The sequence below is a fragment of the Sycon ciliatum genome, chromosome 8, assembly GCF_964019385.1.
Source record: "Sycon ciliatum chromosome 8, ocSycCili1.1, whole genome shotgun sequence".
In the NCBI taxonomy this organism is placed as follows: domain Eukaryota; kingdom Metazoa; phylum Porifera; class Calcarea; order Leucosolenida; family Sycettidae; genus Sycon; species Sycon ciliatum.
Window position 1 is genome coordinate 27,374,633 of NC_088650.1, and position 72,089 is coordinate 27,446,721.

The 72,089-nt window shown below is 48.5% G+C and overlaps 2 protein-coding genes across 2 annotated transcripts in view; one reads left to right on the top strand and one right to left on the bottom strand.

Annotated features, from left to right (window-relative positions):
- Positions 1 to 21,809: 21,809 nt before the first annotated feature.
- Positions 21,810 to 53,892, bottom strand: LOC135822554 (uncharacterized). Its single transcript, XM_065335355.1, has 40 exons — positions 52,242 to 53,892; positions 50,219 to 50,422; positions 49,748 to 49,916; positions 49,204 to 49,344; positions 48,847 to 49,030; positions 48,318 to 48,377; positions 47,935 to 48,069; positions 47,555 to 47,686; positions 46,896 to 47,028; positions 46,481 to 46,609; positions 46,081 to 46,192; positions 45,381 to 45,520; positions 44,633 to 44,882; positions 42,897 to 43,744; positions 42,539 to 42,628; positions 41,912 to 42,038; positions 41,456 to 41,552; positions 39,507 to 39,617; positions 38,802 to 38,972; positions 38,504 to 38,586; positions 37,692 to 38,076; positions 37,006 to 37,198; positions 36,346 to 36,438; positions 35,710 to 35,871; positions 35,227 to 35,285; positions 34,648 to 34,719; positions 34,226 to 34,346; positions 32,867 to 33,072; positions 32,546 to 32,603; positions 31,588 to 32,260; positions 29,464 to 30,604; positions 29,124 to 29,185; positions 28,454 to 28,584; positions 27,958 to 28,047; positions 27,663 to 27,758; positions 27,077 to 27,136; positions 24,953 to 25,016; positions 24,511 to 24,599; positions 23,374 to 23,433; positions 21,810 to 22,594 (listed from the first exon to the last, which is right to left on the bottom strand). The coding sequence occupies exons 1-40, from the start codon at positions 53,016 to 53,018 to the stop codon at positions 22,463 to 22,465; spliced, it is 8,040 nt and encodes a 2,679-aa protein (XP_065191427.1). The 5' UTR covers positions 53,019 to 53,892; the 3' UTR covers positions 21,810 to 22,462.
- A 10,499-nt stretch (positions 53,893 to 64,391) lies between these two features.
- LOC135822555 (phospholipid-transporting ATPase ABCA3-like) overlaps positions 64,392 to 72,089 on the top strand; it is a 44,953-nt gene continuing 37,255 nt past the window's right edge. The window contains exons 1-3 of the mRNA XM_065335356.1: positions 64,392 to 64,647; positions 65,901 to 66,006; positions 67,517 to 67,600. Of these exons, the coding sequence (XP_065191428.1) occupies positions 64,570 to 64,647; positions 65,901 to 66,006; positions 67,517 to 67,600 (268 nt within the window). The 5' untranslated portion in view covers positions 64,392 to 64,569. The remainder of the gene's footprint in view (positions 64,648 to 65,900; positions 66,007 to 67,516; positions 67,601 to 72,089) is intronic.

Sequence of the window (72,089 nt, forward strand, 5' to 3'; positions counted from 1 at the left end):
TGTATGTATGTATATTTTTATTTGAATTCGCAAGTACACACGGGCTACAAGCCCAATTACATGGAAGCGAATGCCATAATGAGGCCAATTAAGAAAAGAAAAAAAGGTGGAGGAAGGAGGAGGACGGTAGCAAAGCAACGGGAGGACAATTCAGGACCAAAATCAACAATTGCACAAATGTGAGAGCACCTGAGACCGGGGGTACCTGTGGAGCGATAAAATGCCAAGCAAACAGAAGAAAGGAAATCACAAGCCAATACACGCTAAACTGCACTTGAGTTAGAATGAAGGGGAAAACCGGAGCTCAACAAAATTATAACGTACAAAGTCATAATAAGAAGTCAACTGTGTCTGACTCTATTCCCAATATCTAATTCTGTGGTTGGTTTTCCAACTCATTGGGTTGTAGTTTCCATCATGAGTTTGATTCCATCGTGAGTTTTGATTCTATTTGCTATTTTTCGTTCCATTTTTGAGCTCATATTTTATTTTCCTGATTTCTTCTCCAGTGTATGTTGTATTGCATTTTAATACATTGTGTTAATTTTTGCCCGTAAAAGAGGCTTGCACTTATAAAAAAAATATATATATATATATATTAAACAAATTATTATAATTATTAAACAATCTTTATTTCAGGATTACCCAAAGGTGTGGCGGTACAGTGTTACTGTACAAGGACCTAAGTCCTAATATGTGACGCTTTCGTATTGCAGCAGAAGCAGTAGCCACGAAAGCTGAAAGGCAAGTACATGTACCAGTAGCCAGGAAACTTGTGACGAAAGGCAAGTACCAGAACCAGCCAAGAAAGGCAAGTACCAGAACCAGCCAAGAAAGGCAAGTACCAGAACCAGCCAAGAAAGGCAAGTACCAGAACCAGCCAAGAAAGGCAAGTACCAGAAGCCACGAAAAGTAGTACACGTCGTTGTTATTTTGGGGCCTTGGACTTTGGAGAAATTCGATCCATATTCACGAACAAAGCCACAGGAAGTAGTTCAAATGACCCTGCCCCAGGCCCTGTCATCGGCCTTGCCAAATCCACCGAAATGCCACAAGCCAACGACAGAAAAGTGCTGTTTTGTTTGCCTTCGCTTGTATTAACTTATGACGCACACACCTGCGCCACCCCAACGCCGATACGTTCACGATGGAAGGCATGAGCGCCGTTGGCTAGCGCATGGATATTCCGTTACGGCGTCAGATACCCCGACTATACATGTACGTGATATTTGTCGCTACAAATTGTTCCAGTTTCAACTGGGGTGTTAGGGAGTGTGCACTCCAGCTGAAACACAAGTGAATCAATGTGTGCCAACAATGTGACATCCTGACTCCCAATGGCTATGGGCCTAGGCTATGGGCCAATCATCATTACAACCACACCGTCACGCACACCACACGTACTGTCTTTAGCCTGTTGCACTCGACATGATGCTTGCGCTTGTTGGGCAGAACTGCCACAACAGTACTATTACTATTAGTGCATGCACTCTCCACTACACTCTACACTACACTCTACACTACACTACACTCTATTACACTCTACACTACACTCTACACTCGTACACTACACTCTCCACTACACTCTCCACTACACTCTCCACTACACTCTCCACTACACTCTCCACTACACTCTCCACTACACTCTCCACTACACTCTCCACTACACTCTCCACTACACTCTCCACTACACTCTACACTACACTCTCCACTACACTCTACACTACACTCTCCACTACACTCTCCACTACACTCTCCACTACACTCTACACTACACTCTCCATTACACTCTCCACTACACTCTCCATTACACTCTACACTACACTCTCCACTACACTCTCCATTACACTCTCCACTACACTCTCCATTACACTCTACACTACACTCTCCACTACACTCTCCACTACACTCTACACTACACTCTCCATTACACTCTACATTACACTCTACACTACACTCTACACTACACTCTCCACTACACTCTCCACTACACTCTCCACTACACTCTCCACTACACTCTCCACTACACTCTCCACTACACTCTCCACTACACTCTCCACTACACTCTACACTACACTCTCCACTACACTCTACACTACACTCTCCACTACACTCTCCACTACACTCTCCACTACACTCTACACTACACTCTCCATTACACTCTCCACTACACTCTCCATTACACTCTACACTACACTCTCCACTACACTCTCCATTACACTCTCCACTACACTCTCCATTACACTCTACACTACACTCTCCACTACACTCTACACTACACTCTCCATTACACTCTCCACTACACTCTCCATTACACTCTACACTACACTCTCCACTACACTCTCCATTACACTCTCCACTACACTCTCCATTACACTCTACACTACACTCTCCACTACACTCTCCACTACACTCTACACTACACTCTACACTACACTCTACATTGTAACAGTTACATGTACAGTGAAACCTGTCTAAGACGACCGCTCAAGGTACCTTCAAAACGCGGCCACCTTTTCCAGGTGGTATTCTTATCCAGGGTCATTTGACTTGAAATAGCATCCCTTGATCCTGGTTCAGTGGCCTTTTAGGGCAGGTTGTGGCTTTTCCGAGGGGTCGCCTTGACAGGTTTTACTGTACCAGTAACGGGGGCGCCGAGATACCAGTGATACCCATTATCGGCGACTCACCACCAGCATGAAGTCCTGCACTACTATCGCAGATTTCCGCTTCAAATTGGCTATTTGGCTAAAAGACAGCTTAACTCTTAATCATTGTTGTGATTTGCTTTCAAGCAATGTGCATAATCAGTAACTTGATGTTGCTGTTTTTGTTTTTTTTTGTTTTTTTGGTTTCCCGTTCTCGGGGCCTTCTATTCGGTACTCTTTGTAGTTGTACTTCTGTACTGTTGAGCTATCCGAATTCAAATAAACATTAAAAAAAAAAAAAGCATACTGTAAATGGGTTAAAAAAACGTAGTGTAACTCGAGGCATTTCGTAATTCGTACATGTACATGTACCCAGAACATTATTATTATTTGCAGATTGAGTATTATTTATTATTTATTCTTCTTTTACTTGGGAATTCCCCACAGGCGTCAGCGCCTTTTTACAGGGAACCCTAGGTACAATTTGATGGATGAGCGAAATTCAGCTGGTGAACTAGACATGCGGCAAGCCGGTGGAAGTGTATTCCACCTGGCAGCGCCCAACATGGATCAGAGCCGGTGGCATATTACGGTCATGCAAAGACGCAACGACTTTTTTAAATGTAGTATCCCCACACCTTAAACAAAAAGACAAGGACCACAATCACCCTAGATGTTGCTTGGTGAAAATTTGTATCGCAATAGCGTTAGCGGCGGTTTCGGGCATCGACTCAACGTGACGTGCCAAGGCCCTAGCATTGGACTCGCCCCCCCCCCTCCCCCCCCCCCCCAGGCAAGTTTGTGATATCTTTTGGCATGATAATGGTGACTGATTTGCTTCTCTGGTGTCCGAAGCGTTCGCGGTCGACACCCATGCAACTATCACCTCCAGTTGTGCAAACACATCGCGTGAAGTGTTTACACAAAACTGACGTGGGTGCGAAGATGTGTACAAGCTATGTCCCGGGGCAACAAACATGTGGCGCTTCCCTCCCCTCATTGGAACTTTCCACACCTGAGCCTTCCGAGTTCGAAGGCTGTTGGTTTGAGCTTCGTGGATGTGTTGGAGCTAGGTGTCGTTGAACGTCTCAGTACCCCTGTCAGTTTTGTGCCTTGTTGTCGTACTATCTGGCTGTATATTATCTCATTACTTTGGTGCACTGTTGTCATAACCCGTAACTTATTGGTCCTTTCTCTATTATATCCTTTTGCAAATACCGGTAACAACACACTATTTTAACTGTGCAAAGCAGCGAGGCAGCGGTGGGACACATGGAATGGCAGGAGTGGGGAGAGGCAAGGAAAGCTTTGCCGACCATACGGTCTCGGTTTCGTACACCGGCACAGTGCACGTACATGTATTGCATTTTGTGTGGGGATGTAGCCTCCCCATACAATGATAGAAGCCAGTGGCAGCGAGCGAGTTCGTTGTGAGGAACAATGAATGCTGACTGTTGCTATGTGTATCGACGGTCCGTCATACCATGTGTCTCGCCAGCACACTCGCAACCAGTCAGGATCGCACCAACTGATCAAGTCAAGAACTGCAAGAATAACAACAGTAAGTTATTGTTGCTAGTGCCTGCAGTTGGTCTTGAATTCAAGTAGTAGAGGTTCTTCATTTCGACCTGACGAGACCAAACCGTCGGCAAACGCTACTGGTGCAAGGCGTGAACACTCAACTAATTCACACATGTGACAAAAACAACACAGAATGAATAGTGCAGAATGGAGGTGTAATGATTCTTATGAACCCTACCATACACACAACTATCACAAGTGTTTTAAAGTCAATCACACTGAGAAAGAGATGTACCCAAAAAGGCTGGCCTATAACTAAAATGTTACTTGATTTAAGTATAATTTACACGTCTCACAAAGAGTACTGGAGTGATGACAAAGGTTGGTGCACAGTAGAAACCAAGTGACGGCCAACACATCCTATTGACATCTAACGTCACATTTTTCATAAAATAGCAGTATTCAGCTCATCAACCACTTCATACAACAACTGCTTAAAGTCTTTGATGAGTTCCCGTCATCTTTATGGAACAAACCCAAGACTTGTCAGGAGTAACACTACTTGCTATCGTGAAGTGTGGCTGCTGCCGTTGAACTGTTGGTGCTGTTGTCTGCAAGCGTCGGTTGACCTCGTCGGATCAAAATACTAGTAAAGCCACTAGTTACTACGTGTACTTTATGAATGAAAGGACCGAATGAAGAATTGATGGCAACAACGAACAGTAGTCAGTGGGCAGTGGCATTGCTACGAGTACGAGTTCTTGACCCAGGCTGTACTGGTAAGGCTGTATGTAGGGTGTCGGCGATGCCAAAAGCGACGAATTAGCGACGCGGATGATGAGAGGGTGTCCAAAGTGAGATTTATGCCATTTCGAAGGACCCATTGCCATGGCACACTGCCGAGCAAACAGAGAACAGAAGACCCGGGCGTGAGTCCAGAAACACCGTGGGTGTGACAACTAAGACAATACAAATGTACTTTTGTGCACAGCGCTACACTCATTATCAGCGTCACACTTGCTCAAGACAAGAGTACACGCGGCGATAGGCAATACTAGTAGGTTTCGAACACCTGAAACACTAGAAATCAAGAATAACTCAATTACACGCTAAGCACTGAATCACGAAGAACATCAGGAGAAACTCATTGGCCAATTAGTTGTACTATGAAGTATGATTGGATTCGTTCCATGTTGATTTTGGGCATTCCGCCTGGTTTTCTTCCGTAGTGCTGATTGTAGAGGTTGGCTTATTGAAGTTCCTTTTCTTTCTTTCTTTTCTTCATACAATTATTCTCTTCATTTGTGTTAACATCCTTCATCTTGGCAAATTGTGTTTTGTTGCCCGTAAAAGAGGCTTTTGTATGCTCATTAAAAAAAACTCGTTGGCAAATGTGGATATTCATAACATGACTGTGGCTACACCTGTTAGTCCGGAGTATGCAGTGGACGATATCCTACAAAGGTTCCCATGTCCCTAAAAGTACTAGTGTCTGGATGGGGCTGATATTGTTGTGTGTGTGTCACTGTGTGTGTGTGTGTGTGTGTGTGTGTGTGTGTGTGTGTGTGTGTGTGTGTGTGTGTGTGTGTGTGTGTGTGTGTGTGTGTGTGTGTGTGTGTGTGTGTGTGTGTGTGTGTGTGTGTGTGTGTGTGTGTGTGTGTGTGTGTGTGTGTGTGTGTGTGTGTGTGTGTGTGTGTGTGTGTGTGTGTGTGTGTGTGTGTGTGTGTGTGTGTGTGTGTGTGTGTGTGTGTGTGTGTGTGTGTGTGTGTGTGTGTGTGTGTGTGTGTGTGTGTGTGTGTGTGTGTGTGTGTGTGTGTGTGTGTGTGTGTGTGTGTGTGTGTGTGTGTGTGTGTGTGTGTGTGTGTGTGTGTGTGTGTGTGTGTGTGTGTGTGTGTGTGTGTGTGTGTGTGTGTGTGTGTGTGTGTGTGTGTGTGTGTGTGTGTGTGTGTGTGTGTGTGTGTGTGTGTGTGTGTGTGTGTGTGTGTGTGTGTGTGTGTGTGTGTGTGTGTGTGTGTGTGTGTGTGTGTGTGTGTGTGTGTGTGTGTGTGTGTGTGTGTGTGTGTGTGTGTGTGTGTGTGTGTGTGTGTGTGTGTGTGTGTGTGTGTGTGTGTGTGTGTGTGTGTGTGTGTGTGTGTGTGTGTGTGTGTGTGTGTGTGTGTGTGTGTGTGTGTGTGTGTGTGTGTGTGTGTGTGTGTGTGTGTGTGTGTGTGTGTGTGTGTGTGTGTGTGTGTGTGTGTGTGTGTGTGTGTGTGTGTGTGTGTGTGTGTGTGTGTGTGTGTGTGTGTGTGTGTGTGTGTGTGTGTGTGTGTGTGTGTGTGTGTGTGTGTGTGTGTGTGTGTGTGTGTGTGTGTGTGTGTGTGGCCAGTGTTGTGATGGTGCTGATAGGCGCAACATGCCACACGCGCAAGTTGTGTTGCTACGGTCATTGTACTCTTTTCACGGAGAAGGCGGACAGCCCGAACGTGCAGGTAAACAAACAAATCCGGAGACCAAAATTAATGGTTGTATACTGTACTGAAGATTTGCTATTACGAAACGTAGATCTACGCACACAATCTCGACTCCCGCACACACTCTCACACTCATCGCCATTGTACTCTTGCTACAATGTACATGTACATTGTACACGATTTTTTCTGGTATTTCCTTTTCTGCATGTACATGTAGTCTTGCTTTACCAGTATTGTTTTGTTTTGCCAGCTCGTAAAATACTGTATGACTGTACATGTACCTAGTACCTCTGCATCAACAGGAGATTCCCTCAGCAGCAGTCTTTGAGCTTGTCTGAGCTCTGAAGTGACCGTTTTGTGGCAAAACAAGTTTACAATTCACCAACATCAACAGTGCAACCAGGTCCTTCCTTGCCGGTGCTCGCAGCTTCGTGTCTGAAAACACTCATCACTCAGACGCCAAGGAAGGACCTACCTGGTTGCATAATACTGGTTGTGTATTACTGACTCTGTCCATAGAGCACTACATGTACTACTACTAGTATACGCAGCCTGCGGATCTTAGACAGCTGTCTACTTTTTACAAGTATAAAATACCTGATGGCTGATGTCACGTTATGTGGCCTAATATATCCGTCAATACTGGATGGTGGGCCGCATGTTAATACCTTCCGTCGAACTACACCCGCCATATGGCTCAAACAGACTTTTCCCACAATTAATGTGTCAAGTGTGTTGACCCTCCTGATTGAGTCTTATGATTCTTATCCTAGCGGTAGCAGGCATCTTCCAGGTGGCTTGCGAGCAGGATCCGTTCATAACTGCAGGGATGCCTTGCGACGACCTGGCATGTGGGGTCCTGGCGAGAAAGGTATGCATGTAGGCTGCAGATCGCACATTTTACTTGGCTTGAACGTCGACCTGCAACCATCTTGTTTGAAATACAATGTACATATTGTGTTGGCAGCAAACTGGTGATTTCGCTAAAACTGAACCCGTTCTTGATGTTCACAGATGTTTCACTGCATGTGTTTGAGGATGGGCAATTCGTCAGGAATCCAGCATGGGATCACGCTGTAGCGCCGGATAACAGAATTACGTGTACACGGTACATGTAAACGCACGCACGCACAGCACGTCATCCAGATAAACAGACCATTGATCATAATTATCGCCTTATCGGCACTGATTGTGCCCAAAACCAGCAATTGGATTACTAGTAGTACTAGTATTAAACTAAAGAAAACAATGGAAGGCGTCCAGCTTGAACTGTTGTTAGATCTAGATTCCTACTAGTACATGTAGTACATGTACCAAGACTAGCAACAGTATACATGTACAACCCCCACTCTTTTTGATCTTGGGGGCATATAACCTCTTGGTAGTACTGTACATGTATTTACCGGAACAGGAGATCACGTGATTGAGTTTTAAGTGCCCGACAACAAGCACTAGTCCAAAGTGCCTAATTCGGTTTACACAACTGATGTTGCGTCAGGAGCAAGTCTAATTCTGTTGCAACCTTCGCCTCCGCACCATTGGCACTGGATATCATGGAAGTCATGGTCCCTATTACCCAGGAAGAAGGCGAACGCGCACCTCTTCTCGTTTGGCCCCTTCGCACCAATCTGCTCAAACGGATGATTGTTGCAGTCTCGCCGCCAAATGCCTACTACTAGTACTACTGCTAGTGCTAGTAATTTAGTACAGTAGCGTAGTAGTAAACTAACGTCTGGCGTCGAGGCTAACAGTCCCTACTTGCCTGATCTCCGCTATGTTGCCATAAAAGAACCCCGTTAAAACTCGGTGAAGTTTTGAAATTATCCGCTGAGTCTGTCTTGCCATTCGTTGGTAAGGATGACTTCCACTGATGATGTTCAATGTTGGTACGGAGGCAAAGGTTGCAACAGAATTATACTTGCTCATGTTGCAACAATTGAACATTAGTGCTCCGGTCATACACGTATCATTAGTAGGACTCGACTGTTTCCGCTGCACCAAGGGCGTCCGGTAAATGCAGGTTTTACTGTACACACACGTTACAGAGCACTGCAGCATCTTTGTACATGTAATAGTCACTATAGTTTCATGTCCTTAGGCAATCATCAGACGACTGATAATGTACAGTTACATGTCTGTACACTTATGGTTGTTTCCTTTCTGTGAGAGTTTAACTCGGATACTGAGCCAGTAAATACACGTGTATAATTAAAATAGAGGAAATCACATGGAAACGAGTTACATGTATGAAGCAACTATCCACGGTTGGAACAAGATAATAAACAGTCAGTATTAAAGTGCGATAACTAAGCACAAAACCGACAGGCTACTGAGATATTCAACGACCTGACACCTACATGTACATGTAACTCTAACACATCTCCTACCAAAACCTTGAACCTTCCAAGGTGGAAGGCTGTTGGCTTGCGCACTGGAGATGTGTTAGAGCTAGGTCTCAGGTGACCGTTGAATGTCTCAGTAGCCTGTCGGTTTTGTGCCCTGTTATCGCTCTTTCCGACTAACTGCTTATTATCTTGTTACAGCCGTGGATAGTTGCTTCATAACTTGTTTCCATGTGATTTCTTCTATTCTGCGAGAGTGTATGGCATTCTCATTCTACATGTATCTCAGAAGCCACTTCATTGAATTCTGTTGTAGTGAAGTAGGGTTCCAATTATTTATCACATTCTTCCTTTCATGTTACTTTGTCCAGTATTTGATTTGTATTCTAATCCTACAACATGGCTTATTGTATTTTGTTTGCCCGTAAAAAAGGCGTCATCACCATCATTCGTTTACACTCCATTATCACCGTTATCATTCAATTCTCTACTGATGAGCTCCAAGGAGCGAAACAGCTGTCTAGACTCTAGAGGCGTTATTAGACATTTTCTGTCTACAGTCGACTAGTCGGCCCTCATGCTCATGATTGTATTGTCACCAATCACCGTCACCATGGTTACATGCCTTGTCACGAACTCGGCTCCACTGTGAGCGTCAGTCCTTATCTGGGAGCAGTAAAACGCACCACTCCCTGGTCCTGACATGTCCACATGATACAGAGGGGTCAGTGGAACCTGCATTGATACGTGTACAATCATAATCATGTCGCATAATGCGAACCATTGATGTACATTTATTATTATTATTATTTATTTATTCTTAGAAGTTGCGACTTCGGCGGTAATAGTAAAGTGTCAAGTTCGGCAAGAAGCGTGTGTTCCTAAAGTAGTTGGAACAATCAACTTTATTTAATCTTGTTTTACTAGGGAATTCCCAACAGGCGGCGACGCCTTTTACAGGGAACCCTAGGAACATTTTGATAGATGGGCGAAATTCAGCTGGTGACCTTGTAGGCGTACGGCAAGCCGGTGGCAGTGCATTCCACCTATCAGCAAGAAATTGCACTGAAACCAAATCGGGTGTTAGCACGGGGAAGAACAAGAGCAGCAGAAACTTGTCCACGAGTGGTGGCTGCAGTGTGGGGACCATTTGCTCGCAAGGTAAAGCGATCACACAAAAGGGAGCTAGCCAGTCCATTCAGGCAGCGATAAACAAGTTTGTTATTAAATAATATATTTTATTTGAGCACTCTGGCAAGGTACGTTCGGGCCTGATTGGAAATTTTTATTTCCATTGCTATCAGGTTCGGCCTCATTTCCTCTGTGCTGCGCTGACGAGTCCACAAAGGACGAAACAGTTCTGTCCGCAGATTGAGTATTTCGCTCCTGCTCTTGTAGCAGTTGAGCACTCTTGCGTGGGGTAGTGCCTTTGCTGTTTGCGTTATGCAGAGCTCACTGACTTGTCAGTTTGAGCACTCTGGCAAGGTACGTTCGGGCCTGATTGGAAATTTTTCTTTCCATTGCTATCAGGTTCGGCCTCATTTCCTCTGTGCTGCGCTGACGAGTCCACAAAGGACGAAACAGTTCTGTCCGCAGATTGAGTATTTCGCTCCTGCTCTTGTAGCAGTTGAGCACTCTTGCGTGGGGTAGTGCCTTTGCTGTTTGCGTTATGCAGAGCTCACTGACTTGTCAGTTTGAGCACTCTGGCAAGGTACGTTCGGGCCTGATTGGAAATTTTTATTTCCATTGCTATCAGGTTCGGCCTCATTTCCTCTGTGCTGCGCTGACGAGTCCACAAAGGACGAAACAGTTCTGTCCGCAGATTGAGTATTTCGCTCCTGCTCTTGTAGCAGTTGAGCACTCTTGCGTGGGGTAGTGCCTTTGCTGTTTGCGTTATGCAGAGCTCACTGACTTGTCAGTTTGAGCACTCTGGCAAGGTACGTTCGGGCCTGATTGGAAATTTTTATTTCCATTGCTATCAGGTTCGGCCTCATTTCCTCTGTGCTGCGCTGACGAGTCCACAAAGGACGAAACAGTTCGGTCCGCAGATTGAGTATTTTATTATTATGTATATTTGAGGATTTCCCAAAGAAACTCGGGTATTGAGCCAATAATAAAAGTAGAAAGGAAAAGGACATATGGAAACGAGTTAAGAGTGACTCTCCACCACTGTAACTAGATACTATATACAGTCAGAAAGTGCAACAACTAGGCACAAACCTGACAGAGTACTGAGACATTCGACGTCCTGACACCTAGCTTCAACACATCTCCGTAGCGCTAACCGACAGCCTTCCAACTTGGAAGGTTCAAGGTTATCATGGTTATGGAAAGACCAAAGAGGGGAAGGCAAGCGCAACGAAAACGAGCACAAGCTACAGTCCCAACGGAACAAAGAATGTCGATTGTTACTGGACGATGACGAGATTGATTGATTGATTGATTTTTATTTCACGGATCCTCCAGAGGCAAATAGATGCCTATCGAAGGGAGTAGACCAGTAGGCGATTTGACAAAGCGGTCTAACTACGAAGCAGCAAAGCAGCACACCACCCAACTTGGGTGGGTCAAAAATATCAAAGATAAGTTAAGAAGGGAGAAGCTTTGCGAGAACGAATTGTATAAGCCGAAATCAAAACTCCTACAGTACTCCTCATGCATGACATTGTGATGGACTTTCTGACTGTATATAGTATCTAGTTACAGTGGTGGAGAGTTACTCTTAACTCGTTTCCAGATGTCCTTTTCCTTTCTACTTTTATTTCCCAAAGACATAAATACACCGAAACAGAAACACAAAATAAGAATAAGCGCAACGCTCAAAGAAGGAGGACAGGAGCATGTCAGTGAGGAGTGGCATTGTGTTTGGTGTCAGAGAAGTGCGTGCAAATGTGACTGTGAAACAGGGACTGCGAGGCTGTGGCTCTCAGGTCTGCGGGCAAGGCATTCCAGACAGTAGCGGTGCGGAAGAGAAATGACCTCCCGGCGTGTTTCCCAACCCGTGGCAGAGTGAATGCGAGTTGGCGGCGGCGACTACGCGTGGGGCAGTATCCCGCTGCTTCAAAAAGTTCTGGTTGGGTGGTGACCAGATGGAAGAATTCCATAAGGCAGGCGATCTTCCTGCGCCAGGATAGACTTGGCCACCCCAGCTGTTTAAACAATGATGACTTGGGCTCGTCTGATGCCGTGATGGGCAAGGGCATCTCTCAAGCCGCATGACTGTGCGAGCTACTCTGGCTTGCAGCCGTTCAAGGGTGAGCCGCTGTCCAGCAGAGAGGGAGGACTCCCATACTGGGGCGGCGTATTCTGCTGTGGGGCGGACATACGTAAGGTACAGCTTCCTGACGATGTCTCCTCTTAAACGGCCAGCCATATGGCACAGAAGAACGCAGCGCTGTCTAAACTTGCTTATTGTCTGTTCAATATGCTCCTGGAAGCTAAGTGTTTCACTCTACAACACTCCCAGGTGACGGTGACTGGTTGACGGCTGGATGCCACGGATGGTCTCTGCAGCTCCTTCCTCAGCGAATGAGATAACAACGGTTTTCGATGGGTTGAAGGTTCCGCCTACTCGGTCGGCCCAGGCAAATGTGTCCTGCAGGGCAGTCTCCATTGGGCTGGTACCTTTGGTTCGTGCTTGGCCGACGGCGGTATCATCCGCGAACAGGTAAAACATCAGCGTGCTGGTTGCGTTTCGAGACACTGGGTAAGCTGTTGATATGTACCAGGAAAAGCAATGGCCCGAGGTGAGAACCCTGGGGTACTCCAGACTTGATGGGACGTGCGGAGGACAGATGGTGTTGGACGCGGACGCTGAATGTACTCGTATCGAGGTAGTTCTTAAACCAACTCGTAGCCGGAGCATCGCAGATAGTCCCGAGTTGCTGGAGAAGCACGTCATGCGGCACTTTATCGAAGGCCTTCGCAAAATCGAGAAATGCAGCATCGTAAGGGATGCGTTTATCCATGGTCGAGGCGATCTTAGTAGTGAGCTGTAAAAGCTGGTCAAGTATGGAGCGATCACGGACAAAGCCGAACTGTTCCGGGACAATGATGTGGTTGACCTCGAGATAGTGACCGAATTTGGTGGCGACAATCTTGTCTAGTGCTTTCGCAATAGCTGGGAGTAGGGTTATAGGGCGGTAGTTGGAGGGATCACACGGGTTACCTTTATTTTTAAATATGGGGATTACTGTTCCCAGCTTCCAGGCCCTAGGAAACTCACCTAAGGTGAGGCTAGCGTTAAACAGGTTGGTAACAGAGGACGTTATACATGGTGCGATCTCTCGGAGGATCCTGTTCGAGATGTTCCCGCCTGTTGCCTTATGCTGCGGGAGCCTTCGGAGCACCCAGTACACTGAGGATTCGGTCAAGACTGGCAGAGAGAATAATTCATTCGGACAGCCGTCGGCTGGTGCTGGTTTTGGACCTGTACCGTGAGTAGGGTCCAGCGGATAATGCCGGCATTATATTCGGCATTATACGACTATCCGAGCATCAGAGCATTATGGAGCATTAGAAAGGAACAAATCGAGCATTATGTGAGGTTTGAGCGGCATCACGAGTTTCATAGTGGATAATATCGGGAAATCCAAGGTTTTTGGCAACAATCGGCTACAATCACGATCATGAGATGTTGTCTGATGATTGGTTTTTGCCATGAAACTCTGAGTAACAACGAAACAGCCCTATTTTACTCCTTTTGTGTACCTCTTGCGTACTGCGCTCAGCCCATTCCGGGCATTTGAGCACTATGCATTGTACCGGTGCATGACTTTGTGATTGTGTACAGACACGTAACACCTTTAGCACTAACGCTACATAACTATACGAAGTAGTGGTTGCGACTTCGGCGATGATTTGTAAGAAAGGGTTTGCTCCCCACACCGGAGCTCGCGCTATTCCGCCGACTTTACTTGACACTTGACTGACTCACGACTGCCATCCAGAGCACACGAGAAGTCCATTGAACCTTCGACTCGGCAAACCTGCAAGAAAGCACCACTCCCTGCTCAATACACAGTGTTTCGGGGAATTCACCCCTCATCAGTTGAGCTTGAGTAGGCTGAGGAAGATTGTGCCTGAAGAGCACCACTTATATAGTGCTCTCCAGGTACAAACATCACCAGGGATACAAACTTACAGAGACGCTCCGCTTCCAGCGCGATAAACACCTCGTGAACACCAGATAGCAGCGTGAGTCAGTGTCGCTCCTGGACGGTGAGACCAGACGTTGAGGACCCTCGGTCATTCGCAACGCTGTCACCTCCAAACCAACTAGTCGCAAGCCCGCGCTGGGCACAACAGTACGAAGTAGTGGTTGCGACTTCGGCGATGATTTGTAAGAAAGGGTTTGCTCCCCACACCGGAGCTCGCGCTATTCCGCCGACTTTACTTGACACTTGACTGACTCACGACTGCCATCCAGAGCACACGAGAAGTCCATTGAACCTTCGACTCGGCAAACAATCTTCCTCAGCCTACTCAAGCTCAACTGATGAGGGGTGAATTCCCCGAAACACTGTGTATTGAGCAGGGAGTGGTGCTTTCTTGCAGGTTTGCCGAGTCGAAGGTTCAATGGACTTCTCGTGTGCTCTGGATGGCAGTCGTGAGTCAGTCAAGTGTCAAGTAAAGTCGGCGGAATAGCGCGAGCTCCGGTGTGGGGAGCAAACCCTTGCTACATAACTATTGCTACATAAAAACGTTATGATTGTAGCGATGTGGTCGGGTAAATGTATACAAGCCATTTTGTGAAGCATGCCCAACCGAGGCCGAGGCAGTTCAAGTGACACAAATCCGGAGGAATTATTTACGAGGTTTCTTTTACTTTTAGAACAATGGAGAGCTATGGAGGAGACATACGCGAAGTGAATATCAAACAGACGAAGAAGAGTTTTCTAGTTGTGCCAGAGGCTCTGGCGATAGCATCTCTAGCGATACTGAAGTAGACACTGATGCATTGCTAAATTTGGACCAGAATGAAGGAGCGGCTATGAACAGAAAGAGCTCGTTCCAAAAGAACTGCCTTTGCCGAGTCCAGCTCAGGAGGCTCGAAAAGAACTAGAATTTCTCATGGACTCAGTACCAAGTCGATTGCTCAGCAGCGCCTGTCTTACTTTCCTGATGAAGCGCGTACAGTTAGTTGTGGACGGTTGTAATGCCAGGCCTACAGTCAAATGCTATCAGAAAGGAAGAGTATTGTGGCAAGCCATACGTCTACACACCATCTCAAGGGGAAGATGAGAGCACAAGCAAAGGATGTAGAGTGGCAAAATAACTTCTGACCACGTGTTTTCAGGATTTCCGCAAATGGGAGGGCTCTCCTGCATCTGAGATCGGATCTCAGGAGCTGGCCTTACGTCTCGTGTTTCAGATGAAGACATTATTCACAGAGTGGATGCAGTTACAGCTTGTCTGCAGGCAGGAATACTATTTGCCAAGATTAACTTCATCCCAACAATGAATGACTACCTGCAATAATGGTTTCATCTCTCATTACATGGATAATTAGGGGAGGGATTTGATACTGATAGTACCGACTATTCTGCCACAACCCTGCATCAAAGTTGGAATGGAGAGCAATCAATGGAGAAGCGATCATGTCTTATAGACTAGATAGAAGTTATAGTGCTAAGAAGTAGTGGAGCTCGTCAGAGATAAGGTGGCAACTTCAGATGCAGATCGACGATATGCATAATTTCCTGGAAGTTTGACAATGTGCAGACTTTCTTCCATTTTTGTCCCAAACCAAGAGCATTATATCCCTTGCTGAAGCATTATAATCAGCATTATAAGGCAGTTTTTGGAGCATTATGGTTAGCATTATATGAATTTTCGGAGCATTATCCGCTAGACCCTAACCGTGAGCAGGAGTGCACTGGCGCTCAAATACCTTTGCGAGCATTTCTGCTTTCTCTGGTTCGCTCTGTGCCGTGTAGGCCTCACACGTTAGGTCAGGAACTTTCTCTTTCTTACAGGAGATGTTGGCAAGTGTCTTGGCTTTTCTTCCACCAAAGGTGGGCATCTTGCTCATCGTGAATATTCTCACTGAGGCGCTTGAAGTACAGGGTCTTGGCACTTCTTAAGGGGAAGTATACCCTCAAATCAAATTTTCACCAGTTGTAGTCTTCGGGGTGCTGAGTCGAATGGTCTTGGTCCGAGAAAGCTGAGACGCTCCCTTCCTCCTTTATTCCCAATCGAACTCGCGCACTTCCACCGAAACTGGGTGACTGCGCCCTTCTAGATGGGGATTTGTATGCAAAATGTCACTAAAAGCGCCATTTCGTTCTTATAAAAGCACGGATGACCACCATTGGCCCATATGTTGTAGTCTTTTGGACGCTGAGTCGACTGGTTTTGGTCCGAAAAGGCTGCGATGCAGCGTTCCTCCTTTATTCTCAATCGAACATGGTTGAACAAGCGGTCACGTGCTCCTGCGTACACCAGTCACCTGGTCATCGTGCCTGCAGGGTACAACTTACTAGCCTGTTTGACCTTTTTTGGGTGCAGTCCTGTCACTCGAGTTGAACTCGAGTTGAACCTTGGTGTGAAAGTTGTCGCCTGCTGGCGCGGTGACCAGGTGATTTGGGCACCCAGGAGCACGTGACCGCTTGTTCAACCATGTTCGATTGGGAATAAAGGAGGAACGCTGCATCGCAGCCTTTTCGGACCAAAACCAGTCGACTCAGCGTCCAAAAGACTACAACATATGGGCCAATGGTGGTCATCCGTGCTTTTATAAGAACGAAATGGCGCTTTTAGTGACATTTTGCATACAAATCCCCATGTAGTAGGGCGCAGTCACCCAGTTTCGGTGGAAGTGCGCGAGTTCGATTGGGATTCAAGTAGGAAGGGAGCATCGCAGCTTCCTCGGACTAAGACCATTCGACTCAGCACCCAGAAGACTACAACTGGTGAAAATTTGATTTTAGGGTATACTTCCCCTTTAACTGGTCCTGATATGCATTCCTCTGGGCCTTGTAGGTTAACCAGTGTCAGGCGCGTACGCAGGGTCACCTCTAGGGGGGTTTCCAACCGAATTACAAACAATGTGTTCTTTTTTACCTTTTAAAAAATTTCAAAATTATGCATTGTTCGCGTTCCTTGGATCATAACTTCAGTTCTACCCACTCAATCTTCATAATCTTGGGCTTCCTGGAAGTGGAATGGTATCCACGAGAGAAAGAGAATGAGGTCGACCATGATAGCCAGGACACTGCAGGCGGGTAGCACCGCCGTTGGTGGTGGTCTGGGTGTATGGGGGTCGGGGGTGTCCCCCGGGAAAATTTTGAAATTAGGGAGCAAAATCCTGCACTCTGGGCACTTTTGGCATTGGTCCGGAACAGCCGGACCAGCTGCTACTCTGCTGCACTGTACCTGTATCCATAGAGTGCAGCAACGGTGCAAAAATGCCCCAAAGGCCCAAACGCATCCTGCTCCAGCGATTTCGTTTTTCTCGATCGCAGAGTTTTTTGCTGTGTACTCTTGAGAATATCACAAGTGAAGCCCCTGCAAATTTGAGCAAGTCAATGTGACGAATAGTCTCAAATTCTCGCTACTCAAGTTGCACTGCGCGCTTTGGAAATTGCCGGGATCGCGGCTCAACTAACGAATGCTATATCTCAAGAACCATTGCTCGCAGCGCTTCGCGGATTGTTTCTACCGACAGCTGAGAATTTTCTATTCGACCTGGATATTTGGATCGTTGGAATTGAGCCAGATTTGACTGAGTTACGATCTGTTGAAGTTTGCATTCTTGTCATGGACGTCAGATCAATCGCACGCCCTACCAAAATGTGCCCAAAAATGTTGCTCGTTTGGAACATTTGGGGGGTTTCCGGGCAACGGGAAACCCCCCCCTGCGTACGCGCCTGAGTGTTCTACTGTTTGGTGGCGCTTGGCGGCATGGAAAAGGCGCTGCTTCTGGCGATGAAGGTGATGCAGATGTGGGGTGAACCAAGGCTTGGTTTGCTGTCTTCGAGATGAAACTCGTCTGTACGCTAAGCAGCTGGCAATGGCTTGTGTGATGCATGACTCCCATGCCCACCACGCACTCTCGATGGTGGAAGCACCGCGTACCGAGCATACACTCCCGGAGTGGAAGAGATGAAAGTTTCTGTCGTAGAGATTGAAAGTCAGTGTTCGCGTAGTCTGGTACAAAGCGGGGCGGCGGGTGCTTTGGGGTGCGCTTTCCTGAGAGATATTTAAAGATGATGGGACAGTGGTCTGATAGCGGATCTAGGACTTCAAGGTCGGAGATACGATGCTCTGCGTCTGTGATAACCAGGTCGAGAAGTGATGACTGGCTACCCGTAGCTGAGTATCGCGTTGCGGTGTTTCGGACAATTTGCTGTAGTGCAAGGTCGTCTAACAATCCTGCTAGCTGTTTGCCCTCGGCCGTATCAACATCTGTTGCGTTCCACTGTCGGAGTTTGGCATTGAAATCACCGAGAATGACTGTCGTGCCTGAGGTTGACAGTGGGTTGGCGATGGTGGACTGGAAGGACACAAAAAAGTCATGTTTTTCTGCTGATGATCGGTGAGAGGGCCTGTAAAACATGTGGAATGTATTCTTTCGACTGTTCTGCGATTCTATAAATTCCACGCAAATGTGCTCCAGTGAGCATTCAAGGTCGGTCCGCCGGTGGAAATGGCACATACGTGATTGTCGAATATAAACAGTAAGTCCTCCACCTATCGCTGAGTGTCGGGCACCATCTCTATCTTTACGCAGGAGGCTGTATCCGGGAATTGAGATGGCTGCATCCGGCAGTGATTGGTAGAACCACGTCTCACAGAGGAATAGGAGGTCAAGGGACGAAGTGTGTAGTAGCGACTCAATGACTGGGATCTTATGAGTGGCGCTTTGCCAGTTGAGTTGGGCTATCCTAAGGTGGAATGAATGTGTTATGGGCGTGTAGGGTGGATGGCTAGATATCACATCAGCAAGAAGGGGAGGGAGGGGTTCTGCATCGTGAGTAGGACATATACCGGTAGGCCTGGTTAAATTTGACTTAGAGGGGAAAAAAGCAGGGTGCTAGGGGATTAAGAGACGCCATTTGTAAGAGTGTCGACAGAATCAGCACAATAGTAGAATACAGATTGATATGCGCAAAATGTTCCTGACCACTATTACTAGGATGCTTACTTGCTCAAGTGCCGTTGATGCCTTGCTGCTACTCGTACGTGTCGTCGATGACTAGCGGCTACTCGTTTGGCAACATCGGCCATCTCTTTCGCGCCGGCCTGCTTTGCCCATTGCTGTTGTATGTCGACATTGAATGCTGGCTGCTGCTCGGGGGGTCAGCTGGGTGGGGGTCAGGACATGGGGTGCGAAGGTGTGCTTTCCGGATGCTAGGGTAAACCTTCTTCATCTGGAGATGAGTGGGTGGCTTTACCTCGGGATGGTGATGCATCAGTTTTATAGTTTTAAAAGGCGTTGCTCGAGGGTATACAAGTTTGTGTGCTGCTGCTGTATAGAACATACATACTGTATACATGCACATGTACAGGGCCCAGCGGATAATGCCGGCATTCGATATCCGGCATTATATCCGGCATTATATCCGGCATTCTATCCGGCATTATATCCGGCATTATATCCGGCATTATATCCGGCATTATATCCGGCATTATATCCGGCATTATATCCGGCATTATATCCGGCATTATATCCGGCATTATATCCGGCATTATATCCGGCATTATATCCGGCATTATATCCGGCATTATATCCGGCATTATATCCGGCATTATATCCGGCATTATATCCGGCATTATATCCGGCATTATATCCGGCATTATATCCGGCATTATATCCGGCATTATATCCGGCATTATATCCGCCATTATATCCGCCATTATATCCGGCATTATATCCGGTATTATATCCGCCATTATATCCGCCATTATGAGACTATCTGGGCATCAGAGGATTATGGAGCATTAGAAAGGGACACAACGAGCATACTCAGTGATGTGAGGTTTGAGGGGAAATACGAGTTTCATATTGGGTATCTAGAAATCATCGGCCCAGGTTTTTGGCAATACCGCAGTCTCTTGTATTAAAGCCTATCTCATTGTATTAACAGCCCTGTCATTTTTTACATAATATATCTAATACTACCTGACATGTTAGATCCAGTGCCTTCTTCTCGTCTCTCTGCGCACGAACGACACCAGCTTTCGGTCCTCGACAAGCGATGTATCCGCTGCGTTGCCAACCAGCCGTCCCCTCCCACACAGATCCCATCTACACACGTCTTGACCTCATTCCCATCATTAAAAACGCCCATTGTAAACTCCGCCTCCTCATGCTTGGTATCCACACCGCGAGGATTAGCAATCTCCTGTCCAAGCGCCTATGTCGACAGCCTGAAGGTGTTACTCGGATCAATGACCCCAATGCGAACGTTGTCCCTGCCACCAGCTGAACAACAACAACACACAACAACAACAACAACAACAACAACAACAACAACAACAACAACAACAACAACAACAACAACAACAACAACAACAACAACAACAACAACAACAACAACAACAACAACAGCAACAGCAACAGCAACAGCAACAGCAACAGCAACAGCAACAGCAACAGCAACAGCAACAGCAACAGCAACAGCAACAGCAACAGCAACAGCAACAGCAACAGCAACAGCAACAGCAACAGCAACAGCAACAGCAACAGCAACAGCAACAGCAACAGCAACAGCAACAACAACAACAGCAACAACAACAGCAAAGGATGTAGAGCGGAAATAATCCGCGGCTCCTGAACACGCATTATTTTGGCCTTCCGCAAATGGGAGGGATCTCGATCCGCGATAGCCTGCTCTCAGCAACTGGCATAATGTCTGCTGTTTCGAATGAAGGCATTATTCATGGAGTGGAAGCATTGACTGACAGCTTGTCTGCAGGCAGACGTAAATGTACTACTTGCCAAGATCAATTTCATCCCAATGATCACCAGCAATACTGGTTTTCACCTCTCACTACCTGGATAATGAGGCGAAAAGATTTTGATACACCCAGTCAGCCACTATTCTGCCACAGCCCTGTATCACAGTTTCCATTGAGAGCAGCCATTGGAGAAGCGACCGTGTGTTAATTAAGCACTAGTACTAGGAGGTGGTGGAGCTGTTGAGAGATACATGTACAAGTCATGTGTGTTGCGACAGCTTCAGAGGCACATTGACGATGTGCATCCCTTCCTGGAAGTTTGACAATGTGCAACCTTTCTCCCTTTTGTTTCTCAAATCAAGAGCATTATACTTATTTATAGCCCTTGCTGAAGCATTATACTTAGCATTATAAAGTCGTTTTTGGAGCTCTATGGTTAGCAATACAAACATTCTCGGAGCATTTTCCCCGTTCGTGAATCCCATAGTAATTCGATAGATGTACGATGTAGGGACAGCACGCACAGATACATTTATGTAAATATGCTTGACTTGGCGCCAGCAGTACCGGTAGTATAGACACTGGGGGTTCTGGCGCACATCCGCCTGGGAACTGTCCCCCCCCCCCTCCCAACGGTGACTCCCAGGCCCCACTCACCACCTCCTCCTAGGAGCCGCACCCCCCCCCCCCCCCCAAAGGTAGCCCCACTCCCAGGTTCTGGACCACCTCCTCAAGACACTGGGGGTAGTGACCCGACCTCTTATTGGCGGCCACCCCACGCCCCGGGAAGCCCCCAACCACCAAAACAGGCAAAACACAGATACCCGACGGGCGGCCCAAAGCTGGAGGGCCGGCTAATGCGGAGAGGCAGAATCCAGAAATGGACAAAGGAGAGACATGAAGGGGCAAACGTTGGGCATGCACCATACACATAGGACAGGTACTGCAAGTACATACTGGCTTGTGACTTTCAGTAGAAAAAATAGGTCAAAATAGAATAATCAAGGACAGTAGAAATTCTTGCGCAATGGTCGAATTAGTCAATGTATACCTCAGGGAAAAATCATCCACACAGCCAAACCATGAGCCATGCACAAAAGGTCATTGAGGATCAGTGGACCTACACTGGGATATTGTGTTAATCAAGAAACGCACGACACTGTCAATGTCATGTGAGGATCAGGTGGTTGATTCAGTAAAAAGACGAGAGAGAGAGAGAGAGAGAGAGAGAGAGAGAGAGAGAGAGAGAGAGAGAGAGAGAGAGAGAGAGAGAGAGAGAGAGAGAGAGAGAGAGAGAGAGAGAGAGAGAGAGAGAGAGAGAGAGAGAGAGAGAGAGAGAGAGAGAGGAGCGCTTGCCGGCAAACTAGCACGGGGCGGGCAATGCGCGGGATGAAACATAATGCCACTCGCTGCCACCAGGACTAGTTCTGCGCTATCTGAATGATTGACTACCTCGGCAATCTAGACCAATCTACACTAACATGCATGGTGAGGAGTGAGGGAATAGAGCCGGAATGCAGAGGGCAAGGTGAATCACTCAAGCGGTTGTGTCTTCCGACGACACGGTACGCACTGCAGGCTTCAGGCACCAGCACATTCATCCTCTTGAGTTCAAGGAAAGCTGAGAGACCCCGCGAGCAACAGGTGGTTCAAGGCGCCGCGAAATCTGATGCAATACTTCGTCATCAATGTGCGGCTGATTGAGCAGGAAGTCCTGCACCATAGGTAGCTGTGTTGAAAGATTAGCACAAACAAAAGGCTCAGAGGGAATACTTTTGGGAGGTGGATGAGATTGTGCATGTACATGTATCTGTGACAACCAATGGGATTTCAGGTCGCACCGTATGCCCTTGCGTGTCATTTGTTCCCTGGAGAACACCCCCCACCCCCCCCCCCTCCCCACTCCCTCCCTATCTTTATGCACATTCTAAAAAGTCGAAAAGGTGCAACCTATGCAGAATTGAGAAGCTTACTATACTTTTAAACAATGCCAAGAACCCGAAGAGCCCACAAACAAAAGAAGCGTACTAGTGTCAAAATGCCGCCATGAAAACAAATATTACATACTTCTTTTTTTAAGTAAAACAACTTCATACCTAGCGTGACATAGTAGAACAAGTACAGTCAACTTGGCTAATAACGACTGTGGATATAACGACAAATCGCGAATAACGACAGATGTTCCATGCCCAGAGCACTAGCGCGAGCTCCAGTGTGGGCAGCAAACCCTTTCTTATGAAACTTTGAGTTACGGCAAATCCAAACCGGACCTCTTTCTCTTTGTTCGTGCGAAACGCTCTGCACGTTGTGCATTGAGCACTTTGCCGGCAATTGCTAAAATTACTCCTTTGTGTATGCACGTACACGTACACGTGCACGTACATGTATGTGAGCCTGTTGATATCATACATGTAATCACAGCGTGTCGCTTCATGGAATTGCTGTGTGCAATATGCCACTGCCTATCAAGTCATTTGATATGAACTGACTATAGCATGGCTAACTCACCGGTGTGTAATTGTAATGATGCTGCTGGAAGCATCTCATCTGATGGTACATGCTATAGAACTGCACCAAGAGACAGTAGATTCACACGCACGCACATGCATACGCATACATGCACGCGCGCACGCACACACACACGCACACACATGCGCATACACGCACGCACACACACGCACACACACACACACACACACACACACACACACGCACACACCCACGCACACAAACACACACATGTACACACAGCACAGTAGGAGACGCAAATGACAACTTGTCAGCAGTGACACCTCACAGACATGTGGTGTGTGGAGTTCAGTACCCAAAACATCCCTTCCGCTGCCTATGGCACTACCCGAAACCTTTTTTCCTTTCACATGTATTTGTGTAAAGTGCAGCTCCCTGTCTTGCAAAGCATTGAAATCCCCACTGTGAACAGCTCAGGCACGCTTCTGAAGATTGTGTATATACTTCTTATCATTCAACTCGTGACTAACAGGTGCCCTTGCGGACTGATGTGGTCCTTTGCCAGCACCTTCAAGTTTCGACCCTGGGGCAGCAGGCAAAGGGCATTCATCAGATTTTTCTGCAGAGTGTAGCCTACAGATCACTCTTTTAAGAGTGATCTTTTAAAAGGGATAAACATTGTACCAGTTACAGCCTGGTCTACATAATATTATTATGGCTCATCTCCGGTTACATGCCACGCAGGCTCCGATGATAGCAGATGTATTAGAGCGATGAACAGGACTGTAAAGCCATTATTCTAACGGGTCCCAAACATAATGATATCCTAAAATTGACCGGTCTACATGTACCAAGGGTTATGATTCTTACTCCTTCTCAACGCTCACCAGCAACAGTATAAGTATCGATTTCTGCAGAACGTTTTCTATTTTAACGACATAGTTCTCCTCGTTAACTTGTTAGATTTAGCACTTCGTCGTACATAAGGCTTTTTCAGTATTAGTGAGGTTGAGGCGAACATTGAAACATCTTGTCTTCACATTGCAAATTATTCGGTTCATTAGAGCCGATGAATAGTACTAGTGAGGCTGAGACGGACATTGAAACATCTTGTCTCCACGTTAATTCCTTGGTACGTTTGAGCAGTGGATCGGTCATGATGTGCGCCCGGCTCACCTGCTTTCGTTTCTGTAGATTCATCACACCACCAGCCACGTAGTCTGGGTTGCCGTCCGACAGGAACGTCAAGTCTTTCATGCATAGCCCTGCGAGCACATGTACACACATACACATACATGTGCATGCATACATACAGACAGACAGACAGACAGACAGACACACACACACACACACACACACACACACACACACACACACACACACATACACATACACACATGCACACACACACACACACACCACACACCACACACACACAAACACACACACACACACACAAAACACACACACACACACACACACACATATATGGTAAGATAAGACATACGGCGTGGATTTATTATTATTATCTACAAGCACACAAGACGTTAGCCGAGGAATCCAGTGGTTCATATCTCCCCAGCCAACCGTTCAGGCAGTGATTCTGTAAACTTCTTACCAATGAAAGGTACTGATGGTGTTGCTGCCTCACTCAGTGTGTCACGGTACTCTTTGTAGTTACCCTGTACATGGCGATGCACAAAGCATACAGTACATGAGAGAAAGCACACAGGACATGAGAGAAAGCATACAGTACATGAGAGAAAGCATACAGGACATGAGAGAAAGCATACAGGACATGAGAGAAAGCACACAGGACATGAGAGAAAGCACACAGTTCTCAATTTAGCTGTGCACTTGATAGCTCCCAGTACAAAATCACATAAAACCTAAAAGCGGCAATATTTTTACGAGCCCAGTACGTGTGAACGAAAGCGGGGCCATGATGGGGTGGGTGGGTGGGGGGGGGGGGGAGAGAGAGAGAGAGAGAGAGAGAGAGACAGAGAGAGAGAGAGAAAGAGAGAGAAAGAGGGAGAGAGAGAGGGGGGGGGGGGAGAGAGAGAGAGGGGGAGAGAGAGAGAGAGACATTAATTATTTCTCGCATCAAAGTAACTCCTGGTGTTGTGCATTTTTACTGGCCTCAGAATGAACAGGCATTGGTTAACACTCATGTCAATGCTAAATCTCAGCAAGAAGAGAGCTTGGCTGGAAAGCATTCCATTCAGATGCTATACACCCGATGCCTTCCCTAGACACCCCGCATTGCTAGATGCCTTCCCTAGACACCCCGCATTGCTAGATGCCTTCCCTAGACACCCCCCCCCCCCCCCCCGCATTGCTAGATGCCTTCCCTAGACACCCCCCCGCATTGCTAGATGCCTTCCCTAGACACCCCCCCGCATTGCTAGATGCCTTCCCTAGACACCCCCCCGCATTGCTAGATGCCTTCCCTAGACACCCCCCCCCCGCATTGCTAGATGCCTTCCCTAGACACCCCCCCGCATTGCTAGATGCCTTCCCTAGACACCCCCCCGCATTGCTAGATGCCTTCCCTAGACACCCCCCCGCATTGCTAGATGCCTTCCCTAGACACCCCCCCGCATTGCTAGATGCCTTCCCTAGACACCCCCCGCATTGCTAGATGCCTTCCCTAGACACCCCCCCCCCCGCATTGCTAGATGCCTTCCCTAGACACCCCCCCGCATTGCTAGATGCCTTCCCTAGACACCCCCCCGCATTGCTAGATGCCTTCCCTAGACACCCCCCCCCCCCCCCGCATTGCTAGATGCCTTCCCTAGACACCCCCCCCGCATTGCTAGATGCCTTCCCTAGACACCCCCCCGCATTGCTAGATGCCTTCCCTAGACACCCCCCCGCATTGCTAGATGCCTTCCCTAGACACCCCCCCCCCCCCCCGCATTGCTAGATGCCTTCCCTAGACACCCCCCCCCCCCCCGCATTGCTAGATGCCTTCCCTAGACACCCCGCATTGCTAGATGCCTTCCCTAGACACCCCCCCGCATTGCTAGATGCCTTCCCTAGACACCCCGCATTGCTAGATGCCTTCCCTAGACACCCCCCCCCCCCGCATTGCTAGATGCCTTCCCTAGACACCCCGCATTGCTAGATGCCTTCCCTAGACACCCCCCCGCATTGCTAGATGCCTTCCCTAGACACCCCCCGCATTGCTAGATGCCTTCCCTAGACACCCCCCCCCCGCATTGCTAGATGCCTTCCCTAGACACCCCCCCCCCCCCGCATTGCTAGATGCCTTCCCTAGACACCCCCCCCCGCATTGCTAGATGCCTTCCCTAGACACCCCCCGCATTGCTAGATGCCTTCCCTAGACACCCCCCCCGCATTGCTAGATGCCTTCCCTAGACACCCCCCCGCATTGCTAGATGCCTTCCCTAGACACCCCCCCGCATTGCTAGATGCCTTCCCTAGACACCCCCCCCGCATTGCTAGATGCCTTCCCTAGACACCCCGCATTGCTAGATGCCTTCCCTAGACACCCCCCCGCATTGCTAGATGCCTTCCCTAGACACCCCGCATTGCTAGATGCCTTCCCTAGACACCCCCCCCCCCCCCCCCGCATTGCTAGATGCCTTCCCTAGACACCCCGCATTGCTAGATGCCTTCCCTAGACACCCCCCCGCATTGCTAGATGCCTTCCCTAGACACCCCGCATTGCTAGATCTTAGATATCATTAGCCGTAACCACTGGGTGCTGCCAGTTTACCTTGGGACTGAGGATCTTCTCCATACTGTGGTAGCTCTCCATGTCCTCCTTGGAAACGACCTGCATCGAGGAAAGCACACGCACACGCCGGGGTAACTATTTACCGTACACCTGGTCCAATGCCTGCATCGTTCTCATAACGCCCCGCTAAACCTGTGCAGTGTACACTGTAGAGAAATGGTGGCTCTTGTGCTTATTTATATTTATATATCTTTTTCCCTCAAACCAGTTAACCAGTTAATATATATATATATATTTTTTATATTCAATTCTATCTCAAAGGATATGTACGCAACCCTGGTATGGGGAGCGGCCCACGAGATGAGGGTGAGACCCAGCCAAGGCAAACTTACAAGAAAAAAATTGTGATGGGGCAATTGAATGATGTCCATAAACCGTTGATATAGTTCTTGGGATAAGAAGACTGGTAAGTACTAAATTTATAGCAACGTTACTTGGAGGAATGTGATTGTTCTTATTAGTGTGTGTGTGTGTGTGTGTGTGTGTGTGTGTGTGTGTGTGTGTGTGTGTGTGTGTGTGCGCGTGTGTGTGTGTGTGTGTGTGTGTGTGTGTTTAAATGCCTTACCTCCCAGGTTTTCGAGAGACGTCGGATTGCACTGCAGCCGAGGCCAGCGACCAGTACCGAAAGCATACCACTGTAATTGCGCAGCTGGTGAAGGTACTGCACGGACAAATATGTCACAGAAAACAATTACAGGTTGACTACGAGGAAGAGTGCATGCATAGATGAAAGCTTGCTGGAAGCCATATTCTGGGGTGGGGGGGGGGGGGGGTACAATAAACACTTGAGAATGAGAACTGGTGCAGCACTATCGCTTGTAGCTGCAACAGCAGAAATCAGAAAACTGACGTTGGCTCACCTTAGCGGCTACGATAAACTGACGGATTATTTCAGCCCGTGTTTCAATAAGAGGTTCCTGAAGTATTGATACGGCCACGAAGCTTGCAATCTGCAGTTGGAAATCAGGTCCAGGGGAACACGGTGCGGACGATCGAATAACGTTAGTAGGAGAACATCATGAAAGTGATTCAACTATACCCACCAATAAGGGGTTGCTATATTCCGTTCAGCCAATATGGTTCCAGTCAAATGACCCTGCATAAAGAGACCACCTGGTAACAGAGACCACCTGGTAACAGAGACCACCTGGTAACAGAGACCACCTGGTAACAGAGACCCCCTGGTAACAGAGACCACGCTTTGGAGATCTCTTGACACTACAATTGATACTGGATATGACCAGGCTGTCTCTAAAGGATGGAGATCTCTCATTGCCGCGGCCGGCATCATGGTGAGAGCCGGTGTGGATAGCAGGCAACACACAGACTGACCTGCTGCGCTAACACCTAACATACCTGTCCCAGGTGCTGTGCGCAGCGTCCCACGGCTACACCGGCCTGCAGCGCGTCCTTGGAGGACACCTGGTAGGACTGCGATGGTTGGAACTTGTGCAGGAAATCCGGCAGGGTGATCTTGCAGAACAGCGCTGCCGAGCAGAAAGAGTAGCGATACACCAGAAAAGAAAACAATGAAGCAAGTGTTAGGTCACTGACCATGGATTAGGAGGTGCTCCCACAATGCTCAGGGGTGTAGCTGGTCCCCCTTTTAGGGGGGGGGGGGGGTGCACGGCCCCTTATGTGTAGGATGGCTGGTGCATGTCATTCATGGTCTTTGTGTGCATGCTGAACCTAGGTCGGATTTTTTAGGGGGGGGGGGGGGGGTTAATGTGCCCCCCCTCTCCCCCCAGTGCAGGCTACTCGCCTGATTCTTATGACAATAGAGTGAGGTCCGTCAGATCAGGTGGTGTTGTAAGGTCATCGCAAGTACATGTTAGAGCTGGACCATCTCGTCAATGTGCCAGTGCAGCAAAACAAACAGTAGAACATCTCTCATGGCAAAGGTGAGACAGGAGGAATTATTCCGACCATGGGCCATGACAGAACGCATAAGGAATTTCCATATTCCTAGAACTCAACAAAAAAAGAAGTACATGTTTGGAAACTATACATGAGCTTGCTCGCATACCATGATCAATAAGTGTCATTTGCCGTGCCAGTTCCTTGGGAATCTCCAACAGGGCTGTTGATCTGTGCGCAGTGACGTGGAGAGGTGGAGAGCGCACCCAATACAAGTCAGTGGTTAGTACATGTACTCATGTGCATGGAAAACGTTCAAATGCGCTTGTGCGCTCACACACAGATACACCAATACATAAGTCTATAAATGTTATGCGCACACACACACACACACACACACACGCGTGCACACACACACACACACACACACACGCGTGCACACACATACACACACGCGTGCACACACAATGTCAATCCAGTCTGTATGCATTTTCACTTGGCATACTCACGTTATTTGCACCAGGCTGAACCCAGGGGTCAACACTGGATCCGGCGAGCACTTGCATTTCTGACGCATTGCCACACGGTGTGCAGCATTGTGTGCTGCGTTGGGACCGAATCGCTGCAATGCCACGCCGCCCACTTGGTTGAGTGTAGCTGTGGATGCCGCGATTACGTTTGCGGAGCTGGGGCTGCCGATGCCGGCACTTCTAGCAATTGCAGGACTCTCGTGCAGTGGTGAGGAGGATGTGAGCTGGGTATTGCCAGGCATTGCCTGGAATCTGTTTAGGGTATCATTGCCCCAGAGCGATGGAGACAGTGGCGACTGTCCCGCACGGTTCTGATACTGCTGTGCATTTTGCGGCGAGTACCCGGAGTCGATAGCCAACCTTTGTCGCTGCAATGTCGCTGGACTGTAACCGCTCTGCTGTGCGTTCAGGCCGGTGGCGAGACTGAAGTGATGCTGCGGGCGCGGTGAGTTGGAGAAGATTGGGTTGCGCATGAAGTGCGGTGAGTTGGAGAGCGGGTTGTAGCGCGGCATGTCGATGAACTGGTCCACCACACCACCACCACCACCACCACCACCACCACCACCACCACCACCACCACCACCACCACCACCACCACGTCCTCCTGCTCCTGGCGTGGCCTTCTTCTCGGTTGCAGCATGCCTGGCTTTGATCAGAGCGGAAGGGGTTAGGCACACTTCGCTCTCTGTGTGTGCTCGCTGTCTGCTGTGTGGACGGGATCCTGGCTCACTGCTATCGCTAGCCAGACCGCCGCTTTTCAGAGGCGTGGACGTTCTCGATAGCGACGATTGCAGCTCGGCAACAGTGTCCTCCGTGACCGCTCTGGACCTGGGCCGACTTCCTGGACGACTGGGTGGTCCATGCGACAGGGCGTGGAGGGAGTCGGACAAGGATTCCGCCGACACCGGGTGAGAATGCTTCATTGACGACACGGAGGCCGAGCGCAGCTTGGTGAGATCGCCGACCGAGGCGCTGATGACCTGTCCGTTGCCGCCGGCCGCCGCTGCTTGCGCAGCATTGCTGTGACGGTTGCTAAGAGGCGAGTCCAGCCGTTGTTGATTGGCCTCCGCTGCCGGCCGTCGCAGTCTAGGCTTGCTCTGCTTGGCTGAGCTTGCTCGGGCTGCGCGTCAACATAGCAGAAATATACTCTGGGTAAGACAGAAGCATATCACACTTTCTTCTTGGTCTGCACGCAGATTACCGCAGAGCTTTCATTGCTAACGTTACATGGGCGTTTTGTACATGTTCTTTGAAAACCAGACAACAAATCTGTTACATCACATAGGGCTTGAAGTGATGACGTCAAAAGTCAAAATCTAGCGGCAAATAACGACCATTGGATCCACTTAGGTCCAGTTTTTGTATCATGGTATCAAGTGCATTTATCTCACTCCCGATATTTGGACGGGTTCAGCTTGAGCTCATACCTCTCTACATGTACATGTTTTTGTAAGTTAATTACCACTAAAGTTTCTCATGCCCACCCAACCACTGTGTGCTTCAAGCTGACCAGCATACTAGCACTCTATGTGTTAGGGTACCCTGTAAGAAGGCCTTACCGTAGTTCCGCGCATATAAGCCCATGGGCTAATATACGAAATAATGCATTTTCCGGGAAAATATATCAGTAATATTGGTTCGTTTTTTAGCCCTGGGCCTATATTCGAATTTTGAAGGCAGCTGGCACGCGAAAAAGTACAAGTCCGTGCGCGGTTGTCCGCCTACCATAGGTACCGGTACTGGTAATGTAGTCTTCACTGACATGCTGTACTACGGTGTTTGGGTCTGTTTATTAGCCCATGGGCCTATAAACGAAGGTGGGCTTATATCCGGATATAGGCCCGTGGGCTTATATGCGCGGAACTACGGTAGGCCTGTGGGGATTGCCCTACCAAAAATTTGATACATTTGATAATAGTCAGAGAATAAGAGAGCATGTTGGCTTGCATGGAGCAGATTTACGAGAATTTTTTGTATTCGTAATTCATTTATTTCTGGATTATAAATGACAGGCATGTGTATAGAAACTCTTTTTTTTGCGTGAAGGGACGGAAGTACTGCTCCGTCCTTTCATCTAGAATAGCCGACCAGTCTTTCTCTAACCTTTCTGCTTCGGATCCGTGAATCTCGGTGCACTTGTCCAGGCATCATCAAAGCCACTGTGATCGCTGCTGAGAAATGTGTCGGCACCTGGTGAATTGTCCAGCAAACCACCAGTGCTGCCCTCGTGCTGACGTGAGACAATGCGCCGTGAGGACGTTGGCCGCGACTGACCTTCCAGGAACGATGGTGATGACGCGGTGAAGGACTGCGACAACGCCGGCGGGCCACCGGAGCTGGAGAAGGGTGCTCGGAAGCTGGCGGACAGGTCCATTTCCTGCTTGGTAGCGTTCATGGACAGAGTGCTGGCGTCCTGGGAGTAGAACTCCATCTCGTCCTCTTCCTGCAGGGTCTGCGTGAGCTCCTTGAGCGTTCGCAGCGGGTCCGTGATGTCATCCTCGGTGTCGTGATCGTCATCCTCGGTGTCTGAGCACAGGTCCTGCTCATCGTCGGTGTTGTCCCACTGCTGGCTGGCTTCCTCGCCCATGACCTGCTGCAGTTGCTTGGCGACCGGGTCGCTCTCCTCCTGGTGACGCCGTGTGTCCATCTGTAACGTTATCATGAACGTCTCGCGCACGGCACGCGTGTGAGCCAGGGAGCAGACGGCGTCCAGGCCCCAAACGCCCTCCTTCTCTGCCAGCAGGGACCAGGGCGAGTTGTCCAAGTTGTTTACTTTCTGCACGGTGATGACAAGAAGGACATTGCGACGACCAGTAGCTTGTTAAGAGCAACCCATACACCAATTTTGCCTGGCTCTATCACTGTAAGAACAGGCCTTTATTAACAACCCTACTCGGATGGAATTCTTTTAATGCCGCATGTATCAAACATGTTCATGGATCACTAATATATACATCAAGTACAGCAGACTAAATGTTCAATTAGTGGTGGGGAGGGGTGGGGGTGGGAGGAGGGTGAAAGTATTGAAGGTCACGTTGCATGTCATCAGTGTGCTGCGTACCTGCCAGTCCAGCTCCTCAATACAGTGATCCAGCTGTTGTCGCAGATGAGATAGCCCACTGTACATAACACACACACACACACAGAGTTAAATTCACATATATTGCAATACACGAGCAAGGCTAGACCTAGTCATGTGACGTGTAATATTCATGAGTCTGAGAGACTGAAACATGCATACTAAGTACATGTAATAGCACTTTGTATTGTTGCTTCCAGAATCCAGACCACATGCACAATGCCCAACTGAGAGCAAGCCAGCCCTACATGAGCCTGCAAGTAGATGAGTGCTTCATTGTTGTGTTACAAGTACTGGACTTACGCTACCGACTCCAGCTGGAACACAGTGGTGGCCTTGCCAAATTCGAACATGATCGACATCTTCTCCGGGAGCGGCGTCCACTTGCGTATGTCCGTGAAGTGATGCGTCGACTGCAGAGTCTTCGTCTTCTCGTCCATGATGACCACGCAGTGGGGGCTCAGACCGAGAAGACGGCGGATGGATTTGTTGCGACCTGGTATCTTTTCCTGCAACATACATACCAGAGAAGCAACAAAATTAGCTTGTTAGTTATTTTTTAAATGAATTTATGGATTCTCCACAGGCCTCAGCCTAAATCAAGGGAGTCTCCGTTACATTTACGAGTACAGTCAGACCTCGCTTAACCGCACACATCTGTTTTCCATAAAAATATCCGGATAGGCGAGGGAACCGGATGACTGAACACACATACTGGATATGCATGTGGCATGTCAAAAGCAGTGGCATCGTACATACATGTAGATGAGTCCTATGCAGTACAACTAGCGTGCACAGTATGTAAAACAAGCGAGAAAAATGACAAGTGCAAGCAACTGAGTGCTATCCGCATGCATCCAGCAGGTCAACAACCTCATTTGCTTGCACAACTTCCTGATTCCTGCTTCTGCAACCGGATACGACAAAGCTTTTTGTACACGTTTTAACCATTTTGTACACAAAATCATGCACCGGTATGCGGATCGGGAGGTCCGGTTATGTTGTATGCATAACATATGCTGCACATTGGTAACCAGCAATTTTCTTCCGGATGGCGAGGGATCCGGATAAACGAGGACCGGATAAGCGAGGTCTGACTGTAGTTAAATTCTTGTATTAAATGGGAAGGTCTCACAGTGCCAGGGCACTAATGTAAAGGGGGTCAATTGTGAAAGCAGGAGGGCGGAGGATGAACGAAGCAGAACACCCCCCCCCCCTCCCCCCCCCCCCCCCCCCACACACACATATGCACATATGGGCTTCGTCAAGCCTGCTGGCGATCCGCTGCAAGCACCAAACCTTAATCGCAGATCTAGCTAACGTTCCATGTAGACTACTTGCTAACTGTGAGTGAATAGAGCGCAGCACATCTGTAGCAGCATATCTATGTACAGTGTACAGTGTAGCATGCACACATCTCCTCATACATGGTAGCATGCACACATCTCCTCATACATGGTAGCATGCACACATCTCCTCATACATGGTAGCATGCACACATCTCCTCATACATGGTAGCATGCACGCATCTCTTTATACATGGTAGCATGCACATATCTCCTTATACATTGTATCATGCACACATCTCTGCATACATTGTAGCATCCAGACATCTCTGCATACAGTGTAGCATTTTAACACATTGTTCCGTGACCGGCATACCTTCACTTTGATGAACACACAGCCAGCACTGTCCATGTTGTAGCACAGGCGAACATAGAAGTGCTTTGCATTGCGCTCCGACAGGCCACGGTCGGCAATCTGTTGATACACAGACTTGACCCTGCCATAGATGAAAAACACACATCATCGACAATATCAGCGAGGATGCTGCAGTAACGGTACACATACAGGCCAAGCCAACAACAGGCCGCGTGTACAAAATAGACTTTACCAAGGTGTTCATTTTTGGGGCCGGCGCCACTAGTTTTGCCCAGTTAATAGCTACACACTGTATTGAACACAGAGAAATGCCAACTGGCAGTGCACATGCATGTCAACCCATGATGATTCACCCAACAGAGCGACGCCCAGCCATGCACCTGGACAGGCCGCGGCATTGCGCTGCCGTAGGATAGACTTACTTCTTGAACACGGACTTGTTGCGCGATAGCTCTGCCGGCAAGCATCGCTTTGTCTTGATAGTCACAGAGGATCTTAGCAACACAGCAAGAACACGTACATGAAGGACAGGATACAGTAAGATGTAGCTGTGATAAGTTGATGTTCATTCTCTCGCAGCAGTTGCCTCTCCCTGCCTACACTGGCTATAGTCTTCTAGCTCTTCCAAATTCCTTGGAATTGTACTCTTGGTGGGCTGTTGAGTGTTTGCGTGCATGTGTGGTGCACATGTGAACCCAAGCCTTGCTCACTCTTTGCAGCAGTCTTGATATGCTGCCTGCCACACGGGCTGATATTGACCCTCATGGTTGGATCGTGACATTTACACAATAGACAAGCCTGCAGTGACAAGATTTTGATTTTGATTTTGCTAGAGGAGACACGGGGAACGTGTAGGACTCTTCACCAGCCCCTCCTGCTCAGATGCACCTGGTGCAAGTCAGTGGTGTATTGGGAGATGCGAAAAGGGAGTCGTAATAATTATTACAACTGCGTGTACACAGCAGTGGCTCTGACTAATACTTTGTAAGGACCTCACTCACTTTTCTCGTATCTTGAACTTGTTGAAGCGACTACGTGCCGATGCCACTCCAGCAATATTCTGAAATGAACGTACAGGAACACCCATGAACAACATAGCATAGGGGATACTGTCGTGATGATGAATACTAAGTATTGCTATCAAATAGCCCTGAGGGGGTGTTTTCACGACGGTCAATCGGGCCGTTAGTACGCACGCATGTGGCTGGGTGCTGAGAGCTTGTCAGAATGCCGCAAGCTGCGAACCGCGTTCACGCAGAGCAGTTCCATCTCCGGTACCGCGTGCGAGTACAAAGATTGGTGTACCGTGGCTTGTAGCATGCTGAAGTATACGCGGAATGCCACGTACTGTGTTTAGAGCTCGAGCCCCCCCCCCCCCCATAAGTGGTCACTCTACAATAAAATATTTTTTGTAACTGTGTGAAGTGAAGATGCATTACATACACACACACACACAGTATCAGATATGCATATGCCTGGCTCACCTCAATGTGTATCTGCAGCGCGGCCAGGAAGATAGCGTCATCCTCCTTGCACGGCTGCTCGCCACCGACAATCATCTGCTGGCACTGTGCGTACAGCTCGTTGTGCATGGGCAGTTCGCGTGGACGAGGAACAATGCCGTCTGGCAGCTCCCTCGGTCGTGCCTAACGGACACACCACAGGCAGCATAGAGGTATGTTACACAACTTACATACCTCCTTTTAGGCACAGCCTCAGGCATCTCAGCTTGATGTCCGTTCACCCTGACAAGCTACAACCCTGCTGGTGTCCACGTGGGACACAGAAGTAATTGAATGCAAGCCTGCTGTCTTCCTTTCCCCATCCTGCACAGGGGCCGGGTGTAGCTCGCACATCTGTGATGTGGTGACCATGTACCACCGGCAACCTCATAGTCGCCATTTTGCCTGTTTTGACTTGGTAGTACGTACGATGCATGACTTCAGTTCAGTCATTCTTTCAGTCTATGGTCTGTGCTACCTAGTCTTCCTGAGAGAAATCCAGTTTGCCATGTCACTCGGCTGTGTACTACACAGCCATGCTCGGGTGTAGTGACCGGAATGTACTGGGTCTACACCAGCTATATTACTCCAGCCGTCATCGCATCACAGCCAACTTACGGCATCCTTTAGGAGTTGCTTGAGCCGGGTGTAACACTCCAGGTAGGGCCCGCCAACTCGCTTCATCGGTTCCAGCACACTCTGTAGCTCCGACTGTGAAGAGGTGGCAAGTACGAACACAGCAACACACCAGAGACACAAGAGAGAACAATAGCCTGGTCAGTGCTCTGATTCCAACTTGCAGGACCGGCAGAAGCAGTGTTTGATTGGTCTAGCCATACCCTGGCACCCTAGCCTTTCATACAGTTTGGGTATGATAATAGTGGCTACACGCATGATCTACTCACAGTAAACACACGTTGGTGACCAAAAAGTTGTTCCGCCGGGCCTGCCAAGGGGTGCTACCGCTGTGCAATTGTGGACGTGGTGCCGCACAACAGTATCCCGCATGGACTCTGATACGTGTACTTGCGCAGTGCAGTCTTTTGGTTAGGTTACAGTCACTACTGTGCTTCTGTCAATGATGACAGCTCTAGGAACTGCACATGCCTAACATCAAACTGTTAAACTGTGAACGTATGACATCATACTATGCAGTGTGTCAATGTCCCAATGACATCATCTTCAGGGGAATGATGTCATAATTGCAATAGCAGTACTATGAGTCTATGACAAGGACATTCCTGCATAGTGCATACAGGGCATAGCAGGCTCACTAACCAGCATGATCGGAAACTCCTGGAACACCGCCGGGTACGTGTCCAGCCAGATCTCCAGCACACGCATCGTGTACAAGTGCTCTGACCTTAGCTGGCTGTTGGCGTCTATCGACCACATGCCCTGCGCTTCTCCCCAATCGTTGAAACGCTCGTCGTCCCAGTCGAACAAACTGAAGGTCCGTGGCTCACGAAACCTGTAATGGGCATTCCAGCAAAAGAGGATTCATCATTGTATAGTATGATACATTCATAGTTTTTCATACATACAGTCAACTTCACTTATAACGACACTCGGCGGGGCATCAAAAAGGTGTCCTTATTCGCGAAATGTCGTTATACCCGAAGTCTCATTCTATGTATTACAGTGGGATGGGACTTTGCTCTGGGCATGGAAATGCTGTCGTTATTCGCGAATTGTCGTTATATCCGCAGTCGTTATTAGCGAATTTGACTGTACACGTATTGCTTATAGTGGTGGAGGTTAGATAGCTATTAAATGAAGCAGTCATGTTAGATAGATAGAAAGAACTTGAAGAGAGAACTTGATAAAGAGAGAGAGAGAGAGAGAGAGAGAGAGAGAGAGAGAGAGAGAGAGAGAGAGAGAGAGAGAGAGAGAGAGAGAGAGGAGAGAGAGGGAGAGAGAGAGGGAGAGAGAGGGAGAGGGAGATAGAAGAGAGACTAGCTTACCTGTGGATGAGCAGGCGCAGGAAGATGACCGGGTGGACTATGGTGCGGTAGATGCACAGGACAAAGTCGATGATGCGACCCGGTGACATTCCCTTCTTGCTGGATGGGTTGGAGAGCGGGGCATCGCCTGCCCGACGGACCAGCGGCGGAGATTCGTCGCCAATATCCAGCGAATAGCTTGCACCCGTCGCCCCAGCGGCTGTGTTTGCCGGACTGGTTGCGGTGGTCGTTGACACGATGGGCGTTACGAGAGGCGCCTCGCCCCACAGCTTATCACTGTTGTTACTGGTCAGTAGCTCCACGAGGCGTTCGATGGTGACAGCCCTGGCGGGTGATGACGAGTCACTGTTCATGGTGATGATATCATTACTGGCCAAGATGTTCACTGCAGTGCATGCACAGTGACAGGAAGCAAGTAAACATGCATTAAGCACAGCTAGCACACTCAGATCTGTTAGGCAACCCGCATCCAATTGTGCAGACTAGAAAGCCAATGTTTAACAACTAGCTGGTCTGTGTACGTTGAAGTAGACAGATTCAAATGTAACTTATGATGAAACATGGTCTGCACCTTGAGCTGCCTGGTCCCAGGAGATTCTGGCTTCTGTTAGTGCTTTTTGGCAATATATACTGCATGATCGTGTCATGCCTGTTGCTGCAATGTGCAGTTGTACACTGAGGCATGCACCACGTACGAAATGAATGGCATAGCAAAGACAATGTTAGGTTGCTGCAGAAGCAAGTCCATGGCTTGTTGCTGCAGTGACAATGTCACGGCTGGCTGGTTTGTTTCTGTAGTATGCCTGACTTACCGATCTTAGGATCAAACAAGTACATGTGCCTGACGTTCTGCTTTCCCATGTAAACTAACAGGCGAGCAGCATGATACCGTTGTCTGGTAAGCAAGCACACAAACCAATATATTATACAAGATATAAATAATAGTGAACAAGCAGATAGTGCTAATGTATGGCTAGCAGAAAGAGAGAACTGATACTTCTTCCCCTTAGGCATAAATCCATCTTGACTGTGTGATTTGCCTGGTGTGTGCATGTGTGCTGTGCCCGGGATATCCATCAAAAACCATGCTTATCGCAGCCAGTGTCTCACCTGCCCGAACTGGAGGAGGATAGGAACTGATGCACAGCACCCGGGATGCCGTGTTCGTCCAGAGTGGCGTGCATGTCGTACTGCAGAGCAACGTTGGCGAGAATCTCCAAAGTCAGCGAGACCAAGTGACTGGGATCCTCCAGCGCCCTCTCCTTCAGCAGCAGCAAAGCGCTGTGCACAGGGACAGAACAACAATTCAAGACATCCAGATAGTATGCTTCACGTAAGACATCACAGGCTCTTCAGGCTTGCCTGCTGGGGATCATACTATCCAGTCATGATGTTGTTTATGACATCACACCAAACATTTCTTTCCCGAGTGTTTTGTAAAATTTTGGTAGTTTAAATATAACATCTTTTCATGACTCATCATACGCAGTATCTTCTCGAACTGAAGAGTTACAGCCAGGGAGTAGTAAAATACCTACTCACTGGTCATTGTATAGCGATAATAGAACTGACAAAAACCCGTAACACAAGGCAACAACACCTCAGCAAGAGCTAGAAGCCGGAGGCTAACAAAGCAATGACACTGAGCTGAGGAATGGCGAGTCAAACCGAAGTGCCCGTATTTAGAATTATGGGGTGGAGAGGAATGGATGTCTACTACATGTACGGCGTGCTTTGATGTTGCACTGGGCAGCAACTAACTACGACATACATGTACTTGTTTGCAGTCAATGTATGCTGACTGACAGTACTCACCGCCGGTGGTTGAGGTTCTTCTGCATCTTCTTAAAGTACGACGCCATCGACAGCAGCTTAAGCGTCGAGTGGCGAATGAACATCGAGTAGTCGTTCACAATGCTGAATGAGCTGCCGCGTGAACAGACGCAAAGATCACAGGCACTCAACCAACACAACCAACTGATGCTATCTTAACCCTTTCAGCCCTGACTGGAAAATCACCTCCCACTGGGCCAAAAATGGCAATTTTTGAAAATGCATATTCTGGTCCAAAATTGGTTGGAGATGTTGGGTATGGACATATGCAAAGTGAATGCAAAGAAATTTTGTAGGATTTCATTGTACGAGACTCAGAACACCATATTTAGATATGCGACTTTTGGCGATTTTTCCTCAAAATTCATTCAATTTGGGCAATTGATGACAAAGATCAGACAAGCAATGGCAAGCAGTGCTATAATTGGTCAGTGTTGACTTCAGAATGGAGAAATGTCATAATTATAACATGCTTGATATGATCCTGGTGTTCTACGGCAACCTAGACTAGAGTACAGCAACTCGTTTTATACGGCGCTTGCATCATATGCGACTTCGCGATCCAGAATGGGTCTTTCTTTTCTTGGGCGCCTCGTAAAGCTTGAATCCTCCAGCAGCCCTACCTACTTCAAGACAAAACCATGTGATGGACAATGAGGATGCCGAGTAACTGGAGTAGCAACCACAGCAACTGCATCGGCTATAATAGCAGCCGGTGCAGTGGCAGCGGTTGGCTCACTGTGCTCGGCGCATCCCAGGGTGATTCATCTCTGGCCGCACGCGTACGTACGTACGCGGCACAGGTAAAGTCATATTGATGGAGAATGCAATGCTGCTCATTCTCTGATTTGGACACTCACTGGCAAGACAATCCAGCTATCAAAATAGTCTGAAGCATTCCCTAAACAGCCGAGTGCATACTGCGTACCGGTGTACGTACGCATGAAAATTCAAGAAACAATCGGCTGCGCAATTATTTCTGATAGTGATTCAAAATTGCACAATTGTTGACTATTCTGGATTATTCTGGATTCATATTAGATAGCAATCTCCATCCTGTAGGTGCCTGGCTCTGTACTCAACATACAATACTTACATGTATGCACATCTCTATTGTGATCTGCATGCATGCCTGACCAGTACACTTGACTTCAAATTCAAATATTTTCAAAAATCTGACCTTCAAATTTGATTGCAGTTTGCTTGAGGAATTTCAGCAAACAGGCTCACGACACATAGCTCCTGCTCAGAACACCATGCCTAGGTGTCAGAGACTTCAGCATCGCTTTCCAAATTTCTTTGGTCTCCAGCATCCCCTGCGTCCGAGTCGGCTGCGATCTTTTGAATAGCAGCAAATTCGTAATCCTCAGAAAACGACTCCGACACAATTTCGCTGTCTCCAGAATCATCCTCAGAGTCATTACCCGCCTAACACTGCTTCACAGGACTCCTTCCAACGACACAGAGTAGTTGAGCAACTTACCTTGCCAAGAAACAGCAGGGCAAGATGACGAAAACGAACTTTGAGCAAAACAATTTATTTGAACGATATGCCAAAAATACGCACTTCAAACTCGATGCTCGCAGCTGTTCTGCTGTGCAGACTGGCCACATAGTGACATACGCTGCGTACACGTCGATCAGGGCCTTCAGCCCACTGAGGAACAGTTCCAGGCCCCACTGATGTTGAGGCATCAGTACAAACGCGACGTACACTGAGGACGTATATATACGTCGTCAGTGGGGCAGGTGCACACGTCATGACGTATATATACGTCGACAGTGGTGAAAGGGTTAAGTTCGGTATTTGGAGAGAATACCCTACAAATGACGGTCAAGAGCACCTCGAACTACGAGTAATGTTATCCAAGTGTTTGTCCCTTGTAGGCACTCGTGATAATGAGTATGTGTAGTATGCATGTGCCAGTCACCTTGCTAGCGACCTGCCGTCATACTCGTTCTCGGCCAAGTAGCTACTGCGTCGCTTGTGATGCAGCGGAGGTGTGGCGTGGCGACGTGGATCGATACCTGTAGGTGGACACGTAGGAAGAAGGTTAAACATGTTTCCTGGATCACCAAGTAGTCTTTCCTATTGGTCTACTCCACATAACCATGCCAAACCAACAGCAATAGAAGTTGTGCGAATAATTTCATGGGGGTGAGTCAAGTAGGCTTTTTGTGGGCACTAAGTATACAGCGGAACCGCTTATGGGCGCTACGTATGCAGCGTAAGCTGCTAGCTATTGCAGCGCTGTGCTGTGACTTCGCCAAAGCATCTCAACTGGTGATACAATCGCATAACCTTTATACATTGAGTGGAGAGCTAACATCCACTGGGCAAGGTCAACAGTTAACACCATTCAACAAATGATGCACTTGAGACCTACCTGAGTCGTTGTCCAGTGGAATCAGCAGATCGAGCAGGGGCAGGCAGTTGACTGAGCTGAGCTGTGTAGCGAAGCGGCGTTCCGTCGGAGCACCCAGGAGATCTTCCAACAGGTTCAGGCACGGCAACTACAAACCAGTGCAATCAAACAAAGCAAAAGAGTTTGCCGAAGCAACGAGCTGAAGAACTACTACACATCCTGCAACAGATAATATATCTTATAACGGCAGTAGAAAGTCAGGCACGGGAAACAAGTGGTGTTAGCATTCACTTCAAATGAACATGTCGGCTTTGGGGGCTATCTAGTGCTTGTGAGCAAATTAGCTACTGATGATAGCTACTACGTTGTAGAGCTGTGCATGCTCTTTGTAGCTTAAACAGTAATAATTTTGAGGAGACTGCACTGTACTATACCAGTCAGTTGACGTTGGATATACAGTACCTCAGCTAGAGTGTAGAGATGTGTTGGTGTCCCCTGGAGGTATGTTACACTGCAGTTTCACTGTACATGAACCATTGTGGGCTAAGTGAACAGTGATCCCATCACACCACCACAGTTAAAAGCATAGTCAAGATGACAGGGGAACGTAGTCATCAAAGAGTACAGTTGTTTAATAGTAGCTCTCACCTGCAGAGCTCTTGGTGTGTTGCACATTGATATGACAACGTTCAGCATGCCGGCACTGATAGCAGCCTTGCGGGACTTCAGACCATCCACCTGTGAAGCGAAGCAACGCCACAGGATAGTACCAATTTGAGATCTATGAAGGTAATGACTCGGAAGTAAAAAACTGTAAAATAATACTGAACTGTTCTCTTGTTATCCTGTGTGTGGATGTTATGAGCATGGTAAACAGTGGTTAGGAAAATGTGTGTGTGTGTGGGGGGGGGGGGGAGATAGAGATAGAGACAGACAGAGAGACAGACAGATTGACAGACAGAAAGTCAGACAGACAGACTAGCACGCGGCTCAGTGGGCTCCGTACCTCAAACATGTTCTGCAGCAGATGCGCAATCTTGCTGAGATCCTCGATCCCAGTGTTAGGGGCATGAGCCATGGCCACCAGCCTGTCGGCATTCGATGGCAATGCCAGGTGTGCCAGTAGCTCTTGGTGACATTCCGGATTGCGTGACAACATGTAGAGTAGATGCAGTATAGCACTGGATGCAGACTCCTCGCTGTTATCCTCCTCTTCTTGGTCGATCAGTGCATCTCTCAAACGTTCCTGTGACGTGTCCGTTAGGTTGCCGCTGCGGCTTACAGACGGTCGGCCATCGTCACTGGACGTTGTCCCAGTGGACGTGCCGAACAAGGCAGGTTGAGAAAGAGAGTGCTTGTTACGCTGCAGTGGAGACGGCCGCAGCTCGGGCCGCTCGACGCCGAGCTGGTTCTGTTTCGGCGTGAGCCGCGACTGACTCCAGTCGCTGGACGACGAGAGTGACTTGGGCGGTGTGTTGCGCGGTGATGATGTGATGTGCTCCGACGCATTCCGCGCTACGGTCGCGACCGGCATAGGTTTGCGAGTCAAGGCAGACTTTGATCGTCGCAGCATTATGGAGCTGTCGGACTCCACTGAGCGTTTCTCATCCAACGAGCTTCCTCCTCCCTTCTCAGGGCTTGGCGACACAGATGATGGCTGGTCCGCCGAATCAGTTCTCTTGTGCCGCTTTACCACTCTCTTTGGTATTGCAGTCACAGGAGATGTCACGGGCTCTCTGGTGGAATCAATCACCGGCGAGTCGTGTTTTGGACTGCTCTCTTTCTTGGCAACTGCTTCTGGTGCTGCAGCTGCTGGCGCAGTCCTTGTAGGAGACTCCTTGCTTTTACTCTCATCTGAAGACAAGACATGAGAAGGCAACAATATAACTTTTTTCTTCCTTTCGAGCATGCTTGCAAGTGTTGAGGTTTGGAGAGAAAGAAGCAGTCGGCGAGTGGCCTATAACTTCCTAACAATAGAAGTGACATCAGAAGTATTCTGCAATAGGGCATATCAGGGCTGCATGGCTGAAAGCAAAGATGCAATTGGCACTGCAAATGTAGCAGTACTCTAACACAATGCACACGTAGGTATTGTTCGGAGTAACAACCGGGCATCCAGCAGAACAGTGTAGTACACATACACTGGCTTAGACGGTTCTAGTGCTGCATCACTATATTCCACAAGCGAAGATTTGAGTCTGTTTCTGTTCAATAGCCTGGTACTGCTGCTGCCGTCAGGTGTATGGCTGCCTTTGTATAAAGCGTTCATTCACATCAGTATCTGAGTTGCTCGTATCGAACGATGTCATAAGCACAGCAATGGATCGCATGTCTATACTAAATGCATAGCCAATACGGTGCCGGCATAGTTCAAATTATCTCTACTGGTATGACTGTTGGACTACACGTAGTGGTGTTGAATAGGGGCGTATCAACGGTAGGCGTAGGTCCTCCGACTGCTTTGGAGGCGCTGACTCACACCTCTACTAAATGCATCGCTAATACTATTCAAATGATCTCTACTTTTGAAGTCTAGGAACTTTGAAGCTCTATTGCAGCCTTGTTGTCTTTTACTTCACCTCCAATCCGCAACACACAACCAGTCCTTGGCTATACCACGTACAGAAATTGTTTCCAAATTTTCATCCAGGAGGGCATTATCATGGAAGTGAAGCAAAAGATGATGACTACTGATAATATTATTATGACTGCTACATGTAGTGGTGTTGAATAGAGGCTTACCGGTGGTAGCAGGAGGTCCTCCAACCGCTTTTGAGGCGCTGACTCGTCGTGACATGGGCCGTGACGGCATGTCTCGCTCGCCGTTGCTGCTCGCTCGTGTGCTGAGCTGCTCCATCTCCCTGTCCATCAGCTGATCTAACTGCTCCTTGATGACGCTGCTGTTGGAGCGCGGGATGTGCAGTGGTGGCAGGTCACCTCCCGGTATGGTCAAGTGCGCCTGGTTGCTGGGACTGCTACCGGTTGTCACCTCCTGTAACAGGCAACGACACACAGGGTTTAGTGGTTGATTTTTCTTTTGACCAGACGAGACCAGACGAGACGACGCTTGCAGACACCAACACGAGCACTGCACCAGTCACACTCCACAAAAGCTGAAAGTTGCTCCTGACAAGCCTTGTTTCGTTCCATTATGATGTTCCATCGTTCCATTATGATGTTGGGAACTCATCAGATCACTGAGGATTTAGTCTGACTGTGTACTGAACACCTAGTCCAGGGCATCCAGAAAAGCCGGCTGTCATTGGATTTATATAGACAGGCGGTCTTCCTACACAGATATACCGTATATTGAACCCGGAGGGAAGATTAATCTAATGTGTGTAGAAACATGAAGACCAGGCTTATGTGCCAAATTCCGGCATCCTCAGGATAGGGCACGTATATATAAACATGCTTCTACCCAACGGCCAGTACTAGACACGTTGTACAGGCAGCCGACGTTAAAATGCAAACTACCTCCCAAACTAACCCGATATGTCTCGTCCAGCTGCTTCAAGCTCTCTTGCTTCAGCCTGGCCTGTGCATCCCAAGACGTGGCGTCGCCGTTGCCACGGGTATCTTCAACTAGTGCCGCCATGGCCTTCATGTCGGCGCTGAATGGCTCTCCATCTGCGAAGACCAAAGGGAGCCAGCACAAGTAGCAACATGGGATTACGTGTGTGAGCCTGTCAACAGTTTTTAACTCCCCGAGGCCAGAGGTACGGTACCAGTGTGAACATCTTTGTGTGATCGCTAAGATGAACACAATTGATATCTCAGACACCAACTTGTGTAACATTACAATGGTTGTTCTCCCCGCAGTCATCTCCATGTATCCGTTGTGTGAGCACAGCACCATACTCGTACTAGGGAAGGCTTGTATAGGATAATAAAATAAATTTCAGGGTTCGCGTGAGACTCGGCTGGAAGCCGAGTTTTCCGTATCCGCCGTGGGAACGCCACCACCCTCTAGGATCAAAGGCGCAGATGCAGCGCCTAAACGGTGGGAGGTGAGTAGATCAGACCCACCACCAAGTGGTCAAAGACCGAAATCCCATTGTATAGCATGGTATGTGACTATGCGTACAGTGGTCATACAATCATTATGTTCATGTGGGTAACGCCGCTACAGGGTTTGCTTGCCGGCATTAACACAATTCAGTGTGCTGCCAAACAAGGTCTGTCCGTACCTTCAAGTTCATTGAATGGTGTTGTTGGCGGAGCAAATGGAGCATGAGGACTGCTGAGACCTGACGAATGACGATCATCGGATGCCTCCAAGATGTCTGCAATCGTCGTCACCTGGGTATCAGAATAGGCAGGTGGGAATGCCTGGTTAGTGTGAGCGTGCAGGTGCATGCATGTCCGTGCTCCATTTCTGTTGTGCTGCTGACATATACAGCCCCATGAATAGACTATGGGCCACATTTACCCGCAATGCATGTACTTTCATGTGCCGCTGTTTCATTTCCACAAGCAAACAAAATGGATTAAGAAGAGGAGCTTTTTAAGAATGTTCAAATTCACCCACGTCCAATAGCATGCCGTTATGAATTTCAAGCCAGCATGGCCGTACACTGAGAATCTCACCTCTGGTGATGGAACCAGGGCTGTTGTGGTCTCGGTCTCATCCTCTTCTGCTGTTGTTGTGAGGCTTGGCAGCTTGGACAGGGCACCGGAGAGCGAGGACACCAGGCGTTTCTGCATCTCCTTCAACTCCTGCAGGAAATACGCAGTACAGCATGCAGACACAATCACGGGTGTTTTGATCAAACTGTGCCAGTCCTATTCCTGCTCGCCGGCATATACGTGCTTGCGCGTGGATGTATTTTAATATGAACCCCTGCAAATATATGCGGCATGCACTAACGCTATGCACTGTTAGTATGTGCAAGGATTGTGACCTATGGTCGAAATGCTTAAAAAAACACGAGCCGTTCTGAAGATGTCCTCTCTGAACTGCTAGTGTCGCTATCAATAACTGGTTGGTAGCCTCCTGACTCACGGGTAGAATATCCGTAGGTTTGACCTTGGCTTTGCTCTCCACGCCGATAGCTGCGCCATGCTCTACCAGTGCATAGGTGCATTCCAGGTAGCGTCCTTGCTGGGCAGTAACGCAGTGATGCAGCGGAGTAGAGCTGCACATGATCGAAACAGAAGACATCATCGGAAGTATTGGTATTGCATGGTGATATCATTCCTATGGTAACATTATCAAATTATTGGTACAGCACTTTCTCACGAGGAAAATTGTGTTTGTCAACCATCCCAAGGAGAGCAGAAAGTTGGTATTCATAGATGCGTGGTCTTTTACACGGCTCTGCATCGCATTGTCTTGATGCATGGTCCAATATCTGAATATAGTCTACATGTACCCTGGTCTCGGCTTGGTCGAACACTCTTTCTGGTGAGCATTCGAAGTTTTCCTGCCCTCGTGCAAAGCTCACGGTGCTTTTCGCAGTTAGTGCGCTCTGATTTTGATGCTTTGAGTCGGTTTAGAAAAAAAGTGCTTTGTTGTTTGCTGGCGTTCATTGTGATAGGTTCGGCCAGTCACTCCAAGCTCTGCTGAGGGGACCTGACAAGGTCCAAGCAGCTAGACCTCCAGAGTTTGAACGTGCCTGTACGTACACTGCATTCTTTTCATCAATAGTGGTGCCCGCTTACCCCCAGTGATCGACGGCGTTGATCTCAGCGTTCAGCTTGAGCAGCAGGCGCAGCACGTCCCTGCAGCCACGCACCGCACAGCGATGCAGCGGCGTCCATCCAAACATGTCGCGTGTCTCAAGCCGACAGCCACTGCAACGAACAGTATAAGAGCGCAGCAATAGCATCAACGACAACAAAGACAACAACAATATCTTTAAAAGATTTGAAACGGTAGCAGCAGAGTTCCAAGGCTGGTATGTATTCAAAGTCACTGTAAATGCTTCGAGCATACATCTGTTATACTTGTGACATACTTCTTTCTTAGGTGTTTAACCCTAGCAACTACCCTTTAAAGAGCTACCTGCATTATCTACTTCTCCACCGCAGTAGTGTCTCACCTTTTGGAGAGTATCTTGACGGCATCAGCATTCTCCAGTGCCGCGGCGTAATGCATGAGGTTGTGGTTGCTGCCATCTTCTCCGTTTGCCGGGATTGTCGTCTCGAGAAGTAGCTGCAACTTCTCATTGTCGCCACTGTGGGTAGGAACAAAGAGACTCAACATGTCGCTATTGCTAGGCGTACAATCATATTGCTATAGGGTGTGACAACTCTTCTTGTGAGTATCCAGCGGAAATTGCGAGGTGTCCTGGACCGTTAAAAAGCGCTAACCAAAATGGAGGAGTTACTTCTGTTTCAACTGTTCAACTGTTGGCTATTCTACCACTTCAACATGACACCACAAGCTCTTCACACATTGAAGTGTGGAAACACTGCTGCTCACCTGCCGATTGCGTACAGCGCCGCCTGGTAGTCGTTGTCTGCTTCGCTGCTGCTCCGTAACCTGAAGGAGAAACGGGGAAGCGGGGAGTGATAACTGTCAGTTTCCGGTGCCTAATTGTCACACTATCTGACATATAATCTCGTTACCTTGGTGGACTGTTGGTCATAACTTGTAACAATGTGGTCCTTCCTCTTTTAAATGATAACAGTGTTTGACAATAATTATGACAATGTAGTCTTCTAGTGGGCAGGAGTATAGTAGCCATTGAGTCTGGATAGTGAGCTTTGCTTTGGCTGCCTGGAGTCTATTTCAGTTGACCGCTCATCTTCCGATTTAAATGAAGGTGAGAATGAGTTGCTTGTAATGATACCAGATAGCTTGCACAGTGTCAGTTGCATGGCCAGACCCATCCACATGGAGTGGTGCAAGCCGGTATGAGGCGGAGCAAAAAGCAGTACAAATTTCTACCCTGGCTGAAACAGATCAATCTGAAACTGGAAGCAGAATCATCGGGCATTATACACAGTACCTGCAGTTGCTCCTCAGCTGTGCGTTGCTCAATATCAGCTGACTGGTCTCGGTGGAGAGGTCGGACGCGTGCACACCACTGTTCTCGTCCAGCTCTGCCTCGACGGCCAGCGCTGCCTGTGAGTGATGTGGCAATGTGTTGCCAGGACTGGAGTAGGCTTGTGAGCTGCCCGATGCTTCAGAGCCTATCACCAGAGAAACGGAAACACATCACCGATCAAAAGATATCGCATAGGAAAGGGAGAAAATCCAAGTGGAAAAAATGTTCTGAATATCAATATCTTGTGAGTATTAGATGGGACACAGGTTGACATTCCCCAACTTTAGGTGAGCAGTACACAGGACAACAGTAACTGACCAATTGATGACGCCATGCTGAGCGTGTTGTGATGACGCAGCTCCGGCGTGACGTGGTGCACGGTCTCGTTCTGACGCTCCTGCACCGTGCCGAGACTGCCAGACAGGTGGCTTGGCGACATGCCTGCGCTGACTGGACGACCTGACACAACAACAACAACAACATGCAGCAACAACAAGCTATCGTAAAGATTACCTGTATCCACTAGCTGAGTGAAAGGAAAAGGGAAAAAGTCTGAGGAAAAAATGGAATGTCACCACCAGGACTCGAACCAGGGACCTTTGCTTGAGGCAAGCTATGCTCTACCCACTGAGCTATGGTGTAGCTACATTAACTGTACTCCCAGTGATTCCAATGCACGCACACAGACAACGGTAACCTGCGGGTCCAGTAAGCTATTGAGTACACTGGACTAGGTCCAGATATTCGCACTGCCCAGCCAGGCGCCAGTGCAACTTATGCATGATCATCGACAAAGATACCTGCGAGTTCAATGAGCTATTGAGTAATTATGACCGCCTAGCCAGGCGCCAATACAACTTACCTCCGTGGTGGCCGCTGAGTGCGGACAAGGAGCCGGACAGGCCGCTGTGTATGCTGACGTTGCTCTGACGGCTGTGTGTGCCACCACCACCACCACCGCCGTGTGAAGTGTGCAGGGCGCTATGACTACCGTGATGGTGTGACGTGTCCGTACCACGACCACTGTCAGCCTGCATGGCACAAAAGAGACAAACACATACACACACATAACATACACACGCCCAACGATGGCCGTGAAATGATTCGTAGCAAACTCTGAGCTGGTGACTCGGAAGTACAGCGTAGGTAGGTAGTTCTGTGATTCTTGAACTATGACCAGGCGACATACTGTACAGCTGAAAACTCTTTATAAAAATGGCCAACATCAAGTAGGCATAGTGTGATAACACGGGTACTACCGTGTCACTAAATAAGATCCGAATGAGGAATGGTTGCTATTATTTCTTGCTAAGGCACACGATGCATCACTTACCTCATTCAGAGACCGTCGTCGGCGTGCCGGAGGACTGGGACTGCTGGACGACATGGATAGTACAGCGTTGCTATCCGTGTCATGTCGGCTGAAGATGCTGCCTTCGTTGCGCTCCACGGTGGAGCTGCTGTTGCCAGGCCGCATCATGGACTTCTGGCCGAGCTCCATGAACGTATAGGCGATGCACTGTACCAGTCGATAGGCCTATACAGCATACACACAGAGTAGAATTGATCCTTGACGGTGGGTGCATTCCATACACACAGAGTATGAATATGAAGGCTTGGCGGTGGTGGCGTTCCGATTTTTTTCACGGTTTGTGCCGCGAGACTCGGCTGGAGGCCGGGTCTTCCGTATCCGTAGCAACGCCACCACACTCTATGGATCAAGGCGCAGATGCAGCTCCTAAAACGTTTCCTTTGGATGGGGAGAAGTCTAACTGAGTCTCACGCGAACTGTGAGATTATTCGGATCATGAGTTTGGTGTGTCAAGCCGCAGAGCAAGCATTATCAGGCACATTAAGAGTACAAAACCAGGTTATATACTCTTGGTCACATCAGGAGTACATAATTATAGTTATGAACTCTTGGTCACATCAGGAGTACATATGTAGTTATGTACTCTTGGTCACATCAGGAGTACATATGTAGTTATGTACTCTTGGTCACATCAGGAGTACATATGTAGTTATGTACTCTTGGTCACATCAGGAGTACATATGTAGTTATGTACTCTTGGTCACATCAGGAGTACATATGTAGTTATATACTCTTGGTCACATCAGGAGTACATATGTAGTTGTATACTCTTGGTCACATCAGGAGTACATATGTAGTTATATACTCTTGGTCACATCAGGAGTACATATGTAGTTATATACTCTTGGTCACATCAGGAGTACATAACTATAGTTATGAACTCTTGGTCACATGCATCACGCAAAACTGAGTTTCCCAGCGTGCACACATGTACGCACGTAGCATTCGTCTTCTTAATAGTGTCCTCGAGGTGGTGCGTCCATGACATGTCATAATGTGGTAGCTGCCAGCAACGCAGTTGTCATTGTCCCAACTGTGTGTCTATAGGTGATGTCGCGATGAGCTCATCAACTCACTCATTCACTGCGTTGCACTGCCATACAGTGAACAATGAAGGAGCGTCATACTGCCGAGTCAGACCTGCTTTTGACATATATCCTGAGCAGAGTGTTGAATTGTAATTTTGTAATGAATGGACTGCCGGAGAGCAAGGCAAACATCCGTGCATTGCAGGTCCGATGAGCGCTTTCTTTTGACAGTCATCACGACTCTGAGCATTGTCTGCACTTACAGTGAGTTAGAATGATGATGTGACTCAATGAACTGCAGTTGGGACAGGACTGACTCAAAGGCACAAACTCGGTATGGCAGTTCCACACATGAGTCTTGCCTACTTTCAATGAGCTAGTGTTCAATGAGAACATGCAGAGGAACCGTCTTCCTGTCAAAGTCATGTGCATGTACTGAGAAGCTAGACCGTTTCCTAAGATGTCTTTCTCGTAGATTGTGTAATGTTTCATAGAAATGAAACAGTGGGTAAAATATCCCACAAAGAAATCCCTACACCAGAAACACTTGCAGCAGCTCCACGATTTGCAGGATTTGAACGTGCCCCCCCCCCCCATGATAATTAATTACGAAAATATTTCGGAAATCACTTTCCAGAATTTACAATGGAGCGGACACAACCAGCTGTTTCCCTGCCGAGGCTCACCACTTTGGATAGTACGGAAGCTGCAGAAGCACCGCCATTGCACTGTGCACACAACCACGTTGCTGGCCAAAGAAATCCAACCTCATGAATAAAATAGCATTGCCGGGCACTACGCAGCCCTAGCACTACACATACTGGTCTGTGCACTCGAACATGGCGCAACTTTATTCATGAGGTTGGATTTCTCTGGTCAGTACTGTATGTTCTAGACTGTCTTTTTAAGATGTTGACCATATAACATGATGCCGGCCCGGGTCTGAGCACGCTTACCTCTGTATGGTTCTTAGCGCGGAACACATGGCACCAGTGCACACGCCGCTGGGCTATCTGCCCGCTGCTCATGCGAATCGGCGCCAGCTCCGTCATGTTCAGGGCAAAGTGCTCGGTGCCCGTGTTCGCCGACTTGGACTTGCCGTACAGGTTCTCCTGCAGGCACATGGCGATCGTGCTGCAGTGCGCTCGGAATATTGGCACCCGCTCTCTCTGCTGCCGCGGCGTGCTGTCCGATCCACTGGAGCGTACGCTGGACGACGACGAGTTCGGATAGTCTATCGAGTCGTCCAGGACCTCTCCGCGGCCAGAGCTCTGTCGCCCGTTGCTCTTTAGCCGACTATGTCTACTGTGACTGCTGCTAGTATTACTACCGCCTGCTGCACTCTTGCCTCCTGTCTCGTCTCCAATTGTGCTGTTACTGCCTGTGGATCCACTGCCTGCACCCTCATACAGCGTTAGCTGATCACGCTTCAAACAGAACTCTACCAATCTGGCGTGCTTTCCGGGCACAAGCGACTTCCCCGCCTTGCTCTTCAGCTCGCCAATGGTGGCGATCATGGTCGGGATGGACTTCGAGTCCGACACCTGCAGCGCGCCGAGATAGTACACTTCGGCGGTGATCTCCGATGTGGGGAGACCCTGCTGGGGTGTTCCACCAGTGCTGCCCTGACGCTGGCTCTGGCTGGCCTTGCGTCGTTCGCCATCAGAGCGCTGCTTTTGCTGTTGCTGTTGGGCAGCCGCATCGCCAACCGATTTTCGTCTGAACGGCCACATCCTATTCCAAACTGGCCTCGAATTCCTACTCAGTCCTCGCCTAGTGTCAGCGAGCAGTTATTCCATACTACTCCACCGAACACCAACGTGCTGGTCGCAACAATTCTGCTCCACCATCACTCCGGGCCTCTCCAGAAAGCTCATTTTCTCAAGCACAGGGCACTTGACGCATGGGCCGCGAATTACTGGCGTTCCTTTCGTCCTAACAATGTGATTGAGAAAAATCTGTCAACAGAAACCTTCTTTGCGCGGTGACTGCGCCCGGACTACCATCGACTTCCTTTCGTTTGACGTCGGTACACAAACGGGATGCTTCTCGATCTCTCTGGGTCGGAGAAGCCAGCTCCACAACAACAAGTAGTTCTGCTTACAATCCTATCGCTGTGACCCGTTCTATCCCAGGATCTGTTGAGCCTGTGGAGACCGGCCCTATCGGACAGTAGAATACGAAAGCGGCGGTAGGGAGACTACTAGTAGCACTGGACTGGTGGTCGAACAATTCTACTACACAATAATGCAGACGAAATTCATCCAGTCATTCGCACACTGACTTTGCCTAGAACATGCAGTGCACGAATGGTCCCGAGTGGAGTCTGCACCGTCCCAGCGACTACGCCTTCGAATGAGACCGGGATTTTCAACGGTCAGCTAGATATGGATTATAATTATGGTCCGAGTTGTCTGACACACCGCAATCTCACTCACATACTCTCGAGTTCCACCACGCATTACATCGATTCTACACTAGATCATACACGACTGTTTCGTGTGCAGTGAAATCAGCTTCTTCTTCTAGTTCTAGTCTAGACATCTCTCACAATCACACATTGTCTGTTGGGGTTGACACGTCGTGCACCTTTCGTACCTGTTATGGCCTGCGACAGGGCAGCGTCCATTCGTCAGCATGCACTGGTCAACAAGGCCAACGATGCGTAATGTCAAGCGCTGGCCGCAGCGCTGACCAACCTGTCTAGCCAGACGTCAAGTTGTTTACGCTTTTCAGGATTGTCCGGATAGGGGCGAACACGTAGCATGCTTGCACGATCGACCGCTGTTCAAGTATTAGTTGACGGCTCGTTCGCGTGGTGGAGTATGAGTCCAACGAGCGCTATCGGTCACATGTACAGTACCATGTGTGCAGCTTTATCAGTGAATCGCTGGAGGGATTCGCAGCCCCGACGAACTACGGAGTAATGCAGCTTGAGAGGCTGCTGCTTGGTTGCCGGGCCAGAAGTGTCTTTCCAACAAAAGACAGTACGAAAGTAGCGTATGAGCACATTGCATGCGGCAGCAGGCGGGTATTATTACATTGAAGGTGCAGTTGACTGAACGACCGAGTACTAGTAAACACATTTGCCTGCAGGTTACAATGCGGGTCACGGAATAAGTCAACAGGTGCTTCAGATCAGAACACAAAGGCTTGAGGCAGCAGTATCTATGGAGTATCTGTGGAGAATGGTGCCAGTAACCCGTGTCAGTTGCTCCGACCTACAAAACGAGTACTCGGAGTAGAGGGGACTGGAGGGTCTACCATCAACCAAAACGTGACATTTGAGGAGTGCATGTTCTGGTACCAGTCACCTGCCCTGGCCACGCAGGATGTTCTTCATCGCTATCCAGGCCCCTTGTCCCGGGCCATGACCACATCGAACATGTCCGTTCATGGGTTATGAAGTAAATAGTTGAGTTATAGAAGAATGATAGCCATGCTAAAGCAGCTCCTTAACCGCGCCAGTTTCCGCTTCTCGGCACCGCAGTCCCCGTTTATGCTGGTAGGAATTGGATGTAGTTACCTATATTCCTTGTTTCTCTACTCTGTACTGAACCTTTCAAGTCAGGTGCGGAGGCGTCAAATGTGTCCGAGCTGCGGTGCCTTTCACTACGAGACACTGCTTGTCCGTCCTCCACCTCCAGCGTAGGAAGCTGATGTCGCAGTGTGTTGTGCGCGCAACCCCCAGCAGGCACAAAGGAAGAAAGGGGGAAGGACTTCTGCGTGCTGGGGAGTGGCCTGGGAATAGAGTGCATGTAAATATTGCCTCGCCTTTCTCGACTGTGGCATGACAGAGGCAGGCTTGGCTGCTGTGTTTGTTTACAAAGACTGAGAGAGCCAATCAGGGGGTGAAACTGATAATTCGGCAATAATTCATTGCACTTTCCAGATGCGCCGAAGCTGCCATCCGCGCTCGCATGCATACTTATGTCATGGAAGGTTTTCCTAGCACGTCCAGGCTTTTCCCTTGTGCGCGCGTCGTGTTTTCTCAGCAGTTTGGCAGTTCAGGGAGCGATTGCTAGCGCAGGCTTTCCAGATGACTCCCAGGTGTTATTCAGCTAGGCAGTTCACATCATGAATCCCTGTGAGTCATTCTGTCACAACCTGCCAGCAGCTTGCTCAGATTATCTGCAGGGTCTGAGCATGCAGCTTGCGAGAAATGTTGACGCGGCCTGAGCGGTGCACAATCATCATGCTAGTTATTACAGATTACCATCTTGCACATTAGATCCTCTTTCTCCAGCAGTTCTGCAATTCTGCTGTTGGACAGCAGAGCGAGCAGGTATTTAATCAGTGGTCCTGCATCATTCCTTCGGCGATTGGGCGCGTTTTGGTTCGGTCAGATAGCAACAAGTACCATGACATGCTGAAGCAAGCAACACACGCGGCCGCTGTATGCCAGCTGTGTGGATGTACACTGTAGCTGTCTGGTGACTTTGGCGTCGATATTGTCGCCCACAGATTGCAGCAGCATTAAAATTTGGATATCAAGAATGAGAATTTACTACAATGTTTACTGTGCGTGCATTGCTAGGACAATGAATTCCAATCGAAGCCTCAAGGTAATCTGGACTGTTGAGAGGACGGAGAACACTGCTAATATAAAATCAATACCTTCGGACTCGGTCTCCATTCTGCGTGAGTTTGTGTGTCGGCATTGAATTTGAAGTCAGGCAGCGGTATGCACATGCTGAGTGCTGAGAACCTACATGTGCATCGTGTGAAGCGGTCACGGGTGCTACAACACAAAATGTACATTTATAGCTACGTTCTATCCGATCGGCTGTATCCAAAGCGAAACGCTGGGAATGAGGTCAGGAAAGGGTTTGTTGGAAACAATGAGCCCACAGCACTGCACGCGTGAAAACGCGAAGGAATAGACCGCAGAGCAAGCAAGCCTTCCCATGTCTACTCGCCGGTCCGGAACCATATAATTCGTCCATCCAAATTCTGCATCAGTAAGCTCAGGCGGGAGTCCGGAGACTTGTCTCACCATTCTTGCCTATTACAGCCAACCATCAGGGTGACATACCTTCGGCTCAACAGCCTGTCCATTACAGCCGACGGACTCTGCATCCGAGGTCACATGACTGCACATGGGAAAGCATATCCAGGGCCCCACTGTACGTGTTAACACCAATACTGAGTCCATAACACCATGAACATCAAGAAGAGAGGAAAGATAGTACACTGTAAGTCCTACGGTCACCATGACGTGCCTACAGGATCATCAGGCAACTACATGATTGTACATGATACATATACGTACTGGTCGTCAAGTTAGGCGAGCCGAACATTTTTAAGAGCGAGTGAGGAGGTGAGATCGACTTCGGGTGATCTAACACAGACTGCATATAAACCACTTCGTGCAACTAAACCATGAGATGTTTGTCACACTAGCTGAGTTTCACATCTAACGCGAAAGTGAGAGCCTATCCCAGCGCTGTATCCTGCAAGGGGACAAACAAAGGATGAAGATTAGGTCCAACACATCCAGTGGTCGGTTGAGAGGAGAAGGTTACTTTGGTTGTTTGGTTGGATAAGCCGCATTTAGAAAAGAAAGGACAAGAATTTGTTGAGTCTTTAGGCCAACTATAATCACAACGCTGCACCTAACATCCTGTGTCGATCTGACCCGGATCGTGCTTCAATGAGGCTTTCCGCCTAGGAGTTAAATTTTCATCCATTTCTCATCCAGTAATATGCATTTTGGAGACGTGACCTGTTCATACCGGTATAGTACTTTGGACGAAAAACACATCCTTCAATACTGCAATATCAAATGCTTTGAGAATTTCACCTTGCTTAGTTTCTTGCGTCCATACTATACCATATAAATTTTTTACCATGTCAAATACAATATCCTATTCATTATCACCTTCTCTGATGAGCCTTTAGTAGGCAAAACAGCTGTCAGAAGGAATATTATCAGTAACAATACTTGAAGCAGTGCCGGCATATTGGGCGATACGTCATCAAGCCGAGAAGGCCACAGAGATTTCTGATTTACTTTAGTGGCATTAGCGTGATAAGCTGGTACTTCATGTGGTTATGTTTATTCTTGTGAATCTTCTCCACGCTTTTAGGCTTTTAGCACTATCCTGATTATTGTCACACAGACTTACGTTAGTCCAGAGTGTTCATGTAACATTGTTTGTCAGGTACTAGTATGTAACCTTTGTTTTCAAGTCAAAGTGGCTTGATTCCTGTGGACAGGCCTGCCCTGAATAGTCGAATAGTACCGTGAGTACATTATTTTAATCACTTGTTTTAGCTTGGAGTCGAGATCGTTTCAATCGATTCGTTTGCCGTGCAAGATGACGTATGGAGATGATGGTCACGGCGCAGTCTTCACCGTGATGTAGAGAAAGGTGCTTTCCCTGAATCCCTGCACAAATTTAGAAATAGCGAATTCGGCGGTACTTGCACTACAGTAGTAATAGACTAATAGTCAACTTCGCTAACTTAACTACATTGTACTCCGTCAGTTACGCTCCCTCCGGTCTATTCTTATACATACATGTTCATTGGGGTCGACAGTGTTGTGTGTTTCTTCTGTACCGTACGTCTCTGTGTGTACATGTACTTGTGGTCGGATTTTTTTAAGAGCGTATACTCATCCGGGGATACTCAGAGATATCTCCGGGGTTGACGCGCCAACTGTGCGAGGCTTTCAAGTGCAATCGAATCCGCAAGTAGTACATAAGAGAATGCATGCCAGCCGTTCTTGTGGCTTGGAGCGCTTAGCAGGAATGGTCCGATGGCAATCCTCCAGTGTATGGCACTGTATTCACCCCGGTTGCGCTCTTAGCGAAGAGAAGTGTTTATTTGTCAACAGTACTTCTCCCGGCTGTAACCTTCCACGTTCTCCGACGCCGGACAATCATAGATTCATATTGAAGAGCACCGTCTACTGTACACTGAATATTGATTGATATGCTGCAGTAATCTACTTTTGCTAATGAGTAATTACAGTACATGTACATGTGCCTGTGTCTGTTCACGTGGTCCCGTCTAGAACATACATGTACGTCATTTCAATTCGAAATTGATTAACATGTACATGTACCTGTTGTGGGACTGAGGACCAATGGCACCTAGTCATAGTGTTTACCCCAGCCACCAACATGAGGAGAGTGCTGGTCACATGTACTGGGAAAGGGGTGTTAGCAGTAGGTGTGTGTTATCCCCTGTACGGGATTAGTATCTCCATTAAGACTTTGCTTCCTTTTTGCTATCACTGTATCAGTGCCTAGCTAGCAGATGCCGATATGATAACGCTCTTCGGCTGTACATGTAGCTGCAGGATGATATTGGTAGCTGTACTGCAGCAGGTGCGGTGAAAATATACAGAGTGCATCAGATAGCTGCATGCATGTTGACATCGGGATAACGTGCTCGGGGCAATTTTCCTAGTTTGTCAACATGTCACTAGGACTGGGGGTCTATGACGAGTGAGGCTAAACAGATCCAATTCAGGACAACCGAGATCAATGGATAGTAGCTGATGTTGTGATGTTTCGACAATGAAGCGTCGCGGAACTGCTCAGCATTGTCGTGATAGGGGAAATTCCGGCCAATCTTTCCCCGCGATTCACAGGATGTACCGGTGCATAACAATAGCTCTTCATCCCATTCTCAGTCCGACTTGGCAAGAGGTGGTGAGCTTCGCAAGCACCGAACAGATTCGTAAACAAGGCCTGATGCTGTATATGGATGTGATGTGACTCACCCAGTCAACAATGTCGGTCAAGTTACTGTTGGCAAACCATAGGAGTATCGCAATGCTCTTATGATAATACCATTGCGATATGCTGACGTTTTATCCTGTTAGGCATTCCACTGTGAGTTTCGACCACCCGTAATGGCACCGTGGCATCCTCTTGATGTCTGCGTCTCAGTTCCCAAGTTCTTCTCTTGCGCTGCCATAGCTGTCCAATCATATCAGATGTGACTCCCACTGCGGCATAGTCTGTACTGGGACTGGAAGTGGAGGTTGAACAAACAATAATATACTTCAGAGTTTCAGCCAGTATCAACGTGTGTAGCTTACTGCTAGTAACTAGTATTTCTATTAGATTCTCGACGTACAGAAGAAGTCTCAGTAAGTGAACTGTACAACGACCTGGCCATATACCCAACCCGCCTCCATTGCGTCTCCAAAGGTAGTGCAATTGCTCCATGAGACGCTTTGTATAGAGTGGCAAAACTCTATTATGCGGAAACTTGGAAGAGGAGTTCAGAAACTGAGTTGACTGTAGAATGAGATCAAACACATGCGACGCGTACACATGCATGCATCCACGAATCAATCTCCTTCATCTATACAAGCATATGGGCATTTACCCAATGCCTCCTCCCATGCATCGCCATACATGTACAATCATGTAACTGGCTATGGAACTCCATGGATGCGAGGCAAAAGGTGGTGCGCTTCGTGTCTGTGTCCGCTAGGGGCACGAGGGCTTGCAGTATCCGATTGCATTATTTTGTTCCGACTGGTGGGACACACGCACACGCATACACACACACATACACAAACACACACACACACACACACACACACACACGCACACACACACACACACATAGCGGCATGCACGCTCACACCTACACGGTACATACAGGATGTTCCGGGATAAAACAGCGGATATTGATAACACCTAAGACCCTCGCCCTTAGGAAGAGAATGGAGCGCTACCATCCTCACGCTCACGGTTGGCCATAAATTCCAGAACACGGTGACATGCTGTTGTAAAATTCGTCTACAGTTCTCTACTAGAAGTCAACGAACACCTTGCCGGAGACTTTTTGTCGATGTGAATCAGACCCTATAAAATGCCGTATTTAAAACTTCACTGCTAGTAGTATGCAACCTTTCTTTGGCTGTATCTCTCGCGACAAGCCTTTCAGAGCTCCCCATGAAATTCGTGGATGCCGTCCATTACCAGACTGAGGGGAGGGCCAGCGAGTATGCCCCTCAGGGCATTTGTGTCGTCGTGGCCGGACGCCTCTGCTGCCTGTGAGGATGGGGCACGTGGTAACAAGGGGAGAGGGGGGGGGGGGGGGGCACAATGCAGTGCTTGCGAGCCTGGCATGCATGGACATTGCGCTGAACCATGGCGGCTGAAGCACCGTCTTTCCGGGACTGTCTTCAACACAAGGTCCCATACAGTGCCATAGTGCCATACAATTATGTACAATCATAAAATAGAAGGTTCATCTGTATTGATGGACAACACGTGCCTGTGCATATGGTGGACTGTTTCATGCTTGCGTAGCGCGTGGTGGCAGTACGTGCTCGTGGTGCAGGCCGGCGTCAAGGATCTCATTCTTGTCAGGAAAATAAGTCAAGTGCCTTGTTTACTCATACGGCCACTAGCACTGGTCCATGACAATGCTAAATGCACATATTTGGAGAAGAATGGTGGGTCACGAACACGGACCAGTACAAAGACAGCTCAAGGACCTATGCTTCTGTAAACTGATGGTGTTACTGAATACTGTATTCCTGCAGGAGGGATTCCGGGGGGGGGGGGGGCGTGGGCTGTTCGCGAGTGTGACTTGGACAGGACGAGATGCCTGCATACGTATAATCATACATGTACATGATTGTACAGTACATGCTAGCCGCTGCAAGCACAACCATCTGGTCGGCTGTATTTCCGGTACTGGGACTCAGCCATTGCCCCCATGCCATGGCCCCTTGGCATTGGAACAGTCCGAACTCGTAACGCTAGCCTGGGTCAACACGCGGACGGGCTATTTCGACTGAGAGCACTTGGACACACTCAACTACTCAGCAGCAAGATCTATGGGCCTGTATGGTAATCTCTGTCGCAGCACTTGTCGTGAGAATTTGCAGTCGATGGACCAGCTGACGTTTGGTGTGAAGTGTTTTGACCGTCCGTCCGCCCTACAAGTCTGTATGTGCAGTGGCTGAGTAAACAACCTCTTCAGAACACACGTTCTGCGCGTGATTTTGGTTTCTCTTGCCCGCATAGCTCCACGTGGTCAATATGCACGACTGCACGTGCACATGCAGACGATGACGCGCGCTAACGACTACGTTACCACAAACCATCGTCTTCTAAACTTTTAAAGACTTTTAAAGACTAAAGTGAAAGAAGATGTTCATACGCCTGCCATACACTGATACAGACTACAGTGCACCAAGTATGTACTACTAGTACCCCTACTAGCCCTAGTGTCCTATTATGTTTAGTATGAAAATAACATGCATTTTGTAGATAAGAGTGAAACACAGCACCTCAACTTACTCTCCTCTACTGTACTAATATCCGGTCAGCGCAACCCATTGTTGCACCAGTGCACCCCTCCTCCCCCCCCCCCCCCTCACACGTACGCAGGAAAAGAGGGGATGAGAGGGGAAGAAGAAGAGAGAAGGGGAGGGAGGAGGAAGTAGGAAATTGGATGGGAGGGATGGAGGCTCGGGGAGAGAGGAGAGAGGAAAGGTACTTCTACCCCTGAAGTCTTAGTTCTTTATGCGAGGATTTGTGCCTTTGCTACTAACCGAGCTAGTGAAAAGTAATATAATCTTGGTTTTACTGATTTTCCAACGGTCATACCCTATCGTGGGACCTCAAGGAAGAAGAGAAAGGCATGGGGCCAAGGAGTAATCATTGCAAGAGTATCGATTTTGTAGTGTGCGTGCGTGTGTGTGTGTGTGTGTGTGTGTGTGTGTGTGTGTTTAGGTAAAGGCTGGACTCTGCCATAACGTTACTACCGGGGGTATGTACTCTTGTCACGTGGACGTACTGTTACTGTAACAGGACCGGCGGAAGCAGTTTGTGATTGGTCCGGCCATAAGCTTGTCTTTCATACAGTCTGTGTATGATAATGGAGGGTATACACATGACCTCCTCAGCAGTAAACACACGTTGGTGGCTAAACAGTTGGTCCGGCCATGGCCTGACCAACCGGACCGGTTCCGCCGGGCGTACGCACGCGTATTCACTCGTCTCCACCTTTTCCTTTATCTATGTCCTCTCATCGCTGTACATGTACATACCCTTTCCCAATCCGGCACTGCCTCGTTTGATCTTCCGATTCTGAAAAACCAAACATCTACCAGGATTGGAGAGAGAAGAAAGACCAGGAGGAGAGACAAAATGCAGCGGAGAAACACCAGGAGAACAGTGTAAAGGGTGAGGAGGGAGGAGAGAAGAAAAAAGATAGGTGAGAGAAACAAAAACCAAGAGGATGGAAGAGAGAAGATTGAGGAGCGAGGAGAGAGGAGAGGAGAGGAGAGAGAGAGAGAGAAAGAGAGAGAGAGAGAGAGAGAGAGAGAGAGAGAGAGAGAGAGAGAGAGAGAGAGAGAGAGAGAGAGAGAGAGAGAGAGAGAGAGAGAGAGAAAGAGAGAGAGAGAGAGAGAGAGAGAGAGAGAGAGAGATAGAGAGAGAGAGAGAGAGAGAGAGAGAGAGAGAGAGAGAGAGAGAGAGAGAGAGAGAGAGAGAGAGAGAGAGAGAGATATATGAGCGCGGAGGAACGAGAGAGGAGAAAGGATGGCCCATGCATTGCAGCGCAGCCTTGGACGGGGGAGCATTCAGGATGGCAGAGGGTAGAGCATTCCACGTGGAGAGTAGACCGAATCGGAAAGATCGGTGTAGGATGTCAGGACCTTATGCAGAGAGGGGGTTTGACAACTGGAAGGCGTGGGAGTGCTGCACTTGATATTGTTGGCGGGTTCTGGGTGGGCGGGCTCAGGGGCAGCAGGTGGCAGCATGTTTGTCAGCTGGGCCGGATCGGAAATGTAGTGCAGCTTGAAAACTCGGGTAGCACAGTCCCAAGGCTCAAGTTGCCGACGGACTGATAAGCTTGGAAGCATGATCCCAGGGCCAATGCTGCGCATGCACCGTTGCTGGATGCAGTCAAGCTTAGCGAGGTTGGACCGGGCTGCGCCTCGCCAGACTAGTTACATACCAGGACCATAGGCATAGTTGGGCGGATGAAGCCTTTATACACTGAGGCGGCCGCTGTGGGCAAGTTACTGGGCACACCATTCTGAAGAAGCCAAGACACTGGCTGGCTCAGACTGCAACCTGGTGGAGAGCGCTGTGGAATAACAGTTTGCGGTCGAAGGTCTGGTAACACTGATCAGCTGAGAAGCTTGGCATCGGTTTCCTCTCTGCTCTGGGTACCATCGAAGCCGAGAGAAGAGGGTGGGAGGGGGTGTTGTTCGTCTGCTCATTGACATTGTACAATTGTACTTACCTGATGTAACAGACAACCACTGATCTTCAAGCCGCAGGCGAATCCTCCCTCGGTCGGGCATGAGAAAAGTGTCCTTATTCGTTGAACACTACTTTTACAGTTCATACCGGTACAGTAAAACGTGTGTTTGCGGCCTGTGTACGTACCAAGCTGTTTTCATGCACCAAAATATTAATTGATATTACCGTATTATCTCTAATATAAGCACAGTCTCCAATAATAGCACGTCTCCAATAATAGAACACCTTGGGGCGGCATTCAAAAAATAAAGTGCTCAGTCTCCATTATAAGCACACTGTGTAAATTCAATATCTGTACCGGCGAAAAAAAACCTGAAATGTGTGTGTCATACATGAATTTGGCATGGCAACATGCCTCTGAAATGAGGTTGAAATAATAATGGAACAGTCTCCAATAAAGGAATGTCTCCATTAATAGCACGGGGCGGAGGTACATTGAAAAAATAAAGGACCGTGCTTATATTAGAGATAATACGGTATATGGTCCTGTGCAGTGTCAAGAGTACGTGGGGGGTTATGTACTCTTGGCAGTGTGGATCGAACTTGCATCCCTGGATCAAGCGGAATCCTGTCATATCAGGACAGTTTCCGCTGCACCAAGGTCGTCCTGTTAGGACAGGCTTTACAGCATAACGTCACAACACGCGACGTGGGCGTTATGTATGGACAAAAACACGTGCTTTTACGTCGTTACATATGCATGATTATGTACGTGCTATGACTGCATATGCACATGCATGACATCAAGATCAAGTCGCGCGAAAGTGTGTACCACACCTGTTTCGGGTCTTCCGGATGTTTCGATTTCTTCCATATGCTTTGGGTCCTTTTATTGTACTTGTTGCGAAGCTGAGTTCAGGTCGCAAGAAGATTTGTGACCTGTTTGTTTTTCAGTTGGTGCCTCTCGTCAAGGCCAGGAGTTTGAGCGGAGAGCAGCTGGGTTGTGTTGAGGGTGCTGGCCGGTGGCAGTCTCCCTGCTGGCGCGGATTTTACGGAGAGATTTGACTTCTTCTGTAACTCTGGCGCCATGGCCTCATCATCTTCCTCCCTGGGCCAAATTTTATGGCAATTTCGCTTGCTGATGTGGAAGCACTTTGTTATCCAGGTTAGGAATTGATAGGATTATACAACTCAAGATCATAGGATGTTGATGGAACTGACCGGACTTTTTCACGGTCGAATATGGCTTTCGTGGGTGTCCAAACACTTCTCGAACTTTTTCGCATGCTGTTGTTTCAATTTACTGCAAATTTTGTAGAACATTCCGATTTGAACAGCTGTGTAAGAGAAGGGCGCATGACGCCACGCACAAGCTGATAGCTATCCATGCCGTGCCTGTGGTCGTGGACAGGACATAGTATTAGTATGATACTTGTCACTGCCAATCGTCTGCTTCGTGATAGCTGGCGTGCTGTTCACAGAGTGGCCAAAGTGGTTTGTTGAATACACCACAAAGTTCCCAACACGAAGTATGAACGACGTTACGTTCTGTTCAGTGTCATTCACTAAGACAATATAGAGTCGACTGTGATCAGAGGTTGGATTGCAGTCACAGTGGGACGCCATGTTGGTTACGTTGTGCTGTGCTTTGGCGTTTAGAAGAATTGTACAGGATTATTGGCTGTAGAATATAGGTAGTGATTCCGCTGCTGGGCTTGAACCGGTTCGGGGCACAGCTGTGTATGGTGTGTGCTGATCACAGCATGATACAGCATATGCGTGTGATGAGCGGGCCTAGAAGGAAGTTACCTGCATGACAGGCTGTGCCTTGTGGTTCATGTTCCTCGGTTAGGAGAATGCTTGATTTATACGGATCCCCGGACAATCTGGTACACCCCAGGATTCTAACAAATGGGTTAGGGGGAGGGGGGGGGGGGGTGCAGCCCCTACTCTGATGGTGCACCCCTGTGAAAGAGTGCTGTCCTAACTCATTTTTTTCTTCGATTGTTGTGTTTTTGTGTCAGTTCACACAACGAAGACGCGGCCACAAATCGATTGTACCGGGTGTGCGCTGCGCTGCGCCCATGCGTTGCATTTCGTGTGACAAGGCAATCTTGGAAAATGGGCTGTTTTGTTTCCCCTGCTCCCCTACTACTTTTCCTGGATACTTCAATAGTAAAACCCTGCACTCGGTTACAAATTGTCTTGCTTTCAATTGGACAGGGTGTGGGCTACACACATGATTAGACCAAACAGATATTGAGGTGTGAATGATCTATGCAACTACATGGCTAGCAACCATGGGTACTGTCCATTGCTACATATGCCAGCTTTTCGCATAGTCATCATGGCATTGTCCACCCCACTTTCCTTCATGTGCCTTCACTTTCCTTCTCTTCTGTGTGTCATTTTTCTCAGAAACGATTGAAGGGTAAGAACATTGCCTTGATATTCTTGCCGATTGTGGCACCCGTCTTCTTCGCTATATTCCGTCTTCCGCTGCCGATTGCTGACCTGTGCTTCCGTAAGTATCATTCAAGCAGTGTTGTGATTGGTGGCTGTGCATGCTCTTTGCCCCAAAAGCAACTGCTTGTATTATTCCAGAGGTATTTTAAGAAAGTCAGTCCTCTGTGCTTGTCAACTTCACTAATGCGAATGCTGGCTGAGCTTTCTTGTATAAGTATCATTCAAGCAGTGTTGTGATTGATGGCTGTGCATGCTCTTTGCCCCAAAAGCAACTGCTTGTATTATTCCAGAGGTATTTTAAGAAAGTCAGTCCTCTGTGCTTGTCAACTTCACTAATGTAAATGCTGGCTGAGCTTTCTTGTACTATGTAGTGGTTTCCAGCCACTTAAGAACTTGCCACAGCATAGTGTATAGTGCATGTATACATGAAGGGCTCCAATTCAAAACGCGATAAAGACCAAAACCGGAGCTTTAGCGTCTTTTGTCACGAAAGAAATCGTTTTCACCCCACGGATGTCTGTGTGTCCATTTTATGGCTCACAACGCGATACATCCCAGTCAAAATGATGCCTGAAGTTTGTGTTCTTCTGCAAAACGCGGTAAAAGTCATTAGACCGAAAAAAGAACAAATGAAAAATGCACTTCCTGAAATTTCCACAAATGGATTTATCTCGTTTCGAATTGGAGCCCTTTACATGTACATGTAGCTGCGGGTAGACCTCCACAACTGCTCATCCTGTACTGTGTGACTATACTGTGTGCGAACTTCCATGCATTGAGCACTGCAATGCTGCTAGACTGCACACGTGTTGCACATGTAGTGATGAATGATCCGAAAGCGATGCAACGACCATCTCTCTCCCTCTCTCATTCTCTCTCTCTCTCTCTCTCCCCCCCCCCCCCACTCTCTCTCTATCTCTATCCCACTAACTCTCTCTCTCTCTTCCTTCCTCCCTCCCTCGTTCTCTCCCTCCCTCCTTCCCTCTTTCCCTCCCTCCTTCCCTCCCTCCTTCCCTCCTTCCCTCCCTCCTTCCCTCCCTCCCGTTTTCCCTCCCTCCCTCCTTCCCCCCTCCTTTCCTCCCTCCCTCCTCTCCTCCCTCCTTTCCTCCCTCCTTCCCTCCTTCCCTCCCTGCTTCCCTCCCTCTTTCCCTCCCTCCTTCCCTCCCTCCTTCCCTCCCTCTTTCCCTCCCTCTTTCCCTCCTTCCTTCCCTCCCTCCTTCCCTCCCTCCTTCCCTCTCTCTCTCTCTCTCTCTCTCTCTCTCTCTCTCTCTCTCTCTCTCTCTCTCTCTCTCTCTCTCTCTCTCTCTCTCTCTCTCTCTCTCTCTCTCTCTCTCTCTCTCTCTCTCTCTCTCTCTCTCTCTCTCTCTCTCTCTCTCTCTCTCTCTCTCTCTCTCTCTCTCTCTCTCTCTCTCTCTCTCTCTCTCTCTCTCTCTCGATCTCCACTCTCCACTCTCCCTACCTGCTTCCTTAGCTCCCTCGTATCAGTTCCCCTGGACTGGTGCACAGCGTTGAGCATGGTATTGAGCATTCCTACCTTGTTTCTGTGATTGCACTTGCCATGTCTGCAGAGTCATGTCCTGATGCTAGCGCCCCACAACGTGTCAACTTCACCAACACTCAGCATGTTGCCTTCTACCCAGATTCGCCACTCAGTAAGATAACCTTAGGGTAAAAACTAATTGTGTATGCACGCCGGAACAATCCCGGACGTGATTCCAGTGGTGATTATCGGATCGCCCGTTTATCCAGAATGGATTTCATAGCACACACGTATGTAAAGTCACATGCAGAAACATGCCATGTTCAGGTTACTTGTGGCACGTAGGAAACAGACCATGTTTGCTATAGCCTCTATTGTGTGTCCAAGCACTCTGAAGCACTCTTGCCACAGTGAAACTGAGTTTGCACTGGCCAGACTGGAATTTCGTACAGTCACCTTCGCTAATAATGACTGCGGATATAACGACAATTCGGGAATAACGACAGAATTTCCATGCCCTGAGCAAAGTCCCATCCAACTGTAGTACATACAATGAGACTTCGGGTATAAAGACACTTCGCTAATAAGGACACTTTTCTGATGCCCCACCAAGTGTCGTTATAAGCGAAGTTGACTGTATGTCTACTAAGGCAACTAAGGGGAGCAGATAAGAACCAACCTCACTAGGTTGAGCTCACTGAAACGAGTGTCTCCGACGCCGCCTGCCCCCTATGGTCACAGTAATGACTATAGGATACCTTTACCTTCGCCGTTACTGTGTAAACTGCTTTGCACGAGTCCCTGGTAATGGTATGAGACATCAGTAGTAGCTGCATTACGGCCGAATGCAGTATTACGTATTTCCTCGTATGTAGGAAAGTTATTCGGCCCATTCCAAAGATCATTGCAGATCTGAACCGTTTTTTCCTTCAGGCTTTCAGTGTACTTAACTTTTTTTTCTTCAGGCTTGCAGTGTGCTTGTGGACAGTTTCCCTCAAATCCTTAAAAACAAACACCTGCACTTGCATTGTTCTAGCTGCAGTTGTTTAGGCATGACACTGCTGTTATCATAGACCTGATCCTGGCCACAGTGTCCTGGGTACGAGCGTACGCACTCTCCCTGGAAATTTGAATTTTTGATTTTCACAGAAACAATTTTTCGCTGACACGGGTCACATTCTTGCGTTTCTAGGACTGTTCTACGCATGAAAGAAGAACAAGAACCACATACAGTGAGTGACTACAACATGATAGACCACACCAGAAAATTTGAAGACGATCGGTGAAGGTTGAGCTGAGTTCTGACACGATCTGTTGAAACAACTTCATGTCGCTCGTCATCACGATTGAGTAGCATCTCCGTTCTTGATAGACCCTTCCCTTCGTGTTCCAGAAGTTATTTTTCATGTTTGGTGAGTTTCTCGTCGGACCTCAGGTCTTTCTCGATCGATTGCCACCTCACTCGATCCGAACGAAACCTAAACTACCGAAACGAAGCCTGCGCTTTTTTGGCTGTTTTTCCGTTTTTACGTGTAGATCTATAGAATGGATCGTCATGTTCGATTACTGGGTCTTTTGTGTCGCGTCGGCGGTGTTCCGCTAGCCAAGCAGAAGCAGAAAACTACGTATTCTGTTTCTGAGAATGCCGAGGGTATTCTGAAATGTTTTGAAGTGGATATCACACAGGACCAACCACACGTGCACCCTACACAGATTTGCAGTACATGCTACAAGGCTGTGAATTATGCTTTGAGCAAGTCAGAGTATACACGTTGTGGTGGAGGATGTGCCGAGCCAAGTAGCTGGCTTCCCCATGATCATGTGCATGAGGATGGTACCACAGTATGCAGGGTATGCACTACCATTGAGCAAGCCGCCAAAGGTGGTCATCCGGCTAAGAAAAAGAGAACAACAAAGCCACCTGCCCGTACAGCGGCAGCCGTTACATCCACGTGCACGTCTACGCACACAGGCACCCACCAGACACGGTCTCAGACAACAGGGATCAACTCGGAGAGTCAGAGTACATGTTTACAGAAATTGTATGATGCAGCAACACCAAGCTATGCAGCCAACAAGAGTCTGAGCACAGATAGATTCATCGGATGCCAAGCTATATTACAATGTACACTATGCAGCAATGTGCTAGAGAGAGCCGTGGAAGCAGACTGCTGTAGAAAGAGCTTTTGTTCCGCATGTGTGTGGGAGTGGCTGGCTTCTGATACAACATGCCCTGGTTGCAATGCACAGCTCTCCGTGTCGAATCTCAGCACGCCCAATCCGATCTTGCAAGGCTGCCTTGCCGAACTAGTGGTCAGGTGCGACAATTATGCTGGAGCGCTGATTGGTTGCCCGGCAACAGTGCCACTTGCTCAACTTGCCAGCCATGTGCAGAACTGCGAGAACACTGGTAAGCAAACAGTCGGCCCGTCCACCGCTGTCAGCGATGTGCTCACTGCTTCGCCGTCAAAGCTCCGAGGCAACGTGTCAGACAGTCTCACCAGCCATCTAGTGAAGGTTAAGGCGGATGCTGGCGTACTTCAGTTGAGGAGCCGAGGTCCATCGCAGACATGGCAACGAACAACAGTTGCAGCTGTACCGTCCAACAATGCATCAGCCAGGACTGTGCGGCGACGCTGTGCTGAGCTTGAAAAAACCAGCCAGCGCGTAGCAGGGAGTTTCGCCGGTGCAGTTGTCCAGCAAGCTGCCACATTAAGCCGGCTAAAGGAGGAAGAGCGTAAAGCTGTTCTTATTGAGGCTGGTGTCATGCCAAAAACACCTGGGACAGGCACAACGCTAGCATTGAAAGCCAACCTACACATGCCATGGAATCAGCTCCGGAAATTGAAAGTATGGCTGAAGGACTTTGGCCTGTATCTCGAGTCAGAGCGGGTAATGCGGAAACAGCTCGACGATCTTTTGCCCTTTACCATTGTGGCAGAAAAGACACCGTTCGTAGCAGCATCTGGAAGCGTCGAGCTGCATGCAATGGTGACAATTCCTGATCTTGTTGGGACTGTCCATCACTACTTGAACCAGCTGGAGGCAACAGATCAGCTTCACTGGCATGATGGCGCAATCCCAAAAGATGAGGTATGGGTCAAAATCGGCGGCGATCACGGTGGCGAGTCCTTCAAGATGTCGTTCCAGATCGTTAATGTGCAGCAGTGCAATGCTCTACGGCACATCATTCCGTTTATCATCTTTGCTGCTAAAGATACGGCAGCAAATCTGTGCACGGCCCTGCAGCCATTCGTCAGTGAGGTCGAGAAGCTGGCCAGTACAACGTGGCGTAACAGGTCAGTGAGGGTCTTGTTGTTCGGAGATTACGAACTGCAGACCACGTTGTACGGCTTGTCAGGGTCGAGTGGAACCCACCCTTGCCTGCACTGCACTGCTATGCGGAAAGAGATACAGCTACCTGGGTGTAGCGGAGCACCGCGCAGTCTCGATTTGTTGTGCACAGACAACGCTGCCTTTGTTGGAGCTGGTGCAAAATTAGCGGACGCTAAGAAGCACAACAACTGCATCCGGCCACCGATCTTGCCTGTGTCCCTGGACAATGTGATTATTCCCGTTCTTCATTTGGATCTGGGAATATTCGCTTGGATATTCGATGCCATGACCAAGGACTGCCAGATGCTGGACGTTGCCCTTGCATCATCCAGTACAGCAGTTGGCACCGATAGCCGAGCGTACACTGTCACAACAGAGATGCACGAGAGCCTTCGCCAGAAGCAATTGGATCTTCAGAACGAGCGCACAGCAGCTGACAGTCTACAGGAGCAGCTCGAATGGCTTGCGATCCATGCTTCCAACCTGACTGCCCCACAGCTTGAAGCGGCCACAGCAGGAATTCAGGCGAAGCAGCACACCACCACAAGCGCCATCAGCTCTCTCCAGGATGAAGTGAAGGCTCTGTCTGACCAGCTCCAGAGCCGCAGTATTCTGCATGGTCCATGTGAGGCCTCACTGGACAGAACTCTGCAGGAGTACAATATTTGTCGCCAGCGGTACCATGGTGGTGCCTTTATCGGCAATCATATTCACCATGCCCTGCAGCCACCAGTGGTTGCTGCTTTGTCAAATGCGCCTCTGATTGTCGCCTCCACCACAGAGAGAGCAGCGCCTCCATCCGTTCTCGACCAGGCCAGAGTAGTGGCAAAGCGGTATAATGACCTGCTCACTCAGTTCTCTCACTGCCGCCGAAGATACTCGTCCTGCGCAACAATGTCAGCAGAAGATATTCAGCTGTTCGAGAGTGATTGCGCTACCTTCCTCTCCACAGCACGGCAAGAGGTCGTCACCAGAAAACTTGGCCATGTAACGCCTAAGCTTCATTTGCTGGAATGCCATCTGCCTGACGCCTTGGCAAGATTCAGAGTTGGCCTGGGCCTACTAGCTGAGCAGGGAGGTGAAAGTATTCACGCCGAGTTCAACGACCTTCGCAAGCGACACGGAGGCGTCGTGAACGATGTCGACAAGCTACGGACTGTCTTGAAGGCTCACCTTTCCTCCACGCTTCCTCAGCACGCCAAACTTGTCCCTCAAAGGGCCAAGCGCAAGCGGAAGGCCAATTGAGGACCGTTTCAGGTAAGTTCCTTGCTCAAACGATATCCCAAACATGTTGTTTGTTAGTTGATTTTCAAATAAATTTAATT

Bases quoted from the DNA above. Each gene is read 5' to 3' on its own strand.
- LOC135822554 (XM_065335355.1), bottom strand. From the start codon at position 53,018: ATGTGGCCGTTCAGACGAAAATCGGTTGGCGATGCGGCTGCCCAACAG. The intron at 39,618-41,455 runs GTGACTGGCACA...TTCACGCGGCAG, and splicing joins GACGGCAGGTCGCTAGCAAG to CTCATTCAGCATTGTGAACG. The intron at 36,439-37,005 runs GTTAGTGAGCCT...ACCTCTTCACAG, and splicing joins AGGAGTTTCCGATCATGCTG to TCGGAGCTACAGAGTGTGCT.